Source organism: Bos indicus x Bos taurus, chromosome 10, assembly GCF_003369695.1.
Source record: "Bos indicus x Bos taurus breed Angus x Brahman F1 hybrid chromosome 10, Bos_hybrid_MaternalHap_v2.0, whole genome shotgun sequence".
Taxonomy (NCBI): domain Eukaryota; kingdom Metazoa; phylum Chordata; class Mammalia; order Artiodactyla; family Bovidae; genus Bos; species Bos indicus x Bos taurus.
This window is the reverse complement of record NC_040085.1, coordinates 19,877,221-19,946,678: the sequence shown is the minus strand read 5'-3', so window position 1 is coordinate 19,946,678 and position 69,458 is coordinate 19,877,221. Positions and strand designations below refer to the sequence as shown.

At 47.9% G+C, this 69,458-nt stretch overlaps 3 protein-coding genes across 12 annotated transcripts; 2 read left to right on the top strand and 1 right to left on the bottom strand.

Moving 5' to 3' along the window:
- The first annotated feature begins 9,412 nt into the window (after positions 1–9,412).
- Positions 9,413–31,757, top strand: ARHGEF40 (Rho guanine nucleotide exchange factor 40). 5 transcript variants are annotated; one of them, XM_027553377.1, is made up of 24 exons: positions 9,413–9,830; positions 12,567–12,764; positions 13,384–14,635; positions 14,783–14,950; positions 15,099–15,219; positions 15,776–15,872; positions 15,983–16,063; positions 16,193–16,309; positions 20,860–20,955; positions 21,063–21,178; positions 21,553–21,679; positions 23,713–23,835; positions 23,912–24,055; positions 24,542–25,152; positions 25,265–25,499; positions 25,858–25,944; positions 26,784–26,999; positions 27,710–27,880; positions 28,683–28,860; positions 29,561–29,665; positions 29,891–30,034; positions 30,528–30,670; positions 31,053–31,098; positions 31,218–31,757. In XM_027553377.1, exons 1-23 carry the CDS (start codon positions 9,828–9,830, stop codon positions 31,092–31,094), a joined length of 4,575 nt encoding a protein of 1,524 aa, XP_027409178.1. In that variant the 5' UTR covers positions 9,413–9,827; the 3' UTR covers positions 31,095–31,098; positions 31,218–31,757. The 5 variants fall into 5 exon arrangements, 4 of the variants coding, with proteins under 4 accessions (XP_027409178.1, XP_027409175.1, XP_027409177.1 ...); XM_027553374.1 differs by having other exon boundaries at positions 9,726–9,830; positions 30,540–30,670; XR_003513042.1 differs by lacking the exons at positions 29,891–30,034; positions 30,528–30,670 and adding an exon at positions 30,256–30,489 and having other exon boundaries at positions 9,710–9,830.
- A 490-nt stretch (positions 31,758–32,247) lies between these two features.
- On the bottom strand, positions 32,248–46,623 carry ZNF219 (zinc finger protein 219). Of its 5 annotated transcripts, XM_027553379.1 has the most exons (6): positions 46,519–46,623; positions 45,089–45,162; positions 35,658–35,749; positions 33,969–35,376; positions 33,535–33,666; positions 32,248–33,317 (listed from the first exon to the last, which is right to left on the bottom strand). In XM_027553379.1, the coding sequence occupies exons 3-6, from the start codon at positions 35,661–35,663 to the stop codon at positions 32,713–32,715; spliced, it is 2,151 nt and encodes a 716-aa protein (XP_027409180.1). In that variant the 5' UTR covers positions 35,664–35,749; positions 45,089–45,162; positions 46,519–46,623; the 3' UTR covers positions 32,248–32,712. The 5 variants fall into 5 exon arrangements, with proteins under 5 accessions (XP_027409180.1, XP_027409181.1, XP_027409183.1 ...); XM_027553380.1 differs by lacking the exons at positions 45,089–45,162; positions 46,519–46,623 and adding an exon at positions 39,994–40,082; XM_027553382.1 differs by lacking the exons at positions 45,089–45,162; positions 46,519–46,623 and adding an exon at positions 36,538–39,900.
- Positions 41,101–45,733, top strand: TMEM253 (transmembrane protein 253). 2 transcript variants are annotated; one of them, XM_027553395.1, is made up of 7 exons: positions 41,101–42,997; positions 43,118–43,255; positions 43,643–43,753; positions 43,838–43,894; positions 44,185–44,295; positions 44,411–44,557; positions 45,111–45,733. In XM_027553395.1, the coding sequence occupies exons 2-7, from the start codon at positions 43,154–43,156 to the stop codon at positions 45,189–45,191; spliced, it is 609 nt and encodes a 202-aa protein (XP_027409196.1). In that variant the 5' UTR covers positions 41,101–42,997; positions 43,118–43,153; the 3' UTR covers positions 45,192–45,733. The 2 variants fall into 2 exon arrangements, with proteins under 2 accessions (XP_027409196.1, XP_027409195.1); XM_027553394.1 differs by lacking the exon at positions 41,101–42,997 and having other exon boundaries at positions 43,019–43,255.
- Positions 46,624–69,458: the final 22,835 nt, after the last annotated feature.

Genomic DNA, 69,458 nt, shown 5'->3' with positions numbered 1-69,458 from the left:
TGTTCATGGTGAGGAGGAGAAGTTATGTTAGTGGGATTAGGACTGCTGTATTTTACCAGTTACAGATTCTCTGGGGACCAGAATGCCTCGTGTGAAATACAAATATTTTTTAGTAGAAATAAAAAACAAGATAATGTTGGGACTTCCCTGGTGGTCCAGTGGTTAAGAATTCACCTTGCAATGCAGGGTACACAGGTTCTATCCTTAGTCTGGGAACTAAGATCCCACATGCCATGGAGTAACTAAGCCTGCTGCAAGCTGCAACTACGGAGCCCATGCACCACAACTGGAGAGCCCGTGTGCTGCATCTAAGACCTGATGCAGCCTATGCTATGCTATGTTAAGTCGCTTCAGTCATGTCTGACTCTGTGCAACCCCAAAGACGGCAGCCCACCAGGCTCCCCCGCCCCTGGGATTCTCCAGGCAAGAACACTGGAGTGGGTTGCCATTAACTGAAAACAACAATATAATGTAACAATTACTTGGAATCAGTCACTTGGGTACTGGGTGCATTTGGCTTGGGCTTTTTGTTTGTTTATTTTTTAAATTTTATTGGAGTATAGTTGATTTACAACATTGTGTTAGTTTCAGGTGTACAGCAGAGTGATTCAGTAATACATATACATATATTCATTCTTTTCCAGATTCTTTTCCCATATAAGTTATTACACAGTATTGAGTAGAGTTACCTGTGCTGTTAAGTAGGTCCTTGTTGGTTATTTATTTTATTGATATGTATAGCAGTGCATGTGTGCGTTAGTCCCATGGCTTGGGAGCTGTTGGATGTATGTCATAGTGTATTGAAAGGTTTGTAACAAAGATCTTAAGAATAGGTGGAATAGAGGCAGAGACGTGGAAGGAGAAGATGAGCATAGAAAACGAGATGTCAAGGAACTGGAGACAAATTTGTGCCCACTAGCTTAGCAGTTCTGAAGACTAAGGGGTTGGGAGGTATGATTTCAAGGTGCTATAATTCCCAGGTTGCCTGCCCCTGGAGGCTCAGCTGGGAGCCTGCCAATGAGTGCTCCAGCTGCCACTGGGCATACCTGGCACATTGAAGTCTTAATAAATGTTCACTGAACACAATTTGTTTTCAGAGCAAAGGAATGGGGCTAGGGAAATATACAAATCACAACTCTGGAAAGCTTATAAAACAATTTATTTTAAAACTCTCCAGAGAGGGGGAATTTACTACCTATCGAGACAGCCTGTCCCATTTTCTGGCAGCTCTAAATATTAAAAATTCTCCTATAGAAAACCTAATCTATTTCTCTGTCACTGCAGCAATTTGCTGATGCCCTATCACTTTGAGCCATTCAGAGTAAATCCAATTCCTCATCACACCCAACTTTGTAAATATTTTCAGTGTTTCATGCCCCCTTCCCTCCAAAATTGCCTCAACAGACAATAACACGAGCTATAAAATGGCTTCTAAAGTTTGACCCAATAATTTTCAGTTGGTAAAATATGCTAAATGGAAATCAGTCAAAGTGAGAAGGAGTAAATTTGTGCAACCTGTCTATATTTGTCTTTGTGTGGCAAAAAAAAAAAAAATATATATATATATATAGAAATTGTAGAAATAATACAAATTTCCCCAAACTGAGAATGACTAAACAAATGATGGGGCAGCTATTTATAATGCATTAACTGAAGCATCAAGTCATCACTTTAGCTGAAGAAAAATATACAAAAATTATATTGATGCATAGAAATTTGTGTGGGGAATGATAAATGAAGAAAAGAGAACATTAGGACCTCCCTGCTGATCCAGTGTTTAAGAATCTGCTTTCCAATGCAGGCGGCACGGGTTTGATCCTTGGGTCACTAAGAGTCGGACAGAACTGAGAGACTTCACTTTCACTTTTCACTTTCATGCATTGGAGAAGGAAATGGCAACCCAGTCCAGTGTTCTTGCCTGGAGAATCCTAGGGGGGAGCCTGGTGGGCTGCCGTCTATGGGGTCACACAGAGTCGGACACGACTGAAGCGACTTAGCAGCAGCAGCAAAGTCCATAAGTGAATTTGGAGCCTTTCCAGAACTCTGTCTCCAAACCAGTGCTTCCTTCAAATTCATCTAGCCCAGTGAACTATGCCTGACACAGAAGACATTCCACATGTGTTGTTTTTTTAAAGTATAATTGAATATAACATCATACCAGCTTCAGGTATAGGACACAATAGTTCAGTATTTGTATGTGCTGCAAAATGATTACCAGAATAAGTCTACATCTGTCACCGTACATAGTTACACAAAATTTTTTTCTTGTGATGAGAACTTTTAAGAACTACTCTCTAGGCAACTTTCAAATATGTAATACAGTGTTATAAATTATTGTCATCAGTAATTACAATATATGTTCAGTTCAGTCACTCAGTCATGTCCGACTCTCTGCGACCCCATGAACTGCAGCACGCCAGGCCTCCCCCTCCATCACCAACTCCCAGAGTCTACCCAAACTCATGTCCACTGAGTCGGTGATGCCATCCAACCATCTCATCCTCTGTTGTCCACTTCTCCTCCTGCCCTCAATCTTTCCCAGTATCAGGGTCTTTTCAAATGAGTCAGCTCTCTGCATCAGGTGGCCAAAGTACCGGAGTTTCAGCTTCAACATCAGTCCTTCCAAGGAACACCCAAGACTGATCTCCTTTAGGATGGACTGGTTGGATCTCCTTGCAGTCCAAGGGACTCTCAAGAGTCTTCTCCAACACCACAGTTCAAAAGCATCAATTCTTCTGCAGTCAGCTTGCTTTATAGTGCAACTCACATCCATACATGACAATTGGAAAAACCATAGCCTTGACTAGACGGACCTTTGTTGGCAAAGTAATGTCTCTGCTTTTTAATATGCTGTCTAGGTTGGTCATAACTTTCCTTCCAAGGAGTAAGCGTCTTTTAATTTCATGGCTGCAATCACCATCTGCAGTGATTTTACAGCCCCCAAAAATAAAGTCTGATATTGTTTCCCCATCTATTTGCCATGAAGTGATGGGACTGGATGCCATGATCTTAGTTTTCTGAATGTTGAGCTTTAAGGCAGCTTTTTCACTCTCCTCTTTCACTTTCATCAAGACGCTCTTTAATTCTTCTTCACTTTCTGCCATAAGGGTGGTGTCATCTGCATATCTGAGGTTATTGATATTTCTCCCGGCAATCTTGATTCCAGCCTGTGCTTCCTCCAGCCAAGCATTTCTCATGATGTATTCTGCATATAAGTTAAATAAGCAGGGTGACAATATACAGCCTTGATGTACTTCTTTTCCTATTTGGAACCAGTCTGTTGTTCCATGTCCAGTTCTAACTGTTGCTTCCGAACCTGCATACAGGTTTCTCAAGAGGTAGGTCAGGTGGTCTGGTATTCCCATCTCTGTCAGAATTTTCCACAGTTTGTTGTGATCCACACAGTCAAAGGCTTTGGCATTGCTTTTTTGATGATCCAGTGGATGTTGGCAATTTGATCTCTGGTTCCTCTGCCTTTTCTAAAACCAGCTTGAATATCTGGAAGTTCACGGTTCACATATTGCTGAAGCCTGGCTTGAGAATTTTGAGCATTACTTTATTAGCATGTGAGATGATGTCACCAATAATGTACATTGCATACTCATGACTTATTGTGTAAGTTTGTATCTTTTGATTCGCTTCATCCACTTCACCCACCTACCCACCCACCTCTTGCAAGGCAACCAGCAATCTGTACTCCGTATCTACAAGATTTTTTTTAAAGTGAGATCACATGACGTCTTTCTCATACTTATTTTACTTAGCATAATGCCTCCCCTGGTGGCTCAGAGGGTAAAGAATTCACCTGCAATGTGGGAAACCTGGTTCAATCCCTGGGTTGGGAAGATCCCCTGGAGAAGGGCATGGCAACCCACTCCAGTATTCTTCCCTGGATAATCCCCATGGACAAAGAAGCCTGGCAGACTACAGTCCATGGGGTTGCAAAGAGATGGACACAACTGAGCAACTAAGTACACACACTCACACACTCACACACACATATATACCATATTTCCTTTGTCCATCTATCAACAGATAGTTGGGCAGTTTCTGTGTCTTGGCTATTGTAAGTAATTCAGCAATGAACATAGACATTCACATATCTTTTCTCCAGGAAGAAATGAAAGCTAAGCAGTGGACTCCATGCCTTGGCCTACTCACTTGTTCCTGGTTTCTATCTCTCACCTGTTACCACCACCATTCCTATTATGTGGGGATTTCTGCTCTCTTTACAGTCTTCAGAGCTTCCCTGGTAGCACAGCTGGTAAAGAATCTGCCTGCAATTCAGGAGACCCTGGTTCAATTCCTGAGTTGGGAAGATCTGTTGGAGAAGGGCTAGGCTACCCACTCCAGTATTCTTGGATTTCCCTGGTGGCTCAGCTGGTAAAGAATCTGCCTGCAATGCAAGACCTGGGTTCAATCCTTGGGTTGGGAAGATCCCCTGGAGAAGGGAACAGCTACCCACTCCAGTATTCTGGCCTGGAGAATTCCATAGACTGTATAGTCCATGGGGTTGCAAAGAGTCAGACACGACCGAGTGACTTTCACTTTACAGTCTTCACCTAGTTTGGTGACATCTTTTGGACACTAGCTGGGATACAGCAGTGATAAAAGAGACAAGATCCTTGACTTTTTATGAAGCTTAATTTCAAATGATATGTGGTGGTAGAGGTGAGTCTATTGAGAAACAGGAAATAATCAAAGAAATAATCAGATAGAGACAAATGCTGGAAGGAAAACAAGACAGAAAACATACATTATTTGGAGGGACAACAGATGAGAGACCAGTTTAGCCCACTTTAGTTGAGGGAAGACATTTGAGAATGCAACATTTTAGTTATGATCGAAAGATGAGAGCCAGACCCTAGAACTGTGAAAAGAAGCCTCCAGGGAGAAGGAATATTCCAAATTAGGAATAAGCAAGGCCTGTGTGAAGAACTGAAAGGCCGCATGACTGGAGGCTCACTAGTGGCTTCCCACATCAGTGGAGTGGTAAGAGGTGAGGCTGGAGAGAGGAGAAAAGCAGTCATGATACAAAGGGGAGGCCATTAGAAGAGGCTGATGGGATCTGATTGGAGTATTTTTTTTTTAACTGAAAGATAATTGCTTTATAATGTTGTGTTGATTTCTGCTGTACATCAATGAGGATCAGCCATAGTTATATATGTATATCCCCTCCTTTTTGAGCCTCTCTCCCTCCATCTTCCCATCCCACCTCTCTAGGTCACTACAGAGCACCTGGCTAGGCTCCTTGTGTTATACATCAGCTTCCCACCAACTATCTATTTTACACATGATAGTGCATATATGTCAGGGCTACTTTCTCAACTCGTCCTTCCCCAGCTTTGTCCACAAGTCCATTGTCTACATGTGCATCCCCATTTCATCCACACAAACGGGTTCATCGGTATTATTTTTCTAGATTCCATACATATGAATTAATATACAATATGTGTTTTTCTCTTTCTGACTTACTTCACTCTGTATAACAGGTTCTAGGTTCATCCACCTCTCTACAACTGACTCAAATTTGTTCTTTTATGACTTAGTAATATTCCATTATATATGTGTACCACAACTTCTTTGATCCATGGGGGTGGCAGTTTAGTCGCTAAGTCGTGTCCAATTCTCGTGACCCTATGGACTGTAGCCTTCCAATTGCCTCTCTCCATAGGATTTCCCAGGCAAGAATACTGGAGTGGGTTGTCATTTCCTTCTCCAGGGGATCTTCCTGACCCAGGGATCAAACCCAGGTCTCCTGCATTGCAGGCAGTCTCCTGCATTGCAAGTGGATTCTTTACCAGCTGAGCTACCAGGGAAGATTCTTTATCCATATACCTTGAGAAAACCACAATTTAAAAAGACACATGTGCCCCAATGTTCATTGCAGCATTATTCACCATAGCCAGGACATGGAAGCAACCTAGATGTCCAATGACAGATGAATGGATAATGATCAGGGTTTTTAGAAGATCACTCTGGTGAGGGTGCAGAGAACAGCTTCTTAGGTGGCAAGAGTGGAGCAGGTAGGCCAGTACGGAAATGAATGCATTAGTATAGGCAAGATGGTGGTGGTGTGGGCTTTGGTGTCACCTCGTTCAAAGCAGACAAGCTATAAATGTTTAAAGGAATATTACCAATAAAATAAAACCAAACCTGAGGGGAAATTAAACAAAAAATAGAATCAGCACATATATACTACACAGATTTCTTATCCTGAAATACCTAAGGTTTGGCCCCCAGTTTCCTTGGAAAGCACGAGTAACAAGAATATGTTCTCTCAAACCAATACAATATTGTAATTAGCCTCCAATTAACACAAATTAATTTATATTTTAAAAAAAAGAATCTGTTCTCTCCAGTCTGTCCCTTCCTGTCCCCCAAATTCCCCTTTGTGGTCCTTCACTAATTCCCCCTTACCTTGAGGCATGCAGCTCAAGCAGAGCCCTAGTCCCTTCTAGTCTCCAAGTGGACAAATACTGAGCAGCCTGAAGTCCCAACCCTATGTAGAACGGCCATTACATCTCTTGGTGCACACAAGCCAGGTAATAAACATTACAGACACAAATGTTTCTTTCACCATCTCTCATGTTTGCATAACAGTACTTCCCAAAAGAACCATACTGGAAATTTCCTGGCAATTATTGTAACTATTATTTATTCTAGAACAAGACTAGTGGGGGAAATGGTTTCAATGCCTGACCGCAGTGATATATTTATCACTTTTAGAAACTCTTTCCAGCACTGGTTACTACAAAAATAAAGTTAACACTTTTTAATAATCCTTTTTTAAAAATGTTATCTGTCTGTACCAGGTCTTAGTTGCAGCACATGGGATCTAGTTCCCTGATCAGGGTTCAAACTTCATTTGAAGTGTGGAGTCTTAACTACTGGACCACCAGAGAAGTCCCAAAGTTAACCCTTTTTAACATGATGGTTCAGTTCAGTTGCTCAGTCGTGTCTGACTCTGCAACCCCATGGACTACAGCATGCCACGCTTCCCTGTCCTAACCTAACATGTTAACCTAACATGATGGTTAGGTGGTGGAAAAGGTGATGTAGTTTTCAAAGGACTTCCTGTATGGACTCTCGCTTGACAGCTTGGATGAAACCCTATGACAGTGGTTGAGAATGAAGGCTCTGTTGTCAGGCTGCTGGGGTTCAAATTCTGGCTTCTCCACTTACTGTATAGCTTACAGCTTGTTTTTTAATTTCAAATAAGCCAGAATCTCATCTGTAAAATGCGAGTTTGTTAAACTCCAAAGAATCTGAAATTGGTGAAATATAGTGAGAACTTTTAGTGAATGCTGGAGAGAGTTTTTAGGTCTGGTCTATTGCCAGTCTCTATTTCCTCCATTTTAATCTTTCTACTTCACAATCTCCCCAAAACGTTCACATCAACACACACACTATCGCACAGACGCACAGGTATTAGGTAAGAGCCTGCATCCCTGGAGAAAGTGGCATTTAACCACTATATGCATATCTGTCTCCTTATTTACTTAAATAAACCTTTCTAATTTAGCACAGATTAAAACTCCTGGAAAGGAATAACTTGATTTCAGAGCCTGCATCCAAACCCCTCACCCGTAGGCTCAGAAACTTTCAATAACTCCCTTTTTCCCATGGGGGGAAAAATATCCACTCGTTTTTTTCCCCCAGGAGCTCACAGATTATAAAAGCCAGCTTTGTGGGAAACTCGGATTCTACCAACTGTTCCCCAAACAATTTGTTTGAGTATAAAGAATGTTAAGATCTAATGAGGAAAAGTTCAGACTCTGTCAACACTGGGAATGGGTGAGTTGGGTTTGAAACAAGTGAATAAGGTTCATAATAAACCCCCTAAGAAAATCTCCTAAATTCTGGCCTCTATAACCAGACACTGGGTCCCATTTACAGAGTGGACACCAGGGGGTAGCAAAATCTCACTCTCCCAGTTCTCAGCACTGATTATAAGGAGTCTCGGGGAGGCTGGATGTCTAGCGAGCTCATAACCCATTGATGGACAAGAGCTCCAGCTCCCTGCCTCTGACTGTGCTGGAAAGATGGGCACTGAGGTTTGCTGCCCTAGATTTTTTTTTTTTTTTGACGCTATGTAGCAGAGGGATCTTCTTGCCTCCAAAAGAATGAATATTTTCTCTCCTGTTTTCCAGATCCGGCGGAGAGGAGAAAAGGGCGGAGATTAGCGTTCAGAAGAGGTGAGAGAAGAGCCCATCACCTAGGCGACGCCCCCTCCATCCCCACCCTTCCGCCTGCCTCCGTTCCAAAGACTGCCCTCAGGCTCCAGTCTCCTGGCTTCGTCGGAGCTGCATCCCAGGCAGGACGTTTTCCAAACGTCACCCTCTCCCCAGTCGCAGTGGTACCTGCATTCACGTCCGTCTCTGGGGTCTATTTGGCTCTCCTATCTTCTCAAATGCCCACTCTTTAGAAGTGCCCCTGCCCACCCCTGCACGGCTTCCAGGTGCCTGCTCAGAGGAGGAGCAAAGCATCTCCTCGCCATGCCTAAGCCTCCTCTGACCCTCCTGGGGGACCCTCGCCAGGGCTTCATTTGCCATCCAGACGAGGTGGAGGATGGGTGAGACTAGAACTTTCTTAACTAGCCTACCCCCTTTGTCTACTGCGTCAGATTGCCATCCCCGCCACCAAGAGCTCTAGCGGCCCCAGGAGACTGTCTTTCGCCACCCCCACAGAAGGAAGGGTCTGGAATCCGGAGGTGGGGCTGCTGAACGGGGTCTGGTGCCTTCCCTCCACTAGCTAAGGGAGAGGATGAGAGATTCAGAGGGGAAGGGGCAGCGAGGAAAGAACTCAGAAAACGTCCGCCTAGGCAGGAGGATCCTGATCCCGGGACTCTGCGCGCATTCAGCCTCGACGTCCAATCCCCCTCCCCAAGCCTTCTCCGCTGCCTAATTCCCCCACGCCCCCGCCCTCCCCAGGCCGCACAGAGGAGCCCATTGTCGGAGCCCGAAGGCTCGAGGCCGGAGGAGATGGGAGGGGAAGGAGGAGGGCAGGCAAGCCCCTGGAGAGGGGGAGGAATCCCCCGATTTTCCTGCCCCCAGCTCCGAGGGAAGCTAGCAGGGGCTGTGTGTGTGTGTGTGTGTGTGTGTGTGTGTGTGTGTGTGTGTGTGTGTGTGTGGTGTGTGTGTGTGTGTGTGTGTGTGTGTGTGTGTGTGTGTGTGTGTGTGTGTGTGTTGTGGGCGGGGGCGAGGGGGGGGGTTCTCTTCTGAGCTCCAGGTGCTGCCAGTGCTGCCAAAGTCTGGCAACCGAGGGGAGAAGAGGTTCCCAGGCGAGTTAGACTCAGGAGGCTTCCGGCCATCAAATGACTCCAATCCTAGGCTGGGGACCCCAGGGAATTCACGCACGCCCCAGTCTCTGGACAGTCCCTTGCGGAGACTAAACTGATCGCCTAGAGCGCTAGGCGGAGGCGGGAAAAGAGGGGCATCTTCGGCGGGACGGGCCTCCGAGGGTCAGGGACGGGGAGACGGGCTGGAGGGCGGGGCGGAGGTGGAAGAGGGTTGCGGGAGAGCCGGGGAGATCCTCTGGGGGCGTCGGGGGGAGCGGCCAGAGGCCCGGCGCGGGAGAGGGCGTCCCGGCAGGGGGTCGGACGCGGAGGCGGAGGCGGGCACTGCAGGGCGGGGCGAGGAGGGGCGGCCGTCTCGACCCTCCCTGGTGGGGCCCCGCGGCCTGGGAGCCCGAGCGGGCCGAGCCGCCACCGCGGCCGGAGCTGTCCCCTAGCCAGACCCGGCGAGACGCGAGCGGCGGGAGGGAGGCGGCGGCGCGCTCGGCCCCGCCCGCCGGCCCGAGCGTCGGACGCGGCCGCGAGCCGAGCCATGGTGAGTCCCGCGTCGCCACCCGGTGTCCCCTCCGCTTTCGCGCCGTCCTCTGCGGATCGCCAGCCCCAAGCTGGGTGCCTCCTGCTCCAGCTTGGAACTCTTGAGCGCTCCTGAGACTCTCCTTCCTCCCATCCCCCCCTTCTTTTCTTTGATCTGCCTGTCTGCCCCACTGACCCCACTGGGCATTGCCCTCACTCCTTTCTTCCCCTTTTCTTCGCGCCCTCCCCCAACCTCCCTTAGGTCTCTCCCCCTAATCCACATACCTCCCCTCGCCCTCCTCTGTCCTGACTTGTGCTTTCCTTTGCAGGATCTTCCCTCCCCCTCCCAGTCCCAACTCCTTACCCGCGGGAGACCCCTGCGGGTTCGTGCTGCAGCGGCCCTGGAGGGGGGCCCGGCCTTGGGTCATGAGAAATGACCTGCCTGGAACCACCATTTTCCATCCCGGGCCCCACCCCGGGCCCACCCATCCGGCCCTGGGGGACCGGCCACAGCTGCGGCTGGGTTGGGGCCAGGGACCTCGTCAAAAAGGGAAATTCCCGTGGAGAAAGAGATGCTGCCTCAGAGTAGTGGACAGAGTGGGGAGGGGGCCCACAGTGCCAGGGGGCGTAACGATGCCGGAGCCGACCCGAGATGCGATGGGGGGAGGAGTGCTCCGGAGCTCCCGCTGCAGGGAAGCGAAGCACTGTCTCGGAGCATTCCCGCTGCAGCGGGTTGGGGACCCTGGCAGCAGCAACTCGAGGGCACAGGAAGCAGGAGAGCGCTGCTAGAGGATGGCAGTGCCTATAGGAGTGGACATGGTCCTGTGAACTTTCACTCCAAAAGAACTCTCTAAAGAGTCATTGCAGGTGTGGGCACTGCCAGGGAGAGCGCCCACTGCGGAGGGAAGAGGGGGGGCACGGCCATGGGGGCGCTCACAGCACGGAGTGGAGGAGGGGGGAGAGGCCCTGCCAGGGGGCGCTCACAGCAGGGAGTGGAGGAGGGGTAGGAGCACCACCGGGGTTGTTCCTCTACAGAAGGAAGGGCAGCCCCTGGCAGGGAGACTGGAACAAGAAGAAAGAGGAACTGGGCCAGGGAGAGCTGACTCAGTCTCTCTGCTCTTCTCTTTGGTCCGGGCCGGCTGGAGGCCGGGTCGCTGAGCTCCTGCCCGCCCTTTCCCACCCCAGACCCCTCCTCCCCTCCTGCCGCTGCCGTTTCCTGTGGCTGAGACTCTCACTCAGCCATGAGCTCACCGCCCCTAATGGGTTGCAGCTGCCTCGCCGCTCCAGCTCTAGCTCCCCCTTCCAGGCCTCCGAGGGGACAGCCCACTCTGCCTCACCCCGCCCATCCCCACCCTCCCCCACCCACGCTCCCGGAGCTGGCCGGGTCCCCGGAACACTGGGGGGTCTGTCTGCTCGCCCACACACCTTGGGGCCGGGTCTCGGTGCTGACGCACTGACTGTCGCTCTCTGGAGTGGCTGCCTCGCTTCTCTGACTGTCGGGATAGGCTTGTAACACTCAGGCTGGAAGGACTCAAAGTAAAGTATGCGGTTTTATCCTCAGGGCAGAGCCGGCGGAGTAGGGGGTGGGGAGGGCAATGCAGAGTAGAGTACTAAGTAAACACTTCAATTCGAGCATCACCCTTGCCCAGTTACAGCAAAGAAATCTGATAAAAGGAATTTCAAAGCCACCTTGAAAGAGAAGTAAGTTTGTAAAGGAATAGCCTAAGGGGTGGCTGTTTAGGTTCTGAGATGGAGAAAGATATCCAACTGATTCACTTAGGGAGGTGAGTCTAGAGGCAACAGGGCTGAGAACTTTTGAGTGGCCCAGGATGGAGGTTGTTAGACAGGCCTTACAGAAATCAGAAAATATTTCAGCTCCAATACGTACCAGCAAAGCCTCCTCCCTTCCCTACGTGTTCCTTTTGTGACTTTTCCTTCTTTCAGCTGTCCCCACCCAAGTCTTTGTAACCTAATCCAGCACACTCAGGGAATGAGTGATTCCTTGAGAGCCACTGGAGAGGATGAGGGGTGCTAGAAAGACTCAAGACAGATAGCCCTTCAGTCCTTCTTCCCACCTAATGACCATTAGCATATGATTGCTCATGGGTGGTGGCACCTCTACTTAAGAAGGGGGTCTCTGGTTGGTAGTGATTCCCTGGTAGCTCAGACAGCAAAGCATCTGCCCGCAATGCAAGAGACCTGGGTTCAATCCCTGGGTCGGGAAGATCCCCTGGAGAAGGAAATGGCAACCCACTCCAGTACTCTTGCCTAGAAAATTCCATGGATGGAGGAGCCTGGTGGGCTACAGTCCATGGGGTCACAAAGAGTCGGACACGACTGAGTGACTTCACGACAACATGACTCTGGTTGGCAGGCCCTGTGAGGAGGGACTAGTAGAATGGCTGTGTCAAAAGGCTTCACCCTGCAGAACTCTCAGCCACCTGTGACTTCCCTGATGGCCCAGGGGCCCATCTCTTCTTGAGAAAGAGGGCCTATGCAATTATCCCAATGTACAAAAACCAAGTTCAGCCCTGATAAAAGACATTCACAGAAAAGTCTCCCCGGATCTCCAAAACCAAGGTCTCAGAGTGCACTCTGATTGGCCCAGCCCCACTCCCATCTCATTCAGCCAGCATTTCCTGAATGTTGCCTCTCTACACACACTTTGTACGTGATGGGGCCCCTGGGGGACAACACCAGCCTTTAAGGAACCATGCTTGGGTGCTAGGGATCCACTGTCTGATCTTGTCTCTTCCAGGAGCCTGAGCCAGTAGAGGACTGTGTGCAGAGTACTCTAGCGGCCCTTTACCCACCTTTCGAGGCAACAGCCCCCACACTGTTGGGCCAAGTGTTCCAGGTGGTGGAGAGGACTTATCGGGAGGATGCGCTGAGATACACACTGGACTTCCTGGTGCCTGCCAAGCACCTGCTTGCCAAGATCCAGCAGGAAGCCTGTGTAAGTGAACACGTTCCTGTTTTGTCTCCCCTAAGATCCACTGCCTCACCCCAGGCACCAGTCAGACTAATTTCCCCCCACCTGGAGACACTGCCTGCCCAATACTGATGCCCCCAGAGACACTTACCACTCAGATACTAACACATAGACACTCATCTTCCTAAATAGTGATCCCTGAGAAACATCAACTCCCAAAGATGTTGACCCTCCAGACCAAATTCCAGACATTTCCCTCCTCATATCAATTTTTTCAAGATACTGACTCCCCCAAGAATGACTCAACAAAGTCACTTCTACAGCTCTAAAGACCTCCTAAGAGTCTCCAACTCCTCCAAAACAATAGCATCTGCTGACCATATCTTTATAATGACTCAGTTCTGCCCCTCCTACTCGTGGAACCAGCTTCCTAGAGAAGCTTCCTACCACCAGAAAACCGATCAGTTCCAATCCTTCCCTCTGTCACATGCACACAGCAAGATATCTCCTCCTGCACCCCTGGAGTCTTAACCCACCAGGCATAAGGCCACTCCTGCCTAGGCTAGTCCCATTCTAACTAGCCTCTCCTGCTGGCTTCATCTGCAGAGGAAGCCTGAGCACAGCCTGCCCTCTATCTCCCCAGGCCCAGTACAGCGGTTTCCTCTTCTTCCACGAGGGCTGGCCCCTCTGCCTGCACGAGCAGGTAGTGGTGCAGCTGGCCGCCCTCCCCTGGCAGCTGCTGCGCCCGGGAGACTTCTACCTGCAAGTGGTACCCTCAGCAGCCCAAGCACCCCGCCTAGCACTCAAGTGCCTGGCCCCAGGGGGTGGGCGAGTGCAGGAGCTGCCTGTGCCTAATGAGGCTTGTGCATACCTGTTCACACCTGAGTGGCTACAAGGCATCAATAAGGACAGGCCAACAGGTCGCCTCAGCACCTGCCTTCTGTCTGCGCCCTCTGGGATTCAGCGACTGCCCTGGGCTGAGCTCATCTGCCCTCGATTTGTGCACAAAGGAGGCCTCATGGTTGGACATCGGCCAAGCACACTACCCCCAGAACTGCCCTCGGGGCCCCCGGGGCTCCCCAGCCCTCCACTCCCAGAGGAAGCCTTGGGCACCCGGAGTCCCGGGGATGGGCACAATGCCCCCGCTGAAGGACCTGAGGGCGAGTATGTGGAGCTGCTGGAGGTGACACTGCCTGTGAGGGGGAGCCCCATGGATGCTGAAGGCTCCTCTGGCCTCTCCCGGACCCGGACAGTACCCACACGCAAGGGTGCTGGAGGGAAGGGCCGGCATCGGAGACACCGGGCATGGATGCACCAGAAGGGTCTGGGGCCTCGGGACCAGGATGGAGCCCGGCCACCTGGTGAAGGGAGCAGCACTGGAGCCTCCCCTGGGTCTCCCCCGGGAGCTGAGGTTGAGGCTTTCCCAGAGGCAGCAGCCCTGGAGGTATCTGAGCCCCTGGCAGAGGCACTGGGAGAAGCCTCCGAGTCTTGCCCTCTGAGGCCAGGCGAGGTTGGAGCAGGACCAGGCCAAGGGGCTGAAGGGCTGCCTGGTACCCCTCGGAGAACAGGCAAAGGAAACAGGAGAAAGAAGCGAGCTGCAGGCAGAGGGGCTCTTAACCGAGGAGGGGACAGTGCCCCACTGAGCCCTGGGGACAAGGAAGAGACCAGCCACCAGGAAGCCCTTGTCAGCCTGCCCCCACCAAACGAACACGAGCTTCCAGGATGCAGCCCAGTTAAGGAGGAACATGAAGGCTCGGGGAAGCCAGAACCTGAGCCAAGAGAGGAGCTCAAACCACCAGATGAAAAAGAGCCTCGGTCCCAAGAAGTCTGCGGGCCTGTAGAAGAAAGGGCCAGAGAAAGAGAACAGGAGGGGCTAAGCCTGGTGTGCATGGCAGGTGAGACAACATTGAGGCCAGTAGGGCAAGGGCCGGGCTAGGTGGAGTCTAGGGAAGGGGGCTAGAGGAAAAGCAGAAGTGAGGCTGGGAGTGGAACAGCCAGACCTGTCCTCACTTCAGGCCCATAGCTCTGCCCTGTGTCTGCAGCGCCCAACGATCCAGAAGGGCTCCTCTCCGACCCCCTAAAACCACCCCCAGAGACTGTGCAAGAAGTGAAAGGGGAGAGCATTCCGGAAGAAGGGCCCCCAGTCTCCATCTCTGATGACCCTGGTGTAGCTTGGGACTTACTGGCATCTGGATTCCTCATCCTGACTGGTCAGTGGGCAGCAGTGGCTGAAGGGAAGGGGTTGAAAAAGCCTCTAAGGAAAAGCCTCCAAGGTGGGCTGCAGAGGGAGGCGGGGTAGATGGGAGGTAGCCAAGGCCTGCCCTCAGCCAGGACAGCCTGGCCATTTTGTGTCCTTAGGAGGGGTGGACCAGAGTGGGCGAGCTCTGCTGACCATTACCCCACCGTGCCCTCCCGAGGAGCCCCCACCCTCCCAAGACGTGCTGAGCACTGCTCTTCATTACCTTCACTCACTGCTCAGGTAACTGAGGCCCAGGCTGCCACCCTGCACAGTAACCTCCTGGGTCATAAGGACCCTGCCCTCTTCTTTCCACAGGACACTGACCTCTAGGACACCTACTTCTACAACCCTCAGATTGTTCAGGTCATTGATGTCTGACCTTCCTGACCCCTGACTTGCAGAATGTCTTCATCAATCCTCAAAATCAACCCTGCTGACTTTCAGTCTCCTAAGATACTACCTAGATTATAAAAATGTTGATTTATTCATCCAACAACTATTTCTTGAGACCCAGAATCTATTAGGCTAGGTGCTGGATTGAATTCATATCCTTCTGGAGCACAGAATTCGTAACTTTTTAAACTCTGATCCCATGACCCAGTAGTTGTATGAATATAGACTCCTAATTGCTAGTCATCACTATCGCTTGGACACACATCCCAGGCTTTGTTTGATCCTTTGCCCATTTCTAGGATCTAACTTCTCCTGAGGATGAGTGACACTCACACACACACACACACACACACACACACACACACACACTCTCTCTCTTTCCTTGGCTCTTCTGCCCCCACAGACCTGATCTACAGATATTGGGGCTATCTGTCCTGCTGGATCTTCGCAAGGCACCCCCACTGCCTCCAGCTCTCATTCCTGTCCTGAGTCAACTTCAGGTAACCAACCCCTTGAGATGATTACTTCTTCTGGGCCCTAACTCTTTCCTAGTGGTCATTCCAGGCCACCTAGTCACCTGTAGTTTAGGGTTATTCTTCTCTGCCTTCAGGACTCGGGAGACCCTCCCCTCATTCAGCGGCTCTTGCTTCTCACTCTTGATGAGCCTCCAGCTGAACTCCATGGACTTCAGGTTTGAGCTCCTCATTCCCACCTAGTTCCCATCAGTGATGGAGAGAGAAGAGGCTAGTTGGAGCCCCTGGTCAATCCCTGAATCCCTAGGTGCCCAGGCCCAAAACCCCCTGTCTTCATGTGTCTACAGGGTGCTGAGTTGCTATCAGAGGGCGATCTGAAAAGAGTGGCCAAGCCAGAGGAGCTGCAGTGGGACTTGGGAGGTCACAGGGAGCCCTCTCCTAGTCACTGGGTAGAGACACACCAGGTAAGCTTCCTCTCCCACACCCAGGACACTGGGAGCCAGGAGTGACCCAGCAGAGGACATTTCTAGGAAAAAATGGCAAATGAGACTTGACCAAGGGGCTGGGAAAGAGTGGTTTCCCTTCCATTTAGTTCAATAAGTAGTTATGGTTCACAATTCAACACCTGTTTATTAGCAAATTTAATAAGTATTTATGAGCAAAAGATTGTGCGTGTACCCTGGGCTGCTGGGAAGATGGGAGGAATATATTAAATAAATTCTTTTTTTCCTTCTAGTTTTGAGATATAGTTGACATACAGCACTGAACAAGTTTGAGGTATACAACACAGTGATTTACATACAATCATGAAGTGATTACCACACTAGTGAATATTCATCATCTCATACAGATACAAAATTAAAGAAATAGGAAGATTGTTTTCCTTGTGATGAAAACTGTTAGGATTTACTCTTAACAACTTCCATATTTAACATACAGCAGTGTTAATTATATTGTGTTGTACATCACTTCCCTAGTACACAGCACATTTTGTAACTGGAAGTTTTAACTTTTGATTGAGTGAGTGAGTGAAAATCGCTCAGTTGTCCAACTCTTTGCAACCCCATGGACTATACAATCCATGGAGTTCTCCAGGCCAGAATGCTGGAATGGGTAGCCTTTCCCTTCTCCAGGTGATCTTCCCAACCCAGGGATAGAACCCAGGTCTCCCACATGGCAGGAGGATTCTTTACCAGCTGAGCCACCAGGGAAGCCCAAGAATACTGGAGTGAGTAGCCTAGCCCTTCTCCAGGGGATCTTCCTGACCCAGGAATTGAACCAGGGTCTCTTGCCTTGCAGGCAGATTCTTTACCAGCTGAGCTATCAGGGTAGCCCTGATCATCTTTGTCCAATTCCCCCTCCCCCTCATCTACACCCTTTAAAAAAAACAAAAACCTGATCTCTTTTTCCATGAGTTTTTTGTTTATTTGTTTTTGAAGTATAATTGACCAACAACACTATTTTAGTTCCTGGTATACAAGAGTAGATTCAATATTTCCATACATTTCAAAATGATCACCATGATGTTTAATTAACATCTGTCACCATACAAAGGTATTACATAATTATTGACTATATTCCCCACACTGTACATTTCATACCTGTGGCTGATTTACTTTGCAACTGAAAGTTTGTACTTCTTAATCTCCCCCACCTATTTCTTTCGTCTCCCCACACCGCCCCCCCACCTATTTCTTTTCTCTCCCCACCCCCTCCCCTTTGGCAACCACCTGTTTTTTCTCTGTATCTATAACTTTGTTTCTGTTTTGTTATGTTTGTTCGTTTGTTTTTTAGATTCCACATATAAGTGAAATCCTTCAGTACTTGTATTTTTCTGTCTGACTTATTTCATTTAGCATAATACCCTCTAGGCCCATCCATGTTGTCACAAATGGCAAGATTTCATCCTTTTTACGGTTGAGTAATATTCGTGTGTGTGTGTGTGTGTGTGTGTACACCACATCTTCTTTAGCCATTCATCTACTGATGGGAACTTAAATTGGTTCCTTATCTTGGCTATTGTAATAATGCCACAATTAACATGCTGCTGCTACTGCTGCTAAGTCACTTCAGTCGTGTCCGACTCTGTGCGACCCCATAGACAGCAGCCCACCAGGCTCCCCTGTCCCTGGGATTCTCCAGGCAAGAATACTGGAGTGGGTTGCCATTTCCTTCTCCAACACATGAAAGTGAAAAGTGAAAGTGAAGCCGCTCAGTCGTGTCCGACTCTTAGCGACCCCATGGACTGCAGCCCACCAGGCTCCTCCGTCCATGGGATTTTCCAGGCAGAAGTACTGGAGTGGGTTGCCATTGCCTTCTCTGACAATTAACATAGAGGTGCATATATATTTTCTAATTGCTGTTTTCACTTTCTTTGTATTAAATACTCAGGAGTGGAATTGCTGGATCGTATGAGGATTATCCATACTGTTGTCCAGAGTGCCTACACACCAGTTTATATTCCCACCAATAGTGCATGAGGGTTCCCTTTTCTGCACATCCTCACCTATACTTATTCTGACAGATGTGAGGTGGTATCTCATGGTGGTTTTGATTTGCACATTCCTGTTTATTGATAATGTTGAGCATTGTTTTCGGTGCCCATTGGCCATGAAACAATGTCTGTATGTCTTCTTTGGAAAAATGTTTATTCAGATCCTCTGCCCATTTTTTAATTGGGTTGCTTGCTTATTTGATATTGAGTTGTATGAGTTCTTCATATAATTTGGATATTAACCCCTTATAGGATATATTGTTTGCAAATGTCCTCTCCCCTTCAGTAGGGAGTTTTTTCATTTTGTTGATGGTTTCCTTCACTGCACAAAGGTGATGTAGTTTGATGTAATCCCATTTGTTTATTTTTGCTTTTGTTTCCCTTCCCTAGAGATGTATCCAAAAAAATAATACTAAGATGTCAAGAAGCATATTGCTTATATTTTCTTCTAGAAGTTTTGTTATTTCAAGATTTACATTCAAGTGTTTAATCGATTTAGAATTTATCTTTGTGCATGGTGTGAAAAAGTAGTCCAGTTTGATGCTTTTGCAGGTAGCTATTCAGTACTCCCAACACCATTTATTGCAGAGATGGTCTTTTTCCATTGTACATTCTTGCCTCCTTTGTCACAGGTTAATTGGCCATATGTGTGTAGATTCATTTCTGGGTTCTCCATTCTGTTCCATTGATCTGTGTGTCTATTTCTGAGCCAGTATCATACTGTTTTGATTACTGTAACTTTGTAGTTACAGTTTGAAATCAGGGAGCATGGTACCTCCAACTTTGGTCTTCTTTCTCAAGATTGTTTTGGCTATCCAGAGTCTTTTGTATTTTCATATAAATTTTAAAATTATTTGTTCTGGTTCTGTGAAAAATGCCATTGATATTTTGATAGGGATTGCCTTGAATCTGTAGATTGTCTTGGGAAGTATGGACATTTTAACAATATTAATTCCACCAATCCATGAGCATGGTATATCTTTCAATCTGTTTGTGTCATCTTCAGTTTCTTTCATCAATGTGTTATACCAAGTACAAATCTTTTACCCCCTTAGTTAGGTTTATTCCTAGGCATTTTATTTGTTTTGATATTATTATAAATGGAACTGTTTTCATTTCTCTTTCTGATAGTTCATTGTTAGTGTATAAAAATGCAACCAATTTCTATATGTTAATTCAGTATCCAGTAATTTTATTGAACTCATTGGTGAGTTACAGTAGTTTTTTGGTGGCTTCTCTAGAATTTTCTATGTATAGTATCATATCATCTTCAAACAGTGACCATTTTACTTCTTCCTTTTCAGTTTGGATGCCTTTTTATTTCTTTTTCTTCTCTGATTGCTGTGTCTAGGACTTCCAAAACTATGTTGAATAAAACTGGTGTGAATGCATGTCCCTGTCTTGTTCCTCATCTTAGAAGAAATGCTTTCAGCTTTTCATCATTAAGTATGATGTTAGTTGTGGGTTTGTCATAATTGGGCTTTATGATGTTGAGGTGTTTCCCTCTTCACCCATTTTATTGAGAGTTTTTTTTTTTTAAATCATAAGTGGATATTGAATTTTGTGAAAAGTTTTTCCACATCTATCAAGATGATCATGTGATATTTAGCCTTCATTTTGTTACTGTGGTGTTTCATGTTGATTAATTTGCAGGTGTTGAACCATCCTTGCATATCTGGAATAAATCCCACTTAATCATGATGCATGGTCCTTTTAATGTATTGTTGGATTGGTTTACTAATGTTGTGTTGAGTGTTTTTGCATCTGTGTTCATTAGTGATATTGGCCTGTAATCTTCTCTTTTTGTGATTCTTAACATGACATTAAATAACATATCATTTTTGGTGGAAGATAAGTTAGAAACAACAGGAGAAGCATGCAGAATGTCACTGGGGTTCTAGAAAGAGCTGACTCAGAGGGGCTGATTCTGGTTCCATATGACCTGTAACAAGTTACTTACTTTTGGAGATGGTGCCTTCCTATACCTGCTCCCTGCACCAACATTCCAGCCTCAAGATTTTTGCCCACAAAGTACACCAATTGGGACATCTCTGATTTTATGAAATCTGAATGCTGTCTTCAAGAAAAGAGGTCTGAACATGATCTGAGCTGAGTATTAAAGGGGGTCTGTAACATGGTCTCTAAGCTGTGGATCAAAGGGGAAGCGCATCTGAATAGGCAGAGAGGTGGGTCTTATAGTGTGAAGAGGCAGTGCAGATGAGGGAAAGGAGATTCATGTTTACTAAGCTGTAAAATGTGTCAGCCCTATGCTAACTGCTTATGTAGGGTCATCTATTTAAACCTTTAAATCTGGTACGTCTTTACAGTTGAGAACACTGAGGTTCAGGGAATTTTCTGGACCTGCCTAAAGTCATATAGTTAGTAAGCAATAACCTACTTTCTAACTGAATCCAGCATTGCCTCATAAAAGTCTCTAGGGTTGCCCCACCTCCACTCTTGGGCTTAGGCCCCTTATCCTAGACTCTGTCCCTGGACTCCATCCCCGTGTATTTGTTTCAGCAAGTGGCAAGGCTGTGCCACCTGTGCCGAGGTGTGCTGGGCTCTATACGGCAAGCCATTGAGGAACTAGAGAGAGCAGCAGAGCCAGAAGGAGAGGTATGAAATAAGATGGGACCAAAGGGCATGAGGTGGAGGTGGGGATGGGGCTGAGCTGAGCTGAGGACCTTCTGGTGGAATCCTGTCAATTTTTCCCTGCCCGCCAGGAGGTGGTAGGAATGCCTGAGCCCCTGCAGAAGGTACTGGCAGATCCCCGGCTGACAGAGCTGCAGAGGGACGGAGGAGCCATCCTGATGAAGCTGCGATCCACCCACAGCAGCAAGTACGAGGGATGGGTGCACGGGGGCAGGTGGACATGCATGATGGAGACACAGCAGAGAACTGCCAGTTCACCTTAGCTGCCAGAAAATTCTTAACTAAGCATGTTATCTGGACAGGATATCATGCTTCTCCATGTACAACCCTCATAACATCCCCAGATGCTAGTCATGATTATAAATGGAGATTTGGAGGATCAGAAATGTTTAATGTCTTGGCCAAGGTCAGTCAGTAAATGGAAGAGTCAGGATTCAGATACAGGCCCATCTGCTGACCTAGAATGCTGTGTCACCCCTCACGTTGGAATGCAAGGATGCGATGGGTTTGGAGGAGAGCTTGACAAGGGCTGTGGTTAATTCTGCCCCTCTTCCTCCCCAGGCTGGAAGGTCCAGGTCCAGCTGCACTGTATCAAGAGGTAGATGAAGCCATTCACCAGCTCGTGCGCCTCTCCAATCTGCACGTGCAGCAGCAGGAGCAGCGGCAACGCTTGCACCGACTGCAGCAGGTGAGCCAACACCCCCTCCCTCATGCCTCTTTCCACCTGAGGGCCTGGCCTCCAGCAACGCTTTTCCCACTGATACTTACAATTGATGGTGTTCTCCTAACCTGAACAACCCTCCCTCCCTCTTCATCTCCTTGGAAGTTGATCATGGTCAGTGTGAGATTCAGCAAGAGGGAGATGGCATTTCAGCACCAGCAAGAAAGAGAAGACAGATCTCCCCTTCCCACTGTTGATATTTGATCAAGGATCCTTAGAAATTGTGAGATGCTCGGGTGCCCTCGGGGACTGTAGGAAGAGTCTATTGATTCTGAGAGCCTACCTCCTTAGCTCAGAAATAACAAATGTCCATTGACACCAGCTCTGTCCACCCCTTAGGCAATAATCATCCCCAAACCTGAGGCTGGAAAGGTCCCACCTCCCTCCGCCTTAGAAGGAGAGGATGATGGAAGCTGCTAAATGCCTTGGAAACTGAAGTCTCTTTATGAGAAAGATTCGGGGATAAGGCTTGCTTTTTTGAACCTTAATTCTTTTCTCCTGGGGTTAAGAGCTCCATAGAGATTTGCTCTCCACCCTATCTTGTAGGGTAAACGGAGCTTTGAAATCTGATTGCTCTTCCATAACTCCTGTGTGTGCTTAGTGATCACCTCATGGACTGCATGTAGCCTCAGGGGAAGGGTCATCTCAGGGTCAATGACAAAGGAGGGTAGGGGCAGGGCTGTCTTTTCTGAGATTTCTGCATATTTAGCTTCCTCCATTGCAGCATCTGTGTTTCCCTGGTGGCTCAGACAGTGAAAAATCTGTCTGCAATGCAGGAGACTTGGGTTCGAGACCTCGGTTGGAAAGATCTCCTGGAGGGCATGGCAACCCACTCCAGTATTCTTGAGTGACTAAGTGCACACACACATTCCAGCATCCAGGTCTGTGAACCAGTGAAGTTTCTCAGTTGTGTCCAACTCTTTGCAATCCCATGGATTGTAACCTACCAGGCTTCTCCATCCATGGAATTTTCCGGGCAAGAGTACTGGAGTGGGTTGCCATTTCCTTCTCCAGGGGGGATCTTCCCGACATAGGGATTGAACCCAGGTCTCCCGCGTTGCAGGCAGACGCTTTACTGCAGGCAGAACCACCAGGGTATCTGGTGGAGCCCTCTTCCAGGCACTCTGCTTCACATAAAACCTAACCCCCTACTTCTACTGTTTGTTTGCTTGCTAATCAGCTGTTTTCCTCCTGTTTAAAAACTGTTAGCACACAGGATTTGGAGTCTAAGGTGCTCAGTTTGAGTTGTGCTCTGCTAAGAGTGAGATGTTGGAGAAGCCTTGAAACATCTCTGACTTCCCACGTTCTCGTCTGCAGAATGGGGGTGACAGTAAGGCCTGCCTCACGAGGGCATTAGGGTGATCAAATGATTTCAGCAGAGGACTGCAGAAGTGTTTATTGTTGGCACAGGTTATTGGGAACATTCTCAGACTTCTTGTCCTCAGGCTGTCTTGCCCCAGCTTCCAGCCTTTCTTCAGAGGAAGGAATTACCATCCCTTTTTGGTCAAACATCCCAGAACCAACATGAGAGTTCTTAGAGCCCCATAATAGGCAACCAGAGCTACACACACACACACACACACACACACACACAAACCTGAGTTGTCTCTCCAGGCCCAGTCCCTGGAACTACTGCCCCCTATCACTAGGCTCTGTAAATGTGAAATTTCTTCTGGCCCCTTTGCCTCCAGTTCACACTAGTTTTATCTATTTCACCTCCAGGCATAGTCCTGGAACCCAAGCACAGGTCTCAGTGCTTCCTAACAGCCCAGCCTCCCCTTCACCTCGTGTTTTACAAAGATCTCTTACTCACTTTCTCGCTTGACCCTTGTGGAAATTATCACCACTCACTGTTATTTCCACTTGACAGCTGAGATGACGTGGTTTCCCCCAACTTCTACAAGTTAGGGCAGTCAGGTGGGAGCTGGACCTCAGCTCTCCTTCGCCCTGCCTGCCCCATTCTCCCTCATGGCCCTGCTCTCCCACCCTGTCTGCCCCAGGCACTGCAGTGGCTCTCAGGCCCCGGAGAGGAGCAGCTGGCAAGCTTTGCCGTGCCTGGGGACTCCCTGCCTGCCCTGCAGGAGACAGAGCTACGATTCCGGGCTTTCAGTGCTGAGGTTCAGGTGAGAAGGGGGAGCGGGGAGGAAGGGGAGACTGCTGGACTGAGGGCCAGGCCTCAGAGCAGCCTCGCTTCTCCAGGAGCGCCTGGCCCAAGCGAGGGAGACCCTGGCCCTGGAAGAGGACGCTGCCTCCCAGAAGCTTCTGGATGTCTTTGAACAGCGCCTGGAGCAGGTGGAGAGTGGCCTCCATCGGGCTCTGCGGCTACAGCGCTTCTTCCAGCAGGTATGTGCCGAGCCTTTTCTTCCAGTGCCCACCGCCACCTTTCTTCTGCCTGGAGAAGCTGATCGGGGAGCTGTTAGAAGCCAGGACTTAGGAGGCCTCCCCTGGGCTTTGACTATTGGCTCTAACCTGATGAATGACCTGGGATAGGAGACTAAACCTGAGTGTGCCTCGTGGCACCTACCTCACAGGGCTGCGTGAGGCTTATCATAAGCAGTATGTAACAAGCACTCAGTACAGAGCCTACCACTTGTAAATTCTGTGTTTTGGCCATCTTCATCTAGGCCCCTCTGTCTCCCTACCAGCTCAGAGTAACACATTAGGCAGGGATGCAGGACAGTGAGCGGAGGTGTTCTGAGGGGGTTGGTGGTGCTGGGCCTTGGGAAGCCATTGGTGAAGAAGAACAGGAGCTGCCATGGGGCAGCTCGTGGGAGTGGCCCGGGACCTCACCCTTTCCTGGCCCCATTCCCCTTCCCTTTGGCTTTGCAGGCACACGAATGGGTGGATGAAGGTTCTGCGAGGCTGGCAGGAGCGGGACCAGGGCGGGAGGCGGTGCTGGCAGCCTTGGCCCTGCGGCGTGCCCCGGAGCCCAGCGCTGGCACCTTCCAGGAGATGCGGGCCCTGGCCCTGGACCTGGGCAGCCCGGCAGCCCTGCGAGAATGGGGCCGCTGCCGGGCCCGCTGCCAAGAGCTGGAGAGGAGGATTCAACAACAGCTGGGGGAGGAAGCGAGTCCCCGGGGCCACCGGCGACGACGGGCAGACAGTGCCAGCAGCGGAGGGGCCCCACGGGGCCCCCACAGCCCCTCACCCAGCCTCAGCTCCCTGCTGCTCCCCAGCAGCCCTGGGCCACGGGCAGCCCCGTCCCACTGCTCCCTGGCCCCCTGTGGGGAGGACTATGAGGAGGAGGGTGCCGAGCTGGGTCCAGAAGCAGAAGGCAGACCACCAAGGACTGTGCTGATCCGAGGTCTGGAAGTCACCAGTACGGAGGTGGTAGACAGGACGTGCTCACCCCGGGAACACGTGCTGCTGGGCCGGGCTGGGGGACCAGAAGGGCCCTGGGGAGTGGGCACCCCCCGGATGGAGCGCAAGCGGAGCATCAGGTGAGAACCCAAGCAGCAGACCCAGCTGCCCCGCAGGAAAAGAATGTGACATTGTCGGGGTGGTGATGCCTCCCATGCCACAGCCTCCTGTCTCTCCCTGTGGTACCTGCAGCGCCCAGCAGCGTCTGGTGTCTGAGCTGATTACCTGTGAGCAAGAATATGTGGCTGCCTTAAGTGAGCCGGTGCCACCCCCAGGGCCTGAGCTGACCCCAGAATTGCGGGGCACCTGGGCTGCTGCCCTGAGCGCCCGGGAGAGGCTCCGCAGTTTCCACCGGACACACTTTCTGCGGGAACTTCAGGGCTGCGCCACCCACCCCCTGCGCATCGGGGCCTGCTTCCTTCGCCATGTGAGTCAGCCTCTAAAATGTCTTCCAGGGCTTCTCCCTTCACACGTCTCAGCCCCATCCACGGTCCCTCCTTCTCAGTACCTCTCTCCTCCCCACTCCCCCCACCGGAATGTGCAGTTCCAGATACTGGGGCCTAGTGCTGTTTGCTGGGCTCCTGGATCTACTCCACCTCTGTGTCCCCAACATCAGGGCTGCCTGGCCTTTGCTCTCTCCACCGGAGCCTGTCATTCCCCAGGCAGACTGAGTGCTCCCCCGGGGCCGGTCCCTCCTTCCGGCCGCACAGGATGTGGAGGAGGAGAGGGAGAGGCTGGTCTGCAGGGCCTCATGGAGATGACTTACTGCTTCCCTACTGGCACAGGGGGACCAATTCAGCCTTTATGCCCAGTACGTGAAGCACCGGCACAAACTGGAGACCGGTCTGACAGCCCTCAGCCCCCCAACCAAGGTAACTTTTTCTCCTACTCTCATGAGAAGGGGAGACGCCAGGAAGACATAAAATTCAGCCAACCTCAAAATCTCTCAGGGAAAAAAAAAAGCTTTCCTAGACGTGCCGTGGAGCATCAGCTACCAGTAATCTCCCAGAATTGCTGAGGGTGGGGCACGCATTGGTCTGGGAGCCAGGTGAAGCTGGGATCATATCCCGTCCACCTGAGGATTTTGGGCAAGGGTCTTGATTCCTCCAGGCTGCTGTTTCTGTATCCAGGAAAAGTGGGCAGTGTTCACTACATCTAACTAATGGACTGCTCAGAGGCTCAAAAGACCTCACATCAAAAGATGTGAAAGTGACTTCAAAAGTTAAAAGCCGAAAAAAAAAAAAAAGTTAAAAGCCGGAGAATTCAAGGGATTATTTGTATTCCTCTTCCATTCTCCTTTAAGATATAGAGGATGTCTGAGTCTCATGCAGGCCTCCTACCTCCTTTCTTTCTGCGGAAAGGTTTTTCACCTTACCTTTGGGTGTATCTGGGCTTGTGGGTGCGTGCTAAGTTGCTTCAGTCATGTCCAACTCTGTGACCCTATGGACTGTAGCCTGCCACGCACCTCTGTCCATGGGATTCTCAAGGCAAGAATACTGGAGCTGGTTACCATGCCCTCCTCCAGGGGATCTTCCTGACCTGGGGATCAAACTTGAGTCTTTTAAGTCTCCTGTATTGGCAGGTGGGTTCTAGTACCATCTGGGAAGACCATCTGGACTTGATCTACCCCTAAAAACCCAGAGTACTGCCCATCTTCTCCAAAGGCCTTTAGCACCTTCCTTCATTCCTATCTGTTTCCTCCCCATACTAGGGCACCTTGGAGGGGGGCCCTCACCTGCCCCGGGCCTTGCAGCAGCCCCTGGAGCAGCTGGCCAGGTATGGGCGGCTCTTAGAGGAGCTCCTAAGGGAAGCTGGGCCTGAACCAAGTTCTGAGCGCCAGGCCCTTGGGGCTGCTGTGCAGCTGCTCCGGGAACAAGAGATCCGTGGCAGAGACCTGCTGGCTGTAGAGGCGGTGCGTGGCTGTGAGGTAAGAGCATGTTCCAGACATACCAGCCCAGGCCGCCCTGTGACCTCAGAAGCAGTGTGGGCTGGTGACCAGGGAAATAGACTCAATGTCAGAGGGCCCCAGGCTGTCATTTCTAACAAACATGGATAGCTTTGGTCAAGTCACTGAACTTCACTGGCCCTCAATTTCCTCATTACTAATAAAGCTATGTCCTGCCCAACATCCCATGACCCTGTATCTGCCTCTGCTTTCCTATTCCTTTCCTAATTCTTATCTACATCTACCCTGCAGTTCATTCTGTATCTCAACACTCAACACATACCTATTCTCCTCTCCTTAGTCTTTTTCCAGCCCTAAGGTTCCAGAACAACTTGGAAACCTACCTCCACTGGGTTAGACCTCTTTTCCCTTCAGGTCTTTGCTGATTTGATTCTCTTCCTGGGGCAAAATGGTGCTTTGGTCCCCAACATGCAAAGGCTTACCCACTGGAGGCTCTAAACCCTACTGTGTGATCCATCTTCTGTCTTCAGAGGCAGGGCTGTGCTGCCACGCCAGGTGTGCTGTGCATGGTGACCAGTAGATGGATTCTAGGCCAGGGGCTTTCCTGATTTCCTCACTGTGCCTGAGAACCAGTGCACTAGGCCCCTTGCCCTATAAATCCCATTTTTACGCTCCATAAAATATATATAAAGGGCTCCAGGGCCAATGACTTTTCCTTTTGCTTTCCCCAGATAGATCTGAAGGAGCAGGGCCAACTCCTGCACCGGGACCCTTTCACAGTCATCTGTGGCCGAAAAAAGTGCTTTCGCCATGTCTTTCTCTTTGAGCATCTCCTCCTGTTCAGCAAGCTCAAGGGCCCTGAGGGGGGGTCAGAGACCTTCGTTTATAAGCAGGCCTTTAAGGTACAATGCCTGGGGGCAGGGTGGTGGTGGGAAACCACAGGGACAGGACAGGAAATCATGCTCTACTTGAGAACTCAGGATGTTCTGGAAAACTCAATCCCAACCCAGCTTCAGAATCTGTATCATGTTGAACAGGCTTTGGCCTGTAATCAAACATCAGGTTAGGGTGTCGAGGTGACAGAAGTCCTTGTCATTGGCCTACTGCATGGCGTTCTTATTCACACAGGAGATTCATGGGGCATTCCAAACCAGAAGGGAAGAGGAACTTTCCCATTAAGAACACACATGCTTTCTGAGTTAGGGATGGTCCCTGGGGGATGAAGAGAGGACACTATAAATATAGCTTAACTTATGGAACTGAAGAAACCAAGAGGAGGGAGGCCTTGCTTTAGGGAAACAGCCTTGATATCCAGATAAACATCAATAGCAGCCTAGTCCCAGATCAGGCAATGTAGCATGATTCTAAGAGTTTCTCTGACGTAGTCCTCTTATACTAGTTCCAACAGAGTCCAATATAGAGAAAAAAGCTTGGGTTTGGAATAACACAGCCATGGGCTTGAACTTTCTCTAATAAGCTATGATAAGCCTTTGGACAAGATGCTCTGGGTATTATACAGCCCCCCCTTCTGTAAATCGTGGTTGTTGTGAAGGCTAAATGTAGAGCACTTGGCACAGGGTAGGTGTTGAGCAAACATTTACTGAGCATCTCCCAGATGCCAAGCTAAGTGTAGTGCTTTTCCACATGGTACCATCTAGTCAGGACGCACTTCATCTTCACCCACACTCCTCTGCTCTTTCTCAGACTGCCGACATGGGGCTAACAGAAAACATCGGGGACAGTGGGCTCTGCTTTGAATTGTGGTTTCGGCGGCGGCGCGCACGAGAGGCGTACACCCTGCAGGCAGCCTCACCAGAGATCAAACTCAAGTGGACAAGTTCTATTGCCCAGTTGCTGTGGAGACAGGCAGCCCACAACAAGGGTACCGGGCAGAACCAGGAGCGGGTGTGCTTGGGATCAAGGAGGTTAGCTGGAGAGAGCCTGGGGAAAAGAGGGTATAAGATGGAGAATGGTGTATGAGAAGATTCGACATGAGAGAGACTGCTGAGATAGAAATTAGTCTAAGGTGTACCAAAAGAAAAGAGGAAGCCGCTAAGCTTCAGGAAGGTGAGCACAAATGGCTGGGCAAAAGAGAGTCAGAGGGTGTTCCATGCACGTGCCTTGCCTTTCAGAATTTAATTTCTGTGTTAGCAGACCTAGTTTGTTTGTTTTGAGCAGTCTTTTGCTAGTTTTTGTTTTTCATTTTTAATTCTCTTTAATTCTCATTCCACTCATCTGAAAAGTGGAAAGTAACATCTACATCTTGGTATGATAGGAAGGATTAAATAAGGTGATATATATGGAAACACTTGATAAACTGTAAAGGTATGTAAAAATGGGAATTTTGCTCTTAATACCCAAGATAAAAGAAGAGGTGAGTATTAGAAGAGAAGTTGAGTAGCAGGAATGCCAAATGGGCAGGATGCAACAGGTAGAAGAGACAGCTGTCTAAGGGGGAAGTCAAGGATCATCATCATCCATGTCGTAACAGGAGAGTAACAAGAGACGCCAAGGGAATGAGAATGAGGAATGAAGAGTTGGGAAGGAGCAAAGAAGTTGGTAACACGGTCTCTGTTCCCTAGAGCTCCGAGTGCAGCAGATGGTCTCCATGGGCATTGGGAATAAACCCTTCCTGGACATCAAAGCACTTGGGGAGCGGACACTGAGTGCCCTGCTCACTGGAAGAGGTGAGGGCCGGAGTGCAGGGGGGTGGCCCCCAGGAGTCAAAGACCTTGAGAGTGAATGCACCGTGAGGAGGTGTGGTGGAAAGAGAGGAAGGGTCGCAGTGGATATATCTTCTCAGAAACTGTGGGACTGACTGGGAGGCCCTCTAGTAGATGAGGATCATTTCAGGGAGCCAGGAGGGCTTTCCCACACCAGCACCCCACCCCCCACCCCCCCACTCTCTGCAGCCGCCCGCACCCGGGCCTCGGTGGCCGTGTCATCCTTTGAGCATGCCGGCCCCTCCCTTCCCGGTCTCTCCCCGGGAGCGTGTTCCCTGCCTGCCCGCGTCGAGGAGGAGGCCTGGGATCTGGACGTCAAGCAAATTGCCCTGGGTGAGGCACCTCTCAAGGGGTGGCTCCCAACAGCTGGGTCATCATGGTGATGTTCAGGCTGCTTGCTGCTGAGCAATTCCTTTCTCTAGCCAAGTGGCCCAGTTGCCATGACAACTATGTACAGCTTCCCCATTGCTAAAAGAGCCTTCCATCTGGTTGCTAGGGTAATGCTTACAGCAGCCTGTTGCTAAGAAGCACTTCCTCTGTACCTCTCTCTCTAGCTCTCCTTGGGTTTCTATGGAAACTGCTTCAGCTTCCTGTTGTACCCTCCTGGTTCACCACGGCAATCCTTATAGTTTCCTGTCGCTTCTTCCCTGGTTGCTCTAATGATGCCGCTGACAATTTCCTGCCTCTTGGTAGGGGGGTTCTCTTGCAACTGGATTGCTATGGTGACTTACAGCTTCCTGTTGCTATGGAGCTTTTTCTTCCCTGATGGAGCAGCTTGGTTGCTTAAGGTAATCTAGAGGGGTTCTGTACTCTGCTCTCACCCTAGCTTCCCCTCCAGCCCCAGAAACACTTGACTCTTCTGGAGATGTGTCCCCAGGACCGAGAAACAGCCCCAACCTGCAAGCCCCACACCCTGGGAGCAGCACTCCCATTCTGTCCAGTGGAGGGATCTTAGGGCTATCCCGGCAGGTAAGTCCTTGCAGTAGTGCTGAGAATGGGGTGGGCTCTTCTGGTCGTTCAACTCATGAGGGGCAGAGGAACCAGTGAGCCTGTGCTCCCGCAAGGCTATTTGTCCAGTCTGCGTTTCTCCTCTCCTCCAGGCCTGGCTAAGAGGGATGAAGGTCAGAAGTGAAAAAGAATCTTTAATAAGGAATGTAGTGCAAGAGTGAGAGAAAGGGGAGAATTCTAACAGACTGGTTTGAACTTGGATTCAATCCACAAAATTCAGGAATGATGAGGAAAAAAGGGTGAACTAATTGACAGGCTTGGGAGAGAGGGAGGGTTATATAATCTCTCTATACAAGAGATGATTTCTTATGCTTTAAACTCACTGTGGTTTCTCTTCCTTCAGAGTCATACCCGGGCCCTGAGCGACCCCACCACGCCTCTGTGACTGGGTAAGTTGGTGCCCCCTTTCTACCATATCCTACATCCTTTCCCTTCCCTTCCCCAGCTGCCTGGGAGTCAGCTTCTTCCCTCTCCCAACCCATCTTCCCTCTTCTCTCCTGGCTTCCAGAGAAGATCCGGAGCTTGGCTACCGCCCCTCCTCTCAGCACACTTTGGGCTGGGATGCTGAGGGCACAGAGTGGAGGACTGGAAGAGCACTGAAGTCCTTCCCTCTGCTTCCTGGACAGAGAGGAGGTCAAAGGACTAGTATGTCTCCCTGCTACCACTGTCTCTAGCTCTTCCCAGCCAGGTGCCTTCCTACAAGAACCAGAGTGTCCACACTTGCTTGCCTTTATACCCTGGAGGTGGGGAAATTTTCCTCCGTCCAGTCCTTCCCCATCCGGGGCCAGTGCATACTCCCAGGACACAGCTCCGTGTCAGCCCTGCCTCCATAGCCTGTGTTCTCCCCTCATGCCGCCCCCTGACTCATCCTGAGAAGACTCATCTCTGCCAATTCCTGGCAACTCCGTTTTTGAGGGTGGGGGGCAGGTGTCATAGGACACGGAGCTATGCAAACCATTACAGAAGAGTGGGGCAGGGAACTGCAAACTTTGTATATGTAATTACTGTTATTATAATACTATTGTTATATTAAATATATTTACTCACACTTTGTCTCCGAACAGCTAGAGCAGACCTCAGGGTTGAAGTGATACCACTAACTTGAGCACTTCTGCTAACCCGATCGTTAACTAGAACACAGAAAATAAAGCCAAGGCTGCAAGGTACACTGTACCCCCTTACTGGCACAAAGCTGGGCCTGGGTGAACGTGCACCCTCCCAGAGGAGAGGCCTCCAGAGGCCTGAAGTTCCTCCTCTCATTCTGCATGCACTTCCTGAGGCTGAGCTGCTCACAGTCAAGCTGGGGTCTTCTAGCACCATCCAGCAGTTTCTCAAGATGAGTCTCAGATCACAGTACAGGAGAACAATGGGCTACTTGTTAAAATACTAATTCATGGGCCCCACCCCAGAGCTACTGAAGCCAAAGCCTGAGGGTAAAGCCCAAGCTTCTTACCAAGCTCTTTGGGTGGTAAAAAGTGCCTGAAGAAAGGACTCTTTTCTGGATGCAGTGGCCCAAGGACAGGACATAGGCAGGCAGACACAGTGCCCTGTGTCTCAAGACACCTGTTTATTGGGGACACAACTCTGCGACAGGGATGACAGGAATCGTACCAAAAATAGCGACGTCTACAGGGCCCCTGAAGGGGCTAGAAGGGTGCAGTGCCCCCCACCCCCACCCATTGTACAAAAATAAACTCTCACGCCTATGGACCAGCAAAGACTGGCAGAGCTGCCCCTCAGCAGGAACACTCCTCTCTGCCAGCCCTGGGACCCCGTTCTTTGATCCTCACCCCTGCCACTGCTAAGGCACTGTGACTCTCCCGTGGGCTGGGTGGGTGTCGCCCGCCCACCCTCCTCACGCTCTCTGCCCCTCCACCTCTGGTCCGCCCGGGGCTGGGATATGGGTCCCATGCTGCCCCCTGCTGGCTGCTCTACCCAACTACCTCTACCGCTGCCCCGCTCCGGCGGGGTAAACTAAGCTAACGGCCCCCTAAGAGGGCTCCCTACCTTTCTTGGCCCCCTAGCCCAGCCTCTCCGGATCTCAACAGCCCGGGGCCCTCCTCCCCTTCCTGCGGAGGAGTGGGAGGGGTCTCTCCTGACGGTGCTCGGGCATAGGGCGGGGATGCATCGGCCTGGGGCGGCCTGCGGCCCCGAGCCCTGCGGCTGTGGTGCACTTGTAGGTGCAAGGCCATGAGCTCGGGGGCTCCCGTGGCGAAGGGACAGAAGAGGCATCGGTGGAGGGCACCCCCTGGCCCAGCCTCGCCTCCTGGCCCTGCCCGCAGGGACAGGTCCAGGGGCTCGGCCTCACCGCCTCGCCCGTTGCGCAGGGTCCTCCCGGGGCTGGCGGGCTTCCGACGGGACCCCGGCGCGCCGCCACTCGCGGGAGGCCGGGGGCTCGCTCTGCCCTCTACCCAGGTCGCAGGCTGCGGAGCCGCCTTGGCTCCGGACGACTGGCCCGAACCCCGCTGGGAAGGGGGCGGCGGCTCCGGGGGTGGCCCGGGGCCGGCTCCGCTCTTCTGCTCCCGGTGGTGGCGCTGCAGGTGATACTTGAGCGAGCCGGACTGGGTGCCCGCGTAGTCGCAGTGCGGACACTTGTAGGGGCGCTCGCCTGGAGAGGAGGGGTGCGATGATGCCAAGAGTCACGATCACTGCCCGCCCCTGCCCGCATTTCACTCCATGTACAAGCTTTGGGCAAGGAAAAAAAACCACTGCCGCACCCACCCTTCTGATTTTAATTAAGAGGTGTTTCTCGGAGCTCTCACCCGCACCCCGCACCCCGCTTCCTGACCTCAGCCCCCCCCCATCCCGGAGGTTGCCCCCCTCACCTGTGTGCACGCGCAGGTGCACTTTGAGGTGGTGCGCTGAGCGGAAGGATTTTCCACAAAAGGGGCAGTCCTTGCCGGTGGCCCCCCGGCCCCCTTCAGGCCGGGCCCCTCCAACTAACAGACCATTCTCTTCTGCAATACACGCATTAAAAGAAGTCAGAAGGACCCGTTGCCCTAACTCTATTAGGTCCATGTGCCCCCATACCACCCACAGAACTGCTTCCCCTCCCAGCCCAGGAGGAAACAAAAGGTTTGCGGGAACCTGAGAGGTTCGACTTGCTCTGAGTTGGACTGTGCCCTCAAAGAGTAGTAAAGCCTCTAAGGGAGGAAAACCGAGAAGAGGCAGGTCCTTTTTAAAAGGAGCGGGCAGGAGGGCAGTGGTGGCGTCAGAGTGGGCCACAATGTGGAACACCTTAGAGGAGATCCTTACGTACCCTGCGTGGCGGTGGACCTCGCCTGGGCCCCCGCGGCAGGCGCAGAGTGCCCTGGGGCCTCGCCTGGGCGCGAGGGCAGGGAAGCCAGAGGGCCCACCGCCCTGCTCCGGGCCCAGGTCTCTTCCTCTGCCTCCACCACCTCCTCTTCCTCGTCTGGCTCCTCAGCGCGGTGCCGGCGAGCCCGGGCTGGGAGAGCAGAGGGCAGCGGGCGGAAGCTTCCAAAGCTGCGGCCAGCCCCAGGCTCAGCGCCCTCACCATTGGGCCGCGCCTCGCCAGCTCGTAGGCTCAGGTAGCCCAGGAGGCTCGGAGGCTCACGGCGCTCAGCGGGGGTGGGCGCTGGGGCCAAGAGGAGCGCAGGGCCCAGAGGCTCATAGGCAAGTAGGCCCAGGTCAGGAGGCTGGGGGGCCCGGGCAGGCCCGGAACCAGGCCCCGGAGCACGCAGTGGGCCCAGCTTGCTGGCGTGCACTTTCATGTGGTTCTTTAGGAACCAGGGCTCCTTGAAGCAGCGGCCACAAACAGGACATGCATGATCGAAGGAGGCCTTGTGCTTGCGCATGTGACCCTTGAGAAACCAGGACTGCGTAAAGCTCTGGCCACACACTTGACAGCGGAACTCTGGAGGCGCTGGGGGCTCCTCGGGAGCAGCAGGAGCGGGGGCGGGGGTTGCCTCACTTTCAGGCTCTGGCTCTGGCTCGGGGACCGATCTAGGTTCAGGCTGGGGTGGAGGTTGAGGCTGGGGCGCAGCCGAGGTGGCCGCCAGGGGGCGCTCGGGAGCTCCGTGGGCCGTCAGGCTGTGGTGCAGCAGCTCCTCCTCCTGACTGGAGCCGAAACTGCACAGGCCGCACTTCCAGGGCCTGTGTAGAATGTGCAGGTGGCGTTCGCGCTCCGCCGCGGTGCGAAATTTGCCTTTGCAGAAGGGGCAACGGAAGGCGGACGACGAAGAAGCCTGGGGCCGCGGCAGGCCCTCGGTGGCAGGGGTGGCCTGCAGGCCCCCTGAACTTCGAGGTCTCCCCAGCCGGGCCTCCCGCAGTAGAGCTCGCTCCTCCAACTCCAGCAACAGGCGCGCTGCGGGGCTTCGCGGGCGCTCGGGCTGATGCGTGCGCAGGTGTGAGCGCAGCAGCGCCCGCTGCGCAGCACGGTGGCCACAGTGCGGGCACTGGAAGGCCTGGGCGCCTGGGTGCGCTCGCAGGTGCAAAGCCAGGATAGAGTTGAAGCGGAAGCGCTTCCCGCATACAGGGCAGGGGAAGCGCCGTTCGCCTGCGCGACTCTCAGACCAGCCCACTGCTCCCATCCCTGGAGACCCGGCGCTCACGCCTGGCCCGTTGGAGTAGCGCTGCAGATCCAGTTCGCCGTCGAAAGCCGGGGGCGACGGCGCTAGGTGGCCGACCGGGGCGCGGGGACGTGAGCCCTGTGGAGAAAAATGTGAACAGAGCGAAGGGTAGAGAAGGGAGAGCTGTGGGGGAGACATGGACACGGAGAGCCAGAGGAACCCAAGAGAGGGTGGGTCGGGGCCTGAACCAAGAACACCGGGGGCCCCTCCCACTCACCTCGAGGAAGTTGGGGGATGAATGGGAACTGAGCTTTGGGGACCACGGAAGTAATGGGAGGCCAGAGAGACAGAAAGAGAGGTAGGGAGGGGAGGAAGTATAGTTGCAGGTACTTGTAGGTTCAGGCCAGAGCCTCACTCACCTCCATGGACCCCCTTCACATTCTTTGGTTCTGAGGAGTGTACGGAAGAGGAGGGGGAAAAGCTGCTAGTGAAGGCAACAGGTGCTGAAGAGCTAAAGCAAGAGAGACAGATTTGGAGCAAAGGATGAGCCCTGATTTTCAGCAGTGGAAAAAGTCACCCCTAACCCGAGTCTCTTCCGGAGAGCCCCAAACTCTTAGCACCCTGGAATCTATCCCTTCTCCTTCCTGCCTTACATCCTGAGACAGGAGGAGGCTACTGTCTTCAAAACTTGTACTACTTTATTTGTCCACAAGGCTCCCTGATAACCCAGATTTCTTCCCCCCAAATTTTTCATTTTAAATGCCTTATGCAGAACCACCATCACCACCAACACCACCACGCCCCCCACCCACGTCTCCGCCACCCTGCTGGTGGAAGAGACCATCACAGTAGACTCTTCTCTCATTTAGACTGGGCTGTGCAGTGGGAAAAGCAAACGGGGTCGGCTTGCCATGCTCCTCAGCTATCCAAGTGGGACCAGTTGCTCTCAGACCCCTAACTGACCAGCCAGCCAAACATTCTTCCAGGCTCCATAGTTCTTCCTTCTGCCTTTACCCTGTCTTTCTGTCTTTCCCCCTCATTCTTCCTCCCTCCGCCTGGATTCCTGATCCATTCATTTCCATTCATTACAGAGACTCATTCATGCATGGGAGAGAAACACCTCCCAGCAGCAGAGTCTGGAGACAGACAGAGGGGGAGGGGCATGAAGGGGGAGAGAGCCAGAGGGAAAGGGAATGAAGAGAGAGTTGGGGGAGGAGTGGAAGTTAAGGGGCGCTGCTGGCCTTGGGAAGGGGTTAAAAACTGCAAATACCAGATAGAATTCATCCCCTCGTTTCAAACCTTGGAGCCTGCAGTTTGATGGGGCATCTCAGCCCCTTTGTCCAGGGCTGTTCCGAGGCAGGCTTTCCTCCTCTCTGCAGGGGAGAGGCTCCCTCACACAAGAGGAGGATTACACTGGCTCTGAGCTCAAGAGGCTGGAGTGAGGGACGGGGGGCGGGGCTGGGCCATCTGCACAGATAGGGGCTCAGCACATGCTCTGAGCTGAAAAGGGTTAAAATTCTCCAGGCTAAAATTCCCTGAGCCTGGGATGTGCAAAGCTCCAGTTCTGAGGAAGGAGAAGAGCACTGAGAGGAAGAGGACTTGGGGGTGGGGGTGGGGGGTGAGGATCTCCTGATTCTAAGCTGCAGAGGAGGTTAGCAGGACTTAGAAGCAACCCCAGAATTAAGATTCATGGAAATAGACCTAGGAGAATGACCAGAAGTCATCTAGTCTATCTTTCTTGCTTCCATATACAACTGTATGTGGTCAAAGCTAGACAAATGTGGACCTTACCTGATTTTTTTTTTTTTTTTGGCCTGAGACAGAAAGAATGTTTGAGGTATAAAGAACCTGCTTACAATAGGTATTGTGAAACTGAAATAGGTTACTGAGAAAGAAAAGGATTCAGCATTATTTTGCTTAAGGAATTTTAACAGAAGAGAACTGAGCTAGGGTCAGCCCTGCAAAGAAAAAAGGCTCTGGAGACCTAATGGTGCTTTAATTTTTGACGTTTAGTAGATGGGACAAGACTCTGTGAAGGGTCAGGTACCTGTTACATGTGGAATCTGGGTGATGGGAATTTTATTAACAGGAAATTAATTAACAAAATGTCTTTGTCCAAGGTCACTAAACAACCTCAACCACAACTTTTAATATCTTTATTTCTGCAGCTCCAAATTAAGGCATCCACTCTCATCTTCTGGATCCTCCAAATAAGCCCCTTTCCTGAGACCAAGAGCCTTGTTGAGTTCACTAATATAATGAAAGATGAATTAGTGTAGGACTGAAGGGTACAAGACTACTGTGGGCCCAGTCAGATCATTAATAGCCCTGCAACCTTCAGTAAATCACTTAACTTCCCAGTTTACTCATCTGTAAAATAAGGGGATTAGACTAATTTATACTGATGGTCCCCTCCAGTTCAAAAGTTTTGTGGTTCTGAGTCATAGGACTCTTCTGGACCCCAGAGAGATGTTGAAACAAATGGTCATTCCTTCAGTACCATGGAGAGTGCAGTGGGCTACCAGAGGAGCCTCTTTGGCCACCTCCATACCATAGAGCAATGAAGTGCTAGAGGGGCCACATTTGCCATTTTAGCACCTCACATAAGGCAATGAGAAAAGCCAGAGGATTTTTTAAAATTCTTATCTGGAAACCATAGAGGGGGGAAAAACCAGTGGTACCAGAGGGATTATTTTGGCCTTTTGGATGTCACTGAAAATAGACAGATGTAACAGAAAATAGATGTAACTAGAAGAATTTTAATTAGCTATAAGCAGTGTTCTGACAGTTACAGTTTGTACATCCTGGAATGAGTTACTGAGGCATCATATTTGGGTCCATCACATTCTGTTGCTCTCCTGGGGATTCCCGGAACATCCTGGTGTACAGCCAATCTGGTATATTCAGAGGAAGCAGATGGTGGGGGAGGAGGGGGAGGAGGCTGGGAATACTGCATGGTCATAGCTGACTAACCTATGGGCACATACTCTGATTCTGAGAAGATTCTAGGGCCCTTAAAAGTGCCTATAGGATAGTAAACAAAATACCTCCTGGGAGACTGATCTCATACCAAGGCAAGTAGAGTAGGAATTGGGCAAAGCTTCCTCCCCAAAACAAAACAAAAACACTGCTTTCCACATAGCAGTTTTCCAGGACGGAAATGCAGTGATATACAAGAAGGCTCAAAGTGAAGCTGAATTCCCAGCAGGGAAAGTTTCCCCAGAGGGTAGCCTCAAATCAACAAAACCCACTGAGAGACCCTCCTAGGCTCAAGCAAGATCTCCAGAATCATCTCCTCACCAAAGAGGTCCCAAGAACCTGATCCCACAAGTTTTTCTCAGTAGGAGAAAGCACTGACAGAGCCCCAGAGCCCCAGATTTTATGAAATGACCTGGAACCCAGATCATGCATGCATTGCCCGTGGGCAATAATCAGAGTTTTCTATAGTCAGGCCCTAAACACCAACCACGAGACTTAGCCAGGCAGTAGCACTGACCTACTTCCCACCCTCAGTGGGAATCAAGGGTTATTTTGCCCTTATTTGGGTTCTACAAGGATGTAGGGCCAGGGATAGGGATCCAAAATCTTTCCCAAGCAATAGGCCAATTCCTTTTATGTGCTAGGAGACCTGGTGGGAAAGGGGGTGTGGACCATCAAGGGTTGGTGAGAAGACTCTTAGAAACAACAGGGACAAGTACATAGATGCATCTGCTGTCTGGAGGACCATCAAGATTCTCTCTCAAACTTTGTGTTTCAAAAGCTTTTAGGGTGAAAGTGTAAGGGGCAATGGTCAGGACTTGAAGTATAGGGCCTGAAGGACAGTGACTAGATCTCTGTCTCTGGTCATCTCTAATACTTGATGTTTTCCCCCTCTGAGAATTTTTACGCCTTCCAAGTCCTCTAACATTATGATTAATGCTGTACTAGATGGAGTTGAAAGGGAACTCCTTAGGTGGTCTAGAGTCAAGACCACCTTTAACACATGGACACGCCACTAGTTCACTTTTATGGCCTCCTTTCCATGGTCCTCTGAACTGCACTGCTCAGGTGGCTCCCCCAAAACTGACCTAATAGCACAGCCTGCCCACCTTTTAGATTGAGTTCTTGGTAAAGCCTCCTTCCTTCCATCCTCACTACCCTAAGTGGGGGTTATAGTCCGCAAATGGACAGCAAGAGGTGAGAGGGAAGTACACCTGCTCACCTACAGCCACCCCACCATGGTGAATCTTATCCCAGAGGCATGTCCCAAGTTGACCCCTCTTCTGAAAGTTCCGAAGAACCTGGATCTGGGGGAGCGGCATGCAGCCAGCCCTAAGCCCCCTTAGCTGGAGCTGACCCTAGAAGGGTCAGAGTCTCAGCATCCATATGAACCTCAGTTCTCAGATTAGGGGGTAGGGAGTGGGTAGGAAAGCCTCTGGGAAAATCTCCTTCCCAGAAGTAGGTTGGCAAGTAGGGCAAGACCTTTGATCTTGCACAAGAGGTTCTTCTAGCAGCACCCCTGGCCCCTCCCGGGGAAGATAAACCAGAAGGATGATGGGGGACAGGGTTGGGAGACTGGGAGGCCAAGGCTCAGCTACCCGGGCCCGGAGAACAAAAGCTGAGTTGCAGCCGCCTCCGCCGCTGCCGCCGGCCGAGCTCTTTGTGACACTTTGTTTGGGACGCAGAGAGGGAAGCACCCCCCCATCCTCTCCCCTCCCCCATCCCCCGCTCCCGGAGAGTTTGGGTCCCTTCCCCCTCCTCCTCCATCAGCCCTACCTGGGCCGGGGGGCACTCATCCACTCTGGTTCCCAGTTCGGCCGCCCGGCACCCCCAGGCCCCTCGCGCCCTGCCTTCGGGCCCCTACAAAGACGACCGCCCCCCCCACCCCCGCTGGCCTTTCCCCTTTGGTGTCCGCTTTCCCGACTCCCCCACCTACCCCCCCTCCTTCGAGGCCCCCCTAGCTCTCAGGCTTCCGTGGCCGCCGCCCCCACCCCGCCCCCCCAGGAGCTCTGGGCGAAGTTTGCTTGGGGCCGAGCCGGCGCCCCTCCCCCGCCCCCGCCCCCTGCACCTGCTCCGAGCCGGGCGCGCGTAGCGGGGGCCCCCCCCTCCGGGAGGGGGGGCGGGGGCCGGGGGCGGGGGCCGGGTGGCGGAGGGGGGGCCGGGAGTGGGGGGAGCGGCTACTCACGAGCCCCGGGCGGGCGGCGGCGGAGCGGGCGGCGGCGGCGGCGGCGGCGGCGGGCGGCGGGCCGGCGGCGCGGGCGTCAGCGTTACGTGGGGCCGGGGGAGATGCGCCGGGCCCCGGCCCCCCCGCCCCCGGCCCGGCCCCCGCCCCCTCCCCGGTCCCCCGCCCCCGGCCCCGGCCCGCATTGTGTGCGGCGGGAGGCGGCCCGGCCATTAGCATGCGGGGGGCGGCGCGGCGGGGCTGGGAGCCGCACGGGAGCGGGAGCGGGAGCGGGGCTCTGGCTCCGGGGACAGGGAGCAGGGGACCCCGGGAGCCGCGAGAGGCGGCCGCCAGGGGCGGGGTGCGGGCCGTTTGGAGACTGGGGGCGCTGTCGGAGGAGGGGGGGGGAACGGGGGTGGGGCGCACGGATGATTCCAACAGGAGACTGGAAGAGATTTTGAAAGGTCATCTCGTCCTTCCCCCAGCCTCCAAGCAGGACTGCCCCTCCCACCCTAAACCCGGACATACCAGGGAAGGAGCTGGCTCTGCCGCTCTTTCTGCCCCAACATGCACAGACTCGGGAAGTTCTTCCTGGGGTTTTATCTCAAAGCCTCTCCCTTACAATTTCTGTCTCTCTTTTGGGGGAGGAGGAGGGGCGATTATAGAGATAGTTAATGTCGGCCGTGTAAGAAACATTAAAGTTACTCTTCGGTCCTTTCTGTTCTTGATAAACAATTCCTGCTCCTTCCTCTCGAATTCTATTTTTCCATTCCTTAAGTTACTTTAATGGCTCTTCAATACAACAAATATTTACTGAGTGCTTACTGAGTACCAAGCACTACGCTCAGGGCCGTGGGGGATGAACACAGCAGGGGAATGTGGTACTCTCCCTCGAGGAGATTGTAATCTAGACAGGGACTACAAATTTGTAAATTGGACACTTAGATTTGATCAATATTTCACTGAACGCCTGATCACATATTTAATAGTATACAATCCTTCCAATAACACTTCTATAATTAGTCTGCATTTACAGGTAAGGAAAACAAGGCTATTAGTCTCTTTTCACTGGCCTACCAGTTAAGGGAAACTCAGTGCAAGCCTAACATCTCACATTCTGTCAGGCCATCGCCACAAAATAAAATTAATATACGTAAGGATAGAGGAGAGAGTAGACACAGCAGTTCTCAGGATTCCTTTAAATGTGATTCTCACTGCCCAGGAAAGAAGAGGGGGCACAGTGCTCCAGTGAGTTGGCACAGCACTGAGCAGGGCAGAAGTGGCTCACATAGAAGGCCACTTGCCCCCCAGGACCCTGCCTCCTAGTTCTAACTCCTGGGGTCTTCTGGCTCAGTCTTCTGTCATCAATTAATAATAGCGACTCACATTTATTGAGTGTGTATGAGCCAGGTGCTGAACTGAATTGGTTCATATGCATTTTCTCTTTTAATACTTAAGGCAACCCCTTGAGATTGGTATTAATTTGCCTTTAATGATAAGAAAACAGAGATTAAGTAACTTGCCCAAGGTCACCTGGATTGCTCTGGGATTTGAACATAGATCTGGTTACCTCCAGAAGTCAGGCTTGCAGCAAGGTGGGCTTTTCCTATTTTTGATCTACAGAATATATATTTGGGCCTAGGTGATGCTGCTTCTTTATTGCTGTTCAGTAGCTAAGTCGTGTGCGACTCTTTGCAACCCAAGTGCTGTAATATATGGGCATCAGGTATATCAGTATAAATTAATCAGCATCATTAATGGTTATTATGTACCCACCCTGAGTAAACAACCCTTCCCAGTCATATTACTGTCCCCCTTTTAATCACTCAGTTTCAACAAACTGAGGTTCAAATTGGTAGAATAATGTATCCAAGGCCACACAGCTGGGAAAGTGTCAGAGCTTGCCTGGCTTCAAGGCAACTTCTGTCCCTCAAAAATATTAATTGTTGCAATAGTGTCCTTTCCAAGACTGACCATTTAAGGACCATCTTCTAACATGTCTAACTACAGGTTATCACTGAGTCAAAAACAATCCCTACTATAAATAGAGCTCTCCATCCACTTAGTCAGTGCCCAATCCAGAGTAAATCCTTCAAGAAAGGAATGAGAGAGGAGAAATTGTCCAGAAAGTGAGAGATAAGAAGCCAGGTCTTGGCTGGTCTTGGGACAAATCTTCAAGTGGTAATGATGGGACTAATCCAGAGAGTGAGGTGGGATTTCCCTATGGAATGGCAAGTAAGTTAAGGAGGAAGCCCCCTAAAAAAAGGAAAAAAATTAGGTGGAAATGGGACATTGGAGCCCAGGGTGATAGTATCCATGTGGATAAGGTGAGTGATCAGAAGAGGCACAAAGGATGGGCAGAGACGGGGTCAACAGGAAATGGGAACAGAATGAGATAGGGCGAGGTGTCTTGTAGAGTGAACTGAGGCTGGTGTCTACCCACCGCCACTCCCTGGATCCATAAGCCCTCATAGGGACCTTTGCCCCACCACACCTCAGCCTTGATAGCCTGTCTCCGCCAGGACAAGTTTGTCATCTGCTCTGAGCTACCAGGGGCCCTGCCAGGAGCTCCAGGCCCGATTGGGACCCATCCCTTTGGAGCAGCTGCTTCAAGACTAGGTAGGTGTAAGGACTCTAAACCTCAACTTCCTGGATATTGAAAGTGGGCAGAGGGGCAGCTGAAAGAGATGTTGCTGTATGTCCTGTCTTCTGATGGGTGTCATAATGCATTTTTCCCAGGCTAGAAATCACGGAGCTCTAGTGGTCAAGGGAGCCATGGAGGACAGAGCTGGTCAGCAAGAGAGACCTAGCCTTCGTTTGGAAAAGCTACAGCACTGGGCCAGGCACAGGCAGAGTGGGCGCCTCCTGGTGCTGGCGGTGAGGCCAAGCTGCCCCACCCCGACCTTCAGCATGTTAACTTGTACCCCCAATTCAGTTCTACACATGTTTTGTAAGCACCTATCACGTGCCTGAAACTGTGCTAGGTTCTGAGTGGGAGGAGGGTGGAGGAAATATAGAATAAACAAGGGAAGACCCTTAATCTCCAAGTAGATTCTCCATATGGGGAAAACACACAGGTAAGTAACTGAACTACAACATGAGGCAGAAAAAAATTAAATGATATCTCCTTCTCCTTATGACCCTTGGTTGACTACTCTCTGGCACTATGATTCCTCCCAATCGCTGATCTCTGGAAGAGGCAAGGATTGGGAGGAAGGGAATTCCTGACAGTTTCCCTTTAACTACACTGCATCTGGCCTCCAGGTGAGCCAGCTATGGCTGGCAGTGGCTGTGGTGCCCTTTGCTGTCTCAGTAGCCTGCCTGAACTCTGCTTGTCACATGACCACAGCACTGCCACTTGGGCCTGGCATACTGGTAAGAACTACCACGTGGGAGGGTAGAAGGAAGGGCCCCTCCCTAACAAGCCAAACCTCACCACTTGCCTTTCTCATCATTCAGGGTCTCCTCACTGGGATTGTTACTCTTGAGCTGCGCAGAGCACCCCGTCTCTGGAAGGTGAGAGGGGAAAAGAATGTAGTACTATTATCCCACCCCCTGAAACACATACACACATGCACATCTCAGTCTAGGAAGTGAATTTCTCACTGTTGACTAACTGTGTCAGCTCTCTGCCCATGACTGGCCTAAAACCCTGAGGGGGTAAAATAAGAAAGTTTAAAGGGCTGATGGTCTTGTTTGGAGGTGGAGGAATAGGAGCTGAGTTTTGTTTTCAGCTAGGCTACAGGTGGGGCTTGAGGTTCCAATGAGTCCCCTAGGCTGGCAGGACTCAACTGGCTCACTGGCAGGTGCGCGCCATGATGATATTCAACACCTTTAATCTGATCTCGGGCTTCATCGCATTGGTGGTCGAGGTGATGAAGACAGCCTTGATGTCTGCCCCAACTGTCCCCTCTGAGGTACAAGTAAATAAAGAAGAATGTGGGAGGATGTGGAGGCGAGAGGAGGGGAAAGGACAAGGGCAGATAGGTGCAGGGTCCCCTGCAGCATACCCTCAGCCCCATCTACCTACAGCTAGCCGGCTTGCTGGTGCTGGAGCTCAGCGCTGAGGCCTTCACCCTAGGGGGAGTGCTGGTCTCAGCATATTCCCTGTTCCTGCTGAGCCAGAGGAAGCCAAGATGCTGCAGAAGCCAGAGTCTGCGCTACCAGGAGCTACAGGAGGTATTGAGGGTGGGGAGGAAGCAGAGAGCTAGAAACTTTTTTCACTGGCTCTTCTGGTCAATGGTACTTAAGGGAAAACAATGGGGCAGGGCAGGAGAGGTTGTTAAACTGAAACTTATTCGTTTTCTGGCTTTGGACATGTCTCTCCTAGTGATGGCTAGGAGACTCAGACGGTAAAGCAGTGCGGGAGACCAGGGTTTGATCCCTGGGTTGGGAAGATCCCTTGGAGAAGGAAATGGCAACCCATTCCAGTACTCTTGCCTGGAAAATTCCATGGACTGAGGAGCCTGGTAGGCTACAGTCCATGGGGTCTGCAAAGAGTCGCACTGGACTGCAACTTCACTTTCCCTTTCTCCTAGTGATGGGCAACAGGAAACTGAGTATCTAAATGGTTGGGGCTAGAAATGTGGGAGAGCATTAGGAATGTGACTAAATATTGGAAGGACTGTGCGAACATGAGGGAAAAAATCGGAGAGGAGGAAGCTGCGTCTCTCTGGGATTCCTCCTTTCTCACCCTTGATGTTTGCTCACCTCACAACTGTCTGGTTTTCAGGGCCTCTCAGAGTTGGAGGAAGTTCCTGAGTTGGAGACTGGTCCCACAGTGGCTAGCACAGCAAAGAGAACAAATCAGTGAGCTGGCAAGTGGAAGCAGACATGTGCTGCTCTCCTACCCCACGGGAACATTCTCCAGACTCTCCTGCACAGCATCCCCCTGAACTCAAACTAGATGGAGTCCCCTGAGACATACATGAAGTCTGGTGGAGTGCCTTCAATTCTCCCTCTGACTAGGCCCCTTGCTTTACCCTTCCCTGCTGGGGAAAGCAATACCTAGAGTGAGTCTGCCATCACCTCACAGCCCTGAGAATCTGACTGCCTGCAAGATAAGATATCCTTAAACTAACTTTCAGCTAGATCCATTTCCTCCCTTCCATTCTTACCCATTGCCTCCCCAGCTTCACATCTGCCTCATCTCACTGTTTCCAAGATTTCCACCTTTCACAATCCCATTCACTCCAAACCCGGGTTCCTGTACACGCCCACTCTCTGAAATCAATTCACCACTGGTGCTTCCGTTCTCTCACTTCGATCTGGTGCCTTTCTAGTCTAGCGGAAACTACAAATCCCAGGATGCCTCGCCGCCCTGTGGCCTGCTGGGAAATAAAGAGCCTTCCCTTCTGTGGTGGGGGCGCTGTGCATCTGCTGAGTGACGCGAGGCGCTGGAAATATGGGCCTAGACGAGCGTTTCCTCGGACGTGACCACTGGCCCCGCGTGCAGGGAGGAGCTGGGCGGGCAGTGCTACGCGGGGGCGCCACCACCCCAACCTCGGTAACTAAGAACTGACTGGGGTTCTATATTCCTCCATCTGGTAGCTTCGGAGACCGGCTGGGGTTGAGGGCTGCCCCTCGGCAGAGCTGGGGTTTCCCAGATGCTGTTGCCGTGCCCCCTCCCACAGTGCCCAGGTCCAAAGTCCTGAGACTTGGAGCGCGCGCGAGAAAGGGGTTGGAGATGATGAGTCAGAAGCCCAGGGCCCTTCTCATCCCCCTCCCCCGGGGCCTAGGCGCCTGAGGAGGACGGACTGGCTGGGCAGACGGTGTGGACAGGGCAGGAAGAGGGAGGGACACGGCGACCCAACCTAAGATTTTCCCGCCTCTTGTGAGCTAGCCGGTGTAATGATCCCGCGTTGCAGCCACCCTTTCTCTCCAAGGCGGGAGCGGGACTGCGCAGGCTCAGCCTCTCGGCAGCCCTGCCGACCTTTGATCCCAGCTGCGGCGCGCTTGCAGAAGCTCTGGTTGTGCTCAACCCCCACCGTTTATGACCTTTGCAAGTGTGCAAAAATGGCAAGTTCAGGTGGGCTTGAGAAAAGCCCAGGAAAACGAGGGCACCCCGTAGCACCAACCCGACAGCTTGCTAGCCGCTAGAGAAACTAGAACTGACCAGAGCTGCAATACTAAAAACTCACCCCAAATTCACATAGTGCCGGGATGGGTGTGCGCTTCACACTCATTTTTGTTCCCACTTGAGAAGGCTGCTTCTCCAGGCTTAACCAAGCCCAGGCACCAGTGAGGAAAGAGCGCAGCCTGGCTGCATTGCCCTTACATTGCAGTGGCGCCAGCTGTTTGTGACACCTTGGGAGTGGTAATAGTTGCCCTATGACAAGATTGTGTGAGTATTAGTGGGTGGGGACAGTTCTGGGATTAGGCTCTGGAATGAGAAAACAAAATCTCCCCCGCCCCCCTCCCCGTCTAAATACCAGAATAATGGAGAGCTCATCTGTGAAGTACTCAAAATAATTTTCCTCAAAATCAGAAGGTGGTGGTAGCTGAAGAAGCTAGGAATGAAAGTCAACAATTCATTCTTAACTGTCTTCCACATAGGAGCAACAAGTTTTAGTCATATGATCAGATATCTAAGAATTGCATTTTAATTCTTGGAAAAGTTCAGTTACCATGCAGATGAACCTTGTATCAGGTTAGGCTAGGTTATGCTGTGGTAACAATGCCAAAATCTCAATGGTCTAAAACCACAAAGGTTTACTCTCTGGCAGGGTGCTCTGCTCCTTGTAAATTATTCAGGTACCCAAGTCCATGGACCACCACCATTTGGAGATCCTACCACGTCAGTTCAATTCAGTTCAGTCGCTTAATCGTGTCGGACTCTTCGCGACCCCATGAATCACAGCATGCCGGGCCTCCCTGTCCATCACCAACTCCCGGAGTTTACCCAAACTCATGTCCATCGAGTCAGTGATGCCATCCAGCCATCTCATCCTCTGTCGTCCCCTTCTCCTCCTGCCCCCAATCGTTCCCAGCATCAGGGTCTTTTCCAATGAGTCAACTCTTCTCATGAGGCCAAAGTATTGGAGTTTCAGCTTTAGCATGAGTCCTTCCAAAGAACACCCAGGACTGATCTCTTTTAGGATGGACTGGTTGGATTTCCTTGCAGTCCAAGGGACTCTCAAGAGTCTTCTCCAACACCGAAGTTGAGAAGCATCAATTCTTTGGTCCTCAGCTTTCTTCACAGTCCAACTCTCACATTCATACATGACCACTGGAAAAACCATAGCCTTGACTAGACAGACCTTTGTTGGCAAAGTAATGTCTCTGCTTTTGAATATGCTATCTAGGTTGGTCATAACTTTCCTTCCAAAGAGTAAGCGTCTTTTAATTTCATGGCTGCAGTCACCATCTGCAGTGATTTTGGAGCCCCCAAAAATGAAGTCTGACACTGTTTCCACTGTTTCCCCATCTATTTCCCATGAAGTGATGGGACCGGATGCCATGATCTTCGTTTTCTGAATGTTGAGCTTTCAGCCAACTTTTTCACTCTCCTCTTTCACTTTCATCAAGAGGCTTTTTAGTTCCTCTTCACTTTCTGCCATAAGGGTGGTGTCATCTGCATATCTGAGGTTATTGATATTTCTCCCAGCAATCTTGATTCCAGCTTGTGTTTCTTCCAGCCCAGCATTTCTCATGATGTACTCTGCATAGAAGTTAAATAAGCAGGGTGACAATGTACAGCCTTGACGTACTCCTTTTCCTATTTGGAACCAGTCTGTTGTTCCATGACCAGTTCTGACTGTTGCTTCCTGTCCTGCATACAGGTTTCTCAAGAGGCAGGTCAGGTGGTCTGGTATTCCCATCTCTTTCAGAATTTTCCACAGTTTATTGTGATCCACACAATCAAAGGCTTTGGCATAGTCAATAAAGCAGAAATAGATGTTTTTCTGGAACTCTCTTGCTTTTTTGGTGATCCAGCAGATGTTGGCAATTTGATCTCTGGTTCCTCTGCCTTTTCTAAAACCAGCTTGAACATCTGGAAGTTCATGGTTCACGTGTTGCTGAAGCCTGGCTTGGAGAATTTTGAGCATTACTTTACTAGCGTGTGAGATGAGTGCAATTGTGTGGTAGTTTGAGCATTCTTTGGCATTGCCTTTCTTTGGGATTGGAATGAAAACTGACCTTTTCCAGTCCTGTGGCCACTGCTGAGTTTTCCAAATTTGCTGGCATATTGAGTGCAGCACTTTCACAGCATCATCTTTCAGGATTTGAAATAGCTCCACTGAAATTCCATCACCTTCACTAGCTTTGTTCATCGTGATGCTTTCTAAGGCCCACTTGACTTCACATTCCAGGATATCTGGCTCTAGGTGCGTGATCACACCATCATGATTACCTGGGTCATGAAGATCTTTTTGTACAGTTCTTCTGTGTATTCTTGCCATCTCTTAATATCTTCTGCTTCTGTTAGGTCCATACTATTTCTGTCCTTTATCGAGCCCATCTTTGCATGAAGTGTTCCCTTGGTAGCTCTAATTTTCTTGAAGAGATCTCTAGTTTTTCCCATTCTGTTGTTTTCCTCTATTTCTTTGCATTGATCACTGAGGAAGGCTTTCTTATCTCTCCCTGCTATTCTTTGGAACTCTGCATTCAGATGTTTATATCTTTCCTTTTCTCCTTTGATTTTCGCTTCTCTTCTTTTCACAGCTATTTGTAAGTTCTCCTCAGACAGCCATTTTGCTTTTTTGCATTTCTTTTCCATGGGGATGTTCTTGATCCCTGTCTCCTGTACAGTGTCACGAACCTCCGTCCATAGTTCATCAGGCACTCTGTCTATCAGATCTAGTCCCTTAAATCTATTTCTCACTTCCACTGTATAATCATAAAGGATTTGATTTAGGTCATACCTGAATGGTCTAGTGGTTTTCCCCACTTTCTTCAATTTCAGTCTGAATTTGGCGATAAGGAGTTCATGATCTGAGCCACAGTCAGCTCCCGGTCTTGTTTTTGCTGACTGTATAGAGCTTCTCCATCTTTGGCTGCAAAGAATACAATCAATCTGATTTCGGTGTTGACCATCTGGTGATGTCCATGTGTAGAGTCTTCTCTTGTGTTGTTGGAAGAGGGTGTTTGTTATGACCAGTGCGTTCTCTTGGCAAAACTCTATTAGCCTTTGCCCTGCTTCATTCTGTATGCCAAGGCCAAATTTGCCTGTTACTCCAGGTGTTTCTTTACTTCCTACTTTTGCATTCCAATCCCCTATAGTGAAAAGGACATCTTTTTGGGGTGTTAGTTCTAAAAGGTCTTGTAGGTTTTCATAGAACCGTTCAGCTTCTTCAGTGTTACTGGTTGAGGCATAGGCTTGGATTACCGTGATATTGAATGGTTTGCCTTGGAAACGAACAGAGATCATTCTGTCGTTTTTGAGATTGCATCCAAGTACTGCATTTCAGACTCTTTTGTTGACCATGATGTCTACTCCATTTCTTCTGAGGGATTCCTGCCCACAGTAGTAGATATAGTGGTCATCTGAGTTAAATTCACCCATTCCAGTCCATTTTAGTTCGCTGATTCCTAGAATGTCAACGTTCACTTTTGCCATCTCCTGTTTGACCACTTCCAATTTGCCTTGATTCATGGACCTAACATTCCAGGTTCCTATGCAATATTGCTCTATACAGCATCGGACCTTGCTTCTATCACAGGTCACATCCATGACTGGGTATTGTTTTTGCTTTGGCTCCATCCCTTCATTCTTTCTGGAGTTATTTCTCCACTGATCTCTAGTAGCATATTGGGCACTTACCAACTTGGGGAGTTCCTCTTTCAGTATCCTATCATTTTGCCTTTTCATACTGTTCATGGGGTTCCCAAGGCAAGAATACTGAAGTGGTTTGCCATTCCCTTCTCCAGTGGACCAGATTCTGTCAGACTCTCCACCATGACCCGTCCATCTTGGGTGGCCCCACAGGGCATGGCTTAGTTTCACTGAGTTAGACAAGGCTGTGGTCTGTGTGATCAGACTGACCAGTTTTCTGTGATTATGGTTTCAGTGTGTCTGCCCTCTGATGCCCTCTTGCAACACCTACTGTCTCACTTGGGTTTCTCTTACCTTGGACGTTGGGTATCTCTTCACGGCTGCTCCAGCAAAGCGCAGCTGCTGCTCCTTACCTTGGATGAGGTCGCCCCTCCTGACCTTGAACATGGAGTAGCTCCTCTCGGCCTTCCTGCGCCTGTGCAGCTGCTGCTCCTTGGACGTGTGGTTGCTCCTCTCGGCCGCCACCCCTGACCTCGGATGTGGGGTAGCTCCTCTCGGCCACTCCTGCACCATCGCAGCCTGGTGCTCTCTACCATGTCACCATGAGACTAATCCCCCCTCCCCCGATCTCCAGCCCCTTCCCAAGTTGTGAAGTAAACATGAAGAATTGTTCAGGTTCTTAAATGCTTCTGCCTCAAAGGGATACATATCACTTTCACACACACTTCATTGAGGAAAACAAGTCATATAGCCGCACCCAACTTCAGAATGGTTAGAAAGGCAATCTTCATATGCCTGAAAGGGGAGTGGACATAGTTCACTGAAAGAGGAGGAGGTAATCATTTGCAAGGATTCTTGAACAACTAAACAGTGGGAATTCATCCATTCCAACAGTTATACCTGTATTTACTTCTCTGGTTTTGATACATGAACCACTAAAATGTAGTTCTTTTTTTTTCTTTGTCCATGTCACATGCCTCGCAGGATCTTAGTTCCCTGACCAGGGATGGAACCCATGCCCCCTACAGTTGGAGACATGAAGGGGACACGCCAGGCCTCCCTGTACATCACCAACTCCCGGAGTTCACTCAGACTCACGTCCATCGAGTCAGTGATGCCATCCAGCCATCTCATCTTCTGTCGTCCCCTTCTCCTGCCCCCAATCCCTCCCAGCATCAGGGTCTTTTCCAATGAGTCAACTTTTTGCATGAGGTGACCAAAGTACTGGAGTTTCAGCTTTAGCCTCATTTCTTCCAAAGAAATCCCAGGACTGGTCTCATTTAAGATGGACTGGTTGGATCTCCTTGAAGTCCAAGGGACTCTCAAGAGTCTTTTCCAACACCACAGTTCAAAAGCATCAATTCTTCGGCACTCAGCTTTCTTCACAGTCCAACTCTCACATCCATACATGACTACTGGAAAAACCATAGCCTTGATTAGACAGACCTTTGTTGGCAAAGTAATGTCTCTGCTTTTGAATATACTATCTAGGTCGGTCATAACTTTCCTTCTAAGGAGTAAGCATCTTTTAATTTCATGGCTGCAATCACCATCTGCAGTGATTTTGGAGCCCCAAAAAATAAAGTGTGACACTGTTTCCACTGTTTCCCCATCTATTTCCCATGAAGTGATGGGACCAGATGCCATGATCTTCATTTTCTGAATGTTGAGCTTTTTCACCCTCCTCTTTCACTTTCATCAAGAGGCTTTTTAGTTCCTCTTCACTTTCTGCCATAAGGGTGGTGTCATCTGCATATCTGAGGTTATTAATATTTCTCCCGGCAATGTTGAAGTTCTTAATAGAAACTTAATAGTTCCCCCTGCCAAGAATAATAAGATTGGGACTCAGAAAATCTAGACTTTGGTTTTGATGTGGAAGTTTGGGCAAATCAGACCTCTCTGAAATGCATTTTGCTTAAATGGAGATTATAATATTTACTCTCGCTACCTTACTGGAGGAGTAATGCTCAAAATTCTCCAAGCCAGGCTTCAGCAACACGTGAACCATGAACTTCCAGATGTTCAAGCTGGTTTTGGAAAAGGCAGAGGAACCAGAGATCAAATTGCCAACATCCGCTGGATCATCGAAAAAGCAAGAGAGTTCCAGAGAAACATCTATTTCTGCTTTATTGACTATGCCAAAGCCTTTGATTGTGTGGATCACAATAAACTGTGGAAAATTCTGAAAGAGATGGGAATACCAGACCACCTGACCTGCCTCTTGAGAAACCTGTATGCAGGTCAGGAAGTAACAGTTAGAACTGGTCATGGAACAACAGACTGGTTCCAAATAGGAAAAGGAGTATGTCAAGGTTGTATATTGTCACCCTGCTTATTTAACTTCTATGCAGAGTACATCATGAGAAACGCTGGGCTGGAAGAAACACAAGCTGGAATCAAGATTGCTGGGAGAAATATCAATAACCTCAGATATGCAGATGACACCACCCTTATGTCAGAAAGTGAAAAGGAACTAAAAAGCCTCTTGATGAAAGTGAAAGAGGAGAGTGAAAAAGCTCAACATTCAGAAAATGAAGATCATGGTATCTGGTCCCATCACTTCATGGGAAATAGATGGGGAAACAGTGGAAACAGTGTCAGACTTTATTTTTGGGGGCTCCAAAATCACTGCAGATGGTGACTGCAGCCATGAAATTAAAAGGTGCTTACTCTTTGGAAGGAAAGTTATGACCAACCTAGATAGCATATTGAAAAGCAGAGACATTACTTTGCCAACAAAGGTCCATCTAGTCAAGGCTTTGGTTTTTCCAGTAGTCATGTATGGATGTGAGAGTTGGACTGTGAAGAAAGCTGAGTGCCGAAGAATTGATGCTTTTGAACTGTGGTGTTGGAGAAGACTCTTGAGAGTCCCTTGGACTGCAAGGAAATCCAACCAGTCCATTCTGAAGGAGACCAGTCCTGGGATTTCTTTGGAAAGAATGATGCTAAAGCTGAAACTCCAGTACTTTGGCCACCTTATGTGAAGAGTTGACTCATTGGAAAAGACTCTGATGCTGGGAGGGATTGGGGGCAGGAGGAGAAGGGGACGACAGAGGATGAGATGGATGGATGGCATCACGGAGTCAATGGACGTCAGTCTGAGTGAACGGGAGTTGGTGATGGACAGGGAGGCCTGGTGTGCTGCAATTCATGGGGTCTCAAAGAGTCGGACATGACTGAGCAACTGAACTGAACTGACTGAAGGCTCAAATAAATCACACATGAGAAAACAAAAAAAACTTTAAAACTATAAAGCACTTCAGAGATTGAAAATAAATTGCCTATAGAAATGAGAAATGGTGTAAATAAGTGAAGCAGATTAGGCATGAGTTAATAGGGAGTGATGGGAACTATGGCAAACTAGAAAGCCCACATTTTGTTTAAAGACTAACCCTACTCAACTCTACCCAATTATTGGCATGTGGGACTGTGGGCTTAGTATTGCCATTGTTCCAATTTTTCTATAATAGTCAAAAATTCTGACTTTTAAAATGTAAAATCTTCTGATTTTAAAATATTAACAACTGATTTTCTTAAAACTGAGTACCAGATTTGGTCCATAGTCCTTCAATTATTATCTCTCCTTTATATACACATATGGTAGAAATTTAGAGTTTAGATGTACAATATGGTTTTTGTAGGCCATCAAAGCCTTTTATAAAATTCAAGAGTCCTGTAGAGATTTAACATTAGGTTCTCAAAACCATTTTTTAAGAATCATATCCCTCTCATATTGATTTTCAGGGAAGGGTATTTTGCCCCACAGGGATTACTTGGCAATTTTTGGTAGTGACAGCTTTTGGTAGTGACAGTGGGGGTGGGGTGGGGAAGACTATGTAGGCAAAAGAGTATTAAGAGGATAAATTGGAAGATCAGAGATTTAGTCCCAGTGCTACTGTTGCCCCTTTCCTGTGCATTGTCCTCTGCAAGCTGCAAGTAAAGACTGTGAGACTTGTCCTGTGGTCCTCATTATCCCCCCACCCTTCCCGGCATACTGCCTACTGCCAGAGTTACTAGCTGCTCCATGAAAGCATTCTGCTTTGCTCAATGCTTCCCAGCAACCATTGTATCTGTCCCTTCATCAGTTTGGCAGCCGCTATAGAAGTCACTCATGTTTTACTTGAATTGCTGCCCATTGGAACTTCACAGAAAGAAGTGACTGTGACAAGGTTCCTGCTGACGTCAGTTTTAAAGGCCTTGACCCCATCCCCTGCTTTAAGCATTTGAGAAATATGTGGCTTCATATGCGACTGAATTCTGAGGTGGTTGGGAAATTCTCCGTGTTGATGAATTTTACCCTGATTTTTTTGAAATTCAGTCATTTATTCTGACCTCAAATACATGATTGTAGACAACAGACATTTCCCAAATGAAGTATCAGCTTTTGCAGACGGTTCGGGTTTTGTGTCCTGGGCTTTGTCCTCTGCTGCCATCTTGTGGCCTCTTTGCTGCCGGGGTTGAGGTCTCACAAAGGGCCTTGCCTCCAGGTAATGGCGTGTGTCAGTGGCTTATGGCTTAGTTGGAGAAGGACTCTCTGCTCACTGTTGGGTACGCGCCAAATCCCTCCCCTGCTATGAGTCCACCTGGGCCATGACGCACGCCAAGCGCGTAGCAAGTAGGCTGGAGGCACAGGGCCCTTCTGGGTCATTCCCAGCCCTTGGGCCTCCATGTGTTATGCAATCCTGGACTCAAGCCAGAAAATCAGTAAACTCAACTACCCAGGAGTAATCGGAGCTGACCTCGCTTGCTTGGCCCAGTGAATGCCCTGCAGCCTCTCTCTACTCACCGTCAGGGCTGAGTTATTCTTTATCTTAGTGAGAAGAGATGATTACCTCATCAGGATTTTGTTTTACTGTCTAGGCCCATTTTGGTTTGCTCTGTGTACACACCGTTGCTTCTTGGCTTGTCCAGCCAGTACTGCTACAAGTTCAATGTTTAATTGCTGGATTGAGCAGGACAGTGGCAGTGTGTGTCACTGTTAAGCAGTGTTTCCTATAAGGATGACAGGATCTGAGCACTGTAGTGATCAGAGGTCCATGCCCAAGGCACAGGGAATCTAGGAGACTGCCCTTGTAGCTGGGCTGTTGGTGACTGAGCAGCAAGTGACTCGTTCTGGAGGAAAGGCAGGAAAACTTCTAGTTGGTGCTATTTTTCTTTCATTATAATAATGTATTTAAAACCTTCCAAGCGTTAAAGTATTAATAAATGTATAGAACTGTCTCCTAGCTGTTTGCCCTTCCTGTATATTTTACACATGTTTGGCTTTTTATGGAGAGCCCAGACTCTACCAGGCCCTCCTTATCCCTAATTGCAGAATTGGAGGAGGAGACAATGGAGGAGGGGGAGGAAAAACAGTTGCCTGTAGTTTGTTTTAATATGCTTTCCCATGTGTAAAAATTTAGGGGAGTCTGGTGCTCTGTGATGACCTGGAGGAATAGGATGGGGGAAGGCGAAGAAGGCTGGGGAGGGAAGGGCTATATCTATAATTACAGCTGATTTGCATTGCTGTATGGCAGAAACTAACACAACACTGTAAAAAAATTTTTTTAATTAAATTTAAAAATAGAAAAAAAAGGCAAAAATTCAGGGAAAGGGCCTCCTTGTATAATTTCCTAGGCTATTAAACTGGTATGTGTTGCTTTATAACTCAGATGCTGTTTATTTAATAGGAGTTGTTTTCTGTTTCTTTTGTTTTTCCTTCTTTGCTTATATTTTTTCAGCTTTATTTTAATTATATTTTGTGGTTCATGTTATTCCTTTTTATTTTTATAAATTTTTAAAAAACTTATTTATTTTTGGCTGCTCTGGGTCTTCATTGGTGCACATGGACTTTCTCTAGTGTGGCTAGCAGAGGCTACTCTTTAGTTATGTTGTGCAGGCTTCTCATTGCCATGGCTTCTCTTGTTGGCGAGCATGGGCTCTAAGGTATGCAGGCTTCAGTCATTGTGGTACACGGGCTTAGTTGCCCCGTGGGATGTGGGATCTTCTCGGACCAGAGATTGAACAGTGTCCCCAGGATTGGCAGGGAGATTCTTAAGCACTGGACCATCTGGTAAGTCCTATATGTTATTCTTGATTCTACTTATGATCTGAATCTCTGGTTTATTTTTCTTATCAGAAACTTTTCCTGTGTTCAATCCAGAGTGAGTGAGTTGTTTTTGTTGACTCTTATCTATTTTTCCTTGCCTTTTAAAGTTTCTTGTTTATAACGTATTTTTCTACAAGTCCAAGCTCCTCAGATAGAGGAGCTTTGCTTCTTTATAATTCTATGCTCACTTTATGTATGAGGAAACTACTCTGTATCCACTCTTGTGCTTTAGATAAAATGAGAGGACTCAACGTCATGGCATAAGAGGAACAGGACTGATGTCTTTGTAAATCTCACAGATAATTATGAGGAAGAGAAACTATCGTTAGTGAGCCCAAGATGTGAAGCTGGGTCCAATGGTGTCGTATTATAGAGAGGCAGAGAGGCTGGTTTTCAACCAAAAAAGAGAAATGGAACACCTTTCTAAAGATGAGCTGCTTTGAAGTTAATCTCTCAACCTCTGGGTAATGTTTGAGGTGTTTTGTGCAATGCACTTCTGTACAGTTAAGTTGTTGAAGTGAGTTTTCAAGTATCAACCAAACAGTTGGAATGTTGTTGTTCAGTTTCTGAGTCATGTCCAACTCTTTGAGACACCATGGACTGTAGCACACGAGGCTTCTCTGTCCTTCACCATCTCTGGGAGCTCAAACTAATTGCTCAAACTAATGTCCATTGAGTCAGTGATGCCATCCAACCTTCTCATCCTCTGTCATCCCCTTCTCTTCCTGCCTTCAATCTTTCCCAGCATCAGGGTCTATTCTAATGAGTCTGCTCTTTGCATCAGATAGCCAAAGTACTGGAGCTTCAGCTTCAGCATGAATCTTTCCAATGAATATTCAGGACTGATTTCCTTTAGAATTGACTGGTTGGATTTCCTTGCTGTCCAAGGGACTGTCAACAGGCTTCTCCAACACCACAACATTGGACTTTATATTCACCATCAGACACATCCACAACTGGGCATTTTTTCCGCTTTGGCTCAATCTCTTCATTCCTTCTAGAGCTATTTCTCTGCTCTTCTCCAGTAGCATATTGGGCACTTAACAACCTGGGGAATTCATCTTTCAGTGTCATATCTTTTTGCATTTTTGTACTGTTCATGGGGTTCTCAAGGCAAGAATGCTGAAGTGGTTTGCCATTCTCTTCTCCAGTAATGGTTGGAATAGATGACCTTTAATTTATTCTCCAACATTAAGATTTGGTTTCTCAGCAGTGAAGGTTTTGTTCTTTGACTGCTCTGGGTCTTCGTTGCACATGGGCTTTCTCTGCTTGCGGAGAGTGGGGGCTACTCTGTAGTTATGGTGCGTGGGCTTCTCATTGAGATGGCTTCTCTTGTTGTGAAACACAGGCTCTAGGGTGCTCAGGCTTCAGTAGTTGCAGCTTGCAAGCTCCAGAGCACAGTCTCAATAGTTGTGGCACACAGGCTTAGTTGCCCCATGGCATGTGGGATCTTCCTGGACCAAGGATTGAATAATGTTCCCTATATTGCAAGACAGATTCTTAATCACTGGACTAGCAGGGAAACCCCAGTGATGGTTTTTTAAATGGACCCACCCATAAGCTGGTGTCTTAGGCAGTAAAGAATCTGCCTGCAATGTAGGAGACGCAGGTTCAATCCCTGGGTTGGGAAGATCCCCTGGAAAGGGGAAAGGCTACCCACTCCAGTATTCTGGCCTGGAGAATTCCCTGGACTGTGTAGACCATGGTGGGGTCTCAAAGAGTCAGACACGACTGAGTGACTTTCACTTTCAAGGATGATGATGATGACAGCAGTGACTCAGTGATGGGCAAGGTGGGAGTCAGGACTGTTTTTTGCACACATTAGTGAAAAGTCAGAACAATCAAAACTCCAGTGAGAAGTTAAAGCCATGTCATGTCAAAATAGCTAAGTCAAAACATCTCACTTTGGCACATATGTTTCTTACTTTTATGCCTTATTCAAGCAGTGGTAAGTCCTAGCCCCAAATTGCTAACTGGTACTGATTCTTCAAGACTCAGTTTAGTCTTCACCTACTTTGGGAAGCTTCCCTGACTTCTCTCCTCACTAAGGTGCTTTTACAGTGCTCTACACATAATTCCATACTTACTATGAAGGGGATCAGAAGACTTCACCCCAAAATGTGTCACATTGGCATGGAGATTGTCTTGATTAGAAGGTAAATAAGCAGCACACTCAGAAAGAGCTCTTTGCCCTCCCTCTAATAAAAGTGGAATATAAATTTCCCTTTGTAAATGTCATCCCCCTCCTATCTCTCATAGTGGGAGGAAGAAAAGCAACCATTACACATCAGAGTCAGCACCATCATGAATGTACACAAACAACCATACTAAAATCACCATTATCTTCTATCAGTTTTCCCCGTATATTTAGTTTCCTGAAATCTATCACTCCTAGAGGCCTAAAATGCTTTTCCTTTGTCTTGTTACTTCTCCACAGTTTATCACCCTTTGTTAAAATAGTATATAATCCCCTGTGTCTAAGCACCTCTTTGATCCATCATTTCTTTTCTATGAAGAGCCTCTGTATATATAAAAATTGAAATATTAACAAGTGAAGTGTATATGCCTTTTTTCATGTTAATTTGACTTTTATCAATTTAATTTGCAAGCTCCAGCTACTAACCCAAGAAGGTAGAGAAGTTTTTTCTTCCCCTAAAAATTAAACTATCATTTATGTGCCCACCTTTGAAGCAGGAACTGTTTTATTCATCTTTATAAGCCCAGAACCTAGCTAAGGGAATGGCATATAGGAGACATTCAATACACGTTGACTGACTGAATGAATAAATACACTAAGTCTGAAGGAACTTCAACATAGTAACTCCTATGCAACATTCTGACAGTCATTCAGTCTCTGCTAAAACATTAACAGTAACAGTCACTGGAGAAAATCACTCAATCACGGCAGCTGGTTCCACAACAAATTCCTGATCTCAAACTGCAGCTATATCCTAAAAGCAGCCCCGTAATATTAATACTACTATTGGCAGTTCTCAGTTTCCACAGCTGCTACTTCAAGTTTTTTGTCTTGTTTTATTTTCAATAGTTATTCTAAAGTGCATCTAGAAGAATAAACAAATGATAATGAAGGAACGAGAAGGCAGGAAAGAAGAAAAAGAAAGAAGAGAGAAAGGGTTTCTAACAAGAGTAATAAGGTGAGACTTGGTCTATCAGCTATTAATGTATAAGATGAAAAATTAAAACACTATGGTATTGACATCAGAATAGATAGATAGATGAATGGAATAGAATAGAGTCAAAAGAAGAGCTCAAGTATATATAAGATTTAATAAATTTTAGTACTATTTCTTATCAGTTAATCATGAACTAAAATCCGTTTATGATATTGGAATAACTGCATAACTGTACCAAATTATACTTCTATCATATACCATACACCAAAATAAATTCTAGACATAAATGGAAAAAATCGAAATCATAAAAATATGAGAAGAAATATAGGTAATTATTTATATAACCCAGGTCAAATGAGAGCTTTTAGATATAACATTAATAACAGAAACTGCAAATAAAGCTAGTGGAGGTGATGAACAAAGCTAGTGGAAGTGATGGCATTCCAGCAGAGCTATTTCAAATCCTAAAAGATGATGCTGTTATAGCGCTGCACTAAATATGCCAGCAAATTTGGAAAATTCATCAGTGGCCACAGGATTGGAAAAGGTCAGTTTTCATTCCAATCCTAAAGAAGGGCAGTGCCAAAGAATGTTTAAACTACCACACAACTGCGTTCATTTCACATGCTAGCAAAGTAGTGCTCAAAATCCTTCAAACTAGGCTTCAACACTATGTGAACCGAGAACTTCCAGATGTACAACTTGCATACAGAAAAGGCAGAGGAACCTGAAATCAAATTGCCAACATACTTTGGATCATAGAAAATACTAGAGAATTCCAGAAGAACATATATTTCCACTTCATTGACTACGTGCTAAAGCCTTTGACTGTGTGGATCACAACAAACTGTGGAAAATTCTTAAAGAGATGGGAATACCAGACCACCTTACCTGCCTTCTGAAAAACCTGTATGCAGGTTAAGAAGCAACAGTTAGAACCGGACATGGAAAAATGGACTGGTTCAAAATTGGAAAATGAGTATATCAAGGCTGTATATTGTCACCCTGCTTATTTAACTTATATGCAGAGTACATCATGCAAAATGCCGGGCTGGATGAAGCACAGCTGGAATCAAGATTGTGAGGAGAAAAATCCATAGCCTCAGATATGCAGATGATACCACCCTTATGGCAGAAGAGGAACTAAAGAGCTTCTTGATGAAGGTGAAAGAGGAGAGTGAAAAAGCTGGCTTAAAACTCAACATTTAAAAAACTAAGATCATGGCATCTGATCCCATCACTTCATGGCAAATAGATGGGGAAACAATGGAAACAGTAAGAGACTTTATTTTTGGGGGCTCCAAAATCACTGCAGATGGTGACTGCAGCCATGAAATTAAAAGACGCTTGCTCCTTGGAAGAAAACCAATGACAAACCTGGACAGTTTAAAAAGCAGGGATTATTAAAAAGCAGGGATATTACTTTGCCTACAAAGGTCTGTATAATCAAAGCTGTGGTTCTTCCAGTGGTCATGTACAGATATGAGAGCTAGACAATAAAACAGGCTGAGTGCAGAAGAATCGATGCCTTCAGATTGTGGTGTTGGAGAAGACTCTTGAGAGTCTCTTGAACAGCAAGGAAATCAAACCAGTCAATCCTAAAGGAAATTAACCTTGAATATTCACTGGAAGGACTGATGTTGAACCTGAAGCTCCAATATTTTGGCCACCTGATGCAAAGAGCTGACTCATTGGAAAAGACCCTGATACTGGGCAAGATTGAAGGCAGGAGGAGAAGGGGACAACAGAGGATGAGATGGTTGGATGGCATCACCAATTCAATGGACATGAGTTTGTGCAAACTCCCGGAGATGGTGAAGGACAGGGAAGCCTGGCATGTTGCTGCCCATGGGGTCATAAAGAGTTGGACACTACTGAGCGAATGAACAACGAAGTAGAAACTGAAAGGAAAAAGATTGATTTCACATTAAAAACTTTAAGCTTTCTATCAAAAAAATTGCAATAAATAAAGGTAAAGTTCAAATGTAAAGTTAAAAGATGACAGAATAACATAAAACTAAAAGATGGTTAGTATCAGTACTGAATCTTTTCTTTTTTAATATTTATTTTTCTTTATTATTTGGCTGCTCTGGGTCTTAGTTGTGACATGTGGGATCTAGATCCCTCACCAGGGTTCAAACCCCGGCCCCCTGCATTGTGAGTGTGGAGTCTTAGCCACTGGGCCATCAGGGAAGTCCCTGAATCTTTTCTTACAGAGAAACTGAGCCAATTTACCAAACAAAGAAATACAGTAAAGAAACTTACATGGCGAATAAATTCAATTTATTTATTTATCTATTTTTTGGCTGCACTGCTCAGCATGTGAGATCTTAGTTCCCCAACCAGGGATGGAACCTGTGCCCCCTGCAATGGAAGCAAAGAATCTTAACCACTGGACTGCCAGCTGCTGCTGCTGCTAAGTCGCTTCAGTCGTGTCCGACTCTGTGTGACCCCATAGACGGCAGCCCACCAGGCCCCGCCGTCCCTGGGATTCTCCAGGCAAGAACACTGGAGTGGGTTGCCATTTCCTCCTCCAATGCATGAAAGTGAAAAGTGAAAGTGAAGTCGCTCAGTCGTGTCTGACTCTTAGCGACCCCATGGACCGCAGCCTACCAGGCTCCTCTGTCCATGGGATTTTCCAGGCAAGAGTACTGGAGTGGGTTGCCATTGCCAGGGAAGTCCCTAAATAGATGCAATTTAAAACAATAAGATGCTATTTTGTGTCAATCATATTGTTACTTTTAAATGCATAAAACCCATCATTGATGAGTGTGTAAGGAAATAGGCATTCTCTTATTTGTCTGATAGGACTGTAAATTGGTAAGCTGTAATGGAAAGCAACTTAACATCTTGTACATACAGATTAAAAATTGCCTATCCTTGGGAATTCTCTGGTGGTCCAGTGGTTAGGGCTCTGCACTTTTACTGCAGGAAGCACAAGTTTGATACCTGGTCAAGAAGCTAAAATCCTGCATGCTGCATGGCTTGGCCAAAAAAAAAAAAAAATTGGCTACACTTAACCCAGCAATTCCGTATCTAGGAATTTTTTACAGGAATACTTTTGGACATATGTAAGGAGTTACCTACTGAAATGTTCAGTACATCATTAATTTTTAAAGTGCAAGCAGTTTTAAATATCTAACAATTTGGTGTGTGTGTTAGTTGCTCAGTTGTGTGTGACTCTTTGCAACCCCAGGGACTGTAGCCCGCCAGGCTCCTCCATCCCTGGGATTTCCCAGGTAAGAATGCTGGAGTGGGTTGCCATTTCCTTCTCCAGGGGATCTTCCCAACCCAGGGATTGAACCCAGGTCTCCAACATCGTAAGCAGACTCTTTACCATCTGAGCCACCAGAGAAACAATACAGTTGTTGATTTTTATTTTATTATTATTATTTTAAAATTTTACTCCACACCCACGCCCCCTGCAGTGGAAGCACAGAGTCCTAACCATCAGACTGCCAGGGACGTCCTAGTTGATTTTTAAAGTATAATAAACCTAGAGATTGAAATGTTATACTATATTACACTGGTATAAAAAGAGTAAAAGATGCCCATGGTATATTCCTAAGTAAAAAAATTTTTTCATCATTACATCCAATTAAAAAATGGCAAAAAGACTTGAATAAAAAAGTCTTTTGCCATTTTTCTCCAAAAAATTTGCAAATGGCCAATAATCACATGAAAATTATGTCAAGCATCATTAGTCATTAGGGAAATACAATTCAAAACCACAATGAGAGCTATAAGAACAACAACAACAAACGGAAAATAATAAGTGTTGGCACAGATGTGGAGGAATTGGATCTCTCATGTATTGCTGGTAGGAGCATAAATGCTGCTTTGGAAAATAGGTTGGCATTTCCTCAATAGGTGGGCATTTCCTCAATAGGTGAGACATAGAATTACTATATGAGCCAGTAATTCTTATCTTATGCATTTACTAAACAGGTGTTCAAACAAAGATTTAGATATAAATATTCATAGAGAAAGGATGGAAACAACTCAAATGACCATCAACTAATAAATGAATACATACGATGTGGTATATCCATATAATGGAATACTTCTTATTCCACTATACAACATGGATGAACCCTGCAAATACTGTACTAAATGCAAGAAGCCAGACACAAAAGGCCACATATTGTGTGATTCCATTTATCTGAAATATCTAGAATAGGCAAATCCATGGAAACAAAAGGCATATTAATGGTTGCCATGGGCTAGGAAGAAAGAATGGGGCAAGACTGCAAAATGGCTATGGGGTCTCCTTTTGTGATGCTGAAAGTGTTCTGGAACTAGATAGTGGTAATGATTGCAGAACACTATGAATGTATTAAATGCTGCTGAATTGTATACTTTAAAATAGTTAAAATAGTGAAATGTATGTTATGTGAATTTTACCACAATAAAAAAAGCACATTACAAAACAGTAGGTATAGTTGGTTTTGTTTTTCTGAAGTATATGCATAGGAAAAAATTTGTAGAAGGACAGGGACTCCTCTGGTGGTCCAGTGGTTAAGAATTGCCTTCCAGTGCAGGGGATGCAGGTCTGATCCCTAAACAGTTTCTGATCAGTCTCTCTCAGTCTTGCCTAACTCTTTGCGACTCCATGGAGCCTGCCAGGCTCCTCTGTCCTTCACTATCTCCCTGAGATTGCTCAAACCTATGTCCATTGGGTCGGTGATGCCATCCAACCATCTCATCCTTTGTCACCCCCTTCCCCTCCTGCCCTCAGTCTTTCCCAGCATCAAGGTCTTTTTGAATGAGTCAGCTCTTCACATTAGATGGCCAAAGTATTGGAGCTTCAGCTTCAGCATCAGTCCTCTCAAGGAATATTCAGGGTTGATTTCCCTTAGGATCGGCTGGTTTGATCTCCTTGTAGTTCAAGGGACTCTCAAGTCTTCTCCAGCCCTACGGTTCAAAAACATCAATTCTTCAGCACTCAGCCTTCCTTATTATCTGGGTCTCATATCCATACATGACTACTGGAAAAACTGTAGCTTATACACACACACACACACATAATCTGGATTTTAAATATTATTTTAAAGTTTTCCTGGAGGATACATGAGCATCGTGTAGTGTGAGAAGCTCCCTTTGTCTCACACCTTCAATTTACAACTAGTAAAACATCCCTAACTCAAGAAAAGCTCCCTGGATGCTAGAGAGATCCATACATCTGTACATGTGAAGGTGGGTGTGGATTGGAACACAGAGGAGGTGGAAGGTGGGGAAACAGCAGAGACAGTGCCCAGGATCCCAGCCCCTTGGTCACAGCAGCTGAGCCCAGCAAACAGCAGAGCAGGAGGAGGGGCAGCAGACACAACTTCAACATCTCTGCTGCACAGGAAACAGGTCAGCGGCACTGGCGGGGCCGAGACAGTCCCTTCAACTGTGGTGACGCTTACAACTCTGTGCTCCCCTGCCCTTGCCTACTGCAGCAGTTACTGCAAACCAGACAACCCCAGACATGGTGGAGGTGTCCCTGACCCTGGCTCCCACAGCTCTTCCCCTCCTCCTCTCATCATGGTGGCAATGCTTGCAACCCAGACAACTTCGGACAAAACAAAGGTTCCCGCCGTCCCAGTGCCCCTGGTGGTGACACCAGCAACACCAGTGTTACTAGCAGCAGCAAGGCACTAGGAACCCCAGAGGCACAGGCAGCTACGATAAGGGCAGCAGTGACACCTTTGGCAAAAGTAATGGAAGATGGAAAGTGCTAATTCTCATATCTGGGCAGCAGCGCTGGTAAGAGAAACCAAAAACTTGTGCTATAGCACCACCTACCGATAAGCAAAAGAAAGGCCTTCTAGTGACCAGTCTGTTAAATTGTTAAAAGTAAACAAAACTACTTAAGTAAGAAAAGTGTTCACTATTTCAAATGTGCTGGCAGAGGATCGGTTCATCAAGCATCATAAAAAAACATGATAACATAGTATCAAAAAAAGATAATGACAAGTCCATAGAACTGAAACAAAATTACAGAAGACTTCTAATCCAACTGTTAAAGAATTCAAAAATAGCTGTCATGAAGAAATTAAATGAGCTACAAGAAAATACAGAAAACGGCTCAATGAGCTCAGGAATAGAATCAATGAACAGAAGGAATATTTTACCGAAGAGAATGAAACTCTAAAAAAGAACCAAAGTAGAAATTGTGGAGATGAAGGGCTCAATAAATGAGATGAAGAATGCATTCGAAAGCATTGAAAACAGAGCAGGCCATATAGAAGAGATAATTCAGACTCAAAGATGGAAATCTAGAAATGATTCATGTAGAAGAGGAGATAATAAAACTAAGTTTTGTTTTGTTTTATTTTCAATGAAGAAACTATGAGAACTATCTACATTAGGAAAGGCAACATAAAGATAATGGATATCCCAGAAGAAAGGAGGAAGAGGGAGCAATTTAAAGAAATAATAACTATTATTTAAAGAAATAATAACTGAGAATTTTCCAAACCTGGGGAAGGAAATGGATGTATACATTCATGAAGCTAGTACAACATCTAATTATATCAGTGCAGAAAGACCTTTTCCAAGACATATTAAAACTGTCAAAAGTCAGTGACAAAGAAAGAATTTAAAAGACATTGAGGGAAAAAAGAGTAACCTACAAAGGTACCACAATAGGCTATCAGCATATTTCTCACTAAAACCTCTACAGGCCGGAAGACAGCAAAATGACATACTCAAAAATACTGAAAGATAGAAACTTTCAGCCAATAATACTCTATCCAGCAAAGTTATTATTCAGATATGAAGGAGGAATAAAGGCTTTCCCAGACCAACAAAAGCTGAGAGAGTTCATCAACACTAGATCTATTTACAAGAAATGTTGAAGGGAGCTTTTAAACCTGAAACAAAAAGGCAAAAGTACACAAAACTTTGAGTAAGGTGATGAATAGAATCAGAAAAATGAAAACTCTGTATCAGAATACTGTTAAACAATATAGTCTAAAGTTTAAAGGGAGAAAAGTATTTAAAATAACTATAGCTTCTTCAATTTGGTAATGAACTCATGATATAAAGAAGGATAATTTGTGACAATAAGAACATGGAAGGGAAGAAGAAAAGGACAAACCTATATAGACACATGAAGACAAGATGCTATCAGCAGAAAAAGAAACTATAGTCCTAAAAAGGACTATTTTATCTTTGAGATATTTTATACAAACCTCATGGTAACCACACACACACACACACACAATTGGAGCAGAAACATGAAACATGAACAAGAGGAAACAGTAAAACATCATAGAAAACCAAACCACACCAAAATAACAGACAGAAACACAAGGGAAAAGAAACAATGGAGATAAAGAGGAACTAGAAAACAGAAGATTAAATGGCAGGACTAAGTCCTCCTCTATCAATACTCACCTTAAATGCAAATGGATTGAATTCACTAAGTAAAGGATACAGAGTGGCTGGATGGATTAAAAAACAAGACCCAACTATATGCTGCCTTTGGGAGACTTAGCTCTAAAGACCAACATAGGCTCAAAGTGAAGGGATGGAAGATGATACCCCAATCAAATGGCAGCCAAAATAAAGCAGGTACAACCACTACTCATATCAGATAAAACAGACTTTAAGAAAATAAAGTAACAAGAGACAAAGATGTACCTAATGACAAAGGGGACAATCCTTCAAGAAGATATAACATTTCTTGATATAGATGGAACTAGTATATACAAATCAATTATTAATAGACCTATAAAGAGAAATTGACAGCAGCGCAATAATAGTTGGGAACTTTAACATCCCACTACATCAATGGATAGATTATCCAGACAGAAATTCAATGAGAAAAACATCAGACTTAAATCAGGTGAACTTAATAGATTTATGCAGAAGACCCCGTTCAAAAGCAATAGAATACACATTCTTCTCAAGTGAACATAGAATATTTTCAAGGATATAGACTAGATGCTGGGACATAATACAGCTTTCAGTAAATTTAAGAAGCCTGAAATCACATCAAACATTTTTTCCATACATAACAATGTGAAACTAGAAATAAGATATGAGAAAAAAGCTGGGAAAAATATGTGGAAACTGAACAACATGTTACTGAGAAACGATTGAGTCAATGAAGAAATAAAAGGAGAAATATAAAAAACACCTGAAGACAAAAATAATGACATACCAAAATCTATGGGATGCAGCAAAAGCAGTACTAGAAGGAAAATTTATGGCAACATAAGCCTACCTCAAGAAACAAGAAAAATCTCAAATAAACAACTTAACCTTATATTTAAAGGAACTAGAAAAGAACAAATGAAGCCCCAAAAAGGAAATAATAAAAATCAGAGTGGAATTAAATTAAATAGAAACTAAAAAGATATCAGAAAAGATCAATGAAGCTAAGAGTTGGTTCTTCGAAAAGATAAAAAAAATAAAGACAAAATCAGAAATGAAAGAAGAGGAATTATAACAGAAACAACAGAAATACAAAGGATTATAAGAGAATGCTATGAACAGCTATACAACAACAAATTGGACAACCTAAAAAATAGGTAAATTCTTTGAGTATAGAACCATACAACCAAGACTGAATCATCAAGAAATAGAAAATCTGAATAGACTGATCTCTAGTAATGAGATTGAAACAGTAATAAAAACCTCCCAAAAAACAAAAGTCCAAGACAAGATGGCTTCTCTGGTGAATTCTACCAAACATTCAAAGGATATTTAATACCAATCCTCAAGCTATTCCAAAAAAATTGAAGAGGAGGCAATGCTTCCTAACTCGTTTTACAAAATGATTATGCCGATACCAAAACCAAACAAGAGCACCACAAAAAAAGGAAATTACAGGTCAATATCACTGATGAATATAGATGCAAAAATCCTCAACAAAATATTAGCTAACCAAGTACAATAGTACATTTAAGTTATCGCACACCATGATCATGCTTCCCTGGTGGATCAGCTGGTAAAAAATCCTCCTGCAATGCAGGAGACCTTGGTTCAATCCCTGGGTCAGGAAGATCCCTTGGAGAAGGGGTAGGCTACCCACTCCAGTATTCTTGGGCTTCCCTGGTGGCTCAGATGGTAAAGAATCTGTCCGCAATGTGGGAGACCTGGCTTTGTTCCCTGGGTTGGGACAATCCCGTGGAGGAGGGCATGGCAACCCACTCCAGTATTCTTGTCTGGAGAATCCCCATGGACAGAGGAGCCTGACCGACTGCAGTCCATGGGGTCACAAAGAGTTGGACATGACAGCGACTAAGCACAGCACAGCACATCGTGATCAAGTGAGATATATTCCAGGTATGCAAGGATGGTTCAACATCTGCAAGTCAATCAGCATGATACACCACATTAGAAATGAAGGATAAAAATCATATGATTATTTCAATAGAGTAGAAAAAGCATTTAACAAGATCCAACATCTACTTATCTGGGTAATGAAAATCTTTTTTGTACAGTTCTTCTGTATATTCTTGCCACTTCTTAATATCTTCTGCTTCTGTTAGGTCCATACCATTTCTGTCCTTTATTGGGCTCATCTTTGAATGAAATGTTCCCTTGGTATCTCACATTTTCTTGAAGAGATTGCTAATCTTTCCCATTCTATTATTTTCCTCTATTTCTTTGCATTGATCATTGAGGAAGGCTTTCTTCTCTCTCCTTGCTATTCTTTGGAACTCTGAATTCAAATGGGTATATCTTTCCTTTTCTCCTTTGCCTTTTACTTCTCTTCATTTCTCAACTATTTATAACTTGTCAGACAACCATTTTGCCTTTTTGCATTTCTTTTTATTGAGGATGATCTTGATTACTGCCTCCTGTACAATGTCACGAACCTCTATTTATAGTTCTTCAGGCATTTTGTCTATCAGATCTAATCCCTTGAATCTATTTGTCACTTCCACTGTTTAATTGTAAGGGATTTGATTTAGGTCATACCTGAATCGTTTATTGGTTTTCCCTACTTTCTTCAATTTAAGTCTGAATTTGGCAATAAGGAATTCATGATCTGAGCCACAATCAGCTCCCAGTCTTGTTTTTGCTGACTGTATAGAGCTTCTCCATCTTTGGCTGCCAAGAATATAATGAATCTGATTTCGGTATTGACCATCTGGTGATGTCCACGTGTAGAGTTTTCTCTTGTGTTGTTGGAAGAGGGTG

What these genes read in the sequence shown, in the direction of transcription:
- ARHGEF40 (XM_027553377.1), top strand. An exon ending in CTTTCAGTGCTGAGGTTCAG is followed by an intron (nt 23,836 to 23,911) that starts GTGAGAAGGGGG and finishes TCGCTTCTCCAG; the next exon opens with GAGCGCCTGGCCCAAGCGAG. An exon ending in CCCTCAGCCCCCCAACCAAG is followed by an intron (nt 25,945 to 26,783) that starts GTAACTTTTTCT and finishes TCCCCATACTAG; the next exon opens with GGCACCTTGGAGGGGGGCCC.
- ZNF219 (XM_027553379.1), bottom strand. An exon ending in GAGGTCCACCGCCACGCAGG is followed by an intron (nt 33,667 to 33,968) that starts GTACGTAAGGAT and finishes CGTGTATTGCAG; the next exon opens with AAGAGAATGGTCTGTTAGTT. An exon ending in GCACCTGCGCGTGCACACAG is followed by an intron (nt 33,318 to 33,534) that starts GTGAGGGGGGCA and finishes CCTCCTCTCCAG; the next exon opens with GCGAGCGCCCCTACAAGTGT.
- TMEM253 (XM_027553394.1), top strand. Translation starts at nt 43,076, where the DNA reads ATGTCCTGTCTTCTGATGGGTGTCATAATGCATTTTTCCCAGGCTAGA. An exon ending in CACTTGGGCCTGGCATACTG is followed by an intron (nt 43,754 to 43,837) that starts GTAAGAACTACC and finishes CTCATCATTCAG; the next exon opens with GGTCTCCTCACTGGGATTGT. An exon ending in GCTACCAGGAGCTACAGGAG is followed by an intron (nt 44,558 to 45,110) that starts GTATTGAGGGTG and finishes TCTGGTTTTCAG; the next exon opens with GGCCTCTCAGAGTTGGAGGA.